This window comes from Epargyreus clarus, unplaced genomic scaffold (assembly GCF_041222505.1).
Source record: "Epargyreus clarus isolate Ecla_fem2 unplaced genomic scaffold, WU_Ecla_fem_2.2 ptg000027l, whole genome shotgun sequence".
Lineage (NCBI taxonomy): Eukaryota > Metazoa > Arthropoda > Insecta > Lepidoptera > Hesperiidae > Epargyreus > Epargyreus clarus.
This window is the reverse complement of record NW_027332234.1, coordinates 1986676-2038027: the sequence shown is the minus strand read 5'-3', so window position 1 is coordinate 2038027 and position 51352 is coordinate 1986676. Positions and strand designations below refer to the sequence as shown.

Below are 51352 nucleotides of genomic sequence, written 5' to 3'. Positions count from 1 at the left end.
AGTCTGTCTCCCTTACCACACCCTTCAAAATAGAACACAGCAGCGTCTACGCTGCTATTATTAGGTAGAAATAGGTGTGGCGGTGGTGCTGCTGGAGTCGAACCACAAAGGGTTCTACCACCTTCAACCATGGTCTAACCATGTTTCGATCACATAAACTTTTATTATAATTAATGAGACGTATTAATTATAATGTATGAAAATATTACGACGTCTTTGCCTGTAAATTAACTTACTTGTGATATAGTCCGCGCCAAACTGCTAGTCCGCTCTGAAGTTGTTACGAGAAAGTTTAGTCATACAATTTGCTATGGCGACGCGATTCATTTCTATATTCAGAGCGGACTAGTAGTTTTACGCGGACTATACGGCTATACATGATGTAAATAAGTTTTTTTTTTATAATATAGGAGTAGTAGACGAGCATGCAATCCACCTGATGGTAAGTGGCTACTTCCGCCCATGGACATCTATAATCAACCCCAGATAGAATTAGATATTCCTACCTGAGGTCGGCCACAGATGCGCCGCTACCCCAGAGGACTAAGTTGGAACGCCTCGGAAAAGTCTGTCTCCTTTACCACACCCTTCAAAACGGAACACAGCAGCGCCTAACAGTGCTGTTATTAGGTAGAAATAGGTGTGGCGCCGCCGGAGTCGAACCATAAAGGATTCTACCACCTTCAAAAGTCAAGTCTTTCTATTACTCACTTTAAATTACCAATAACATGTATCAAATTTCGAACTGTACTTTTTATATCTCCTCTTTTTCGTAGGTAATACGACCCACAATCAAAAATAAATAAAAATACTGAGTGGAATTTAAAATTAAATAAATATGATCTACTGATGAAAAGAAACGTACACTTACATATGTTCTTTGTTGAACTTGAGAAAGGTTAATATAATCGATAGACGGAGTTTTGACGGGAAATAAGTCAAATTAATCGCTACATACAGAATTAAATATAGTAAGTAATCAATAACTCTATGTTTTGTTCTATTACAGTGTGCAGCAATCGTAAAAAATGTTAGTTTATTATTCAATTTTACCAATTATTTCATAAACTTACCACGCAATTACAGTATATACGAGTAATATAGAATATCTTACGTAAATAAACAATCTTAATTCATAACACCGTATAACATAACAATAATTTGTGAAGATGGTAGAACCCTTTGTGGTTCGACTCCGGCGGCACCACCGCCACACCTATTTCTACCTAATAACAGCAGTGTTAGGCGCTGCTGTGTTCCGGTTTGAAGGGTGTGGTAAGGGAGACAGACTTTTCCGAGGCGTTCCAGCTTAGTCCTCAGGGGTAGCGGCGCATCAGTTGCCGACCTCAGATAGGAATATCTAATCCTATCTGGGGTTGATTACAGATGTCCATGGGCGGCAGTAGCCACTTACGATCGGGTGGACTGCATGCTCGTCTGCTCCTCCTATATTATAAAAAAAAGACCTTCAGTAGCCGATTCTCAAAATAAAACGTTCTAAACCAAAAGCCTCTAAAAGCCTTCAATACGGCTCTAAATCTTCCCAAACAATGTACGATAGTATGGAGAAAAGTATCTCGACGATATCGCCCTTACGAGTATGTTCGACCTTACAGCCTTTTAGGATAAGCGTATGATTTAGGCGCGGCACTTACTGAACCAAATTTTATAGATATATCCACAAAAATGTGCAAAGAATATCGAAGTAATACCCAATGAACTGATGTTATACCAGAAAGTTACCAGCCGAAGGTGGTAGCACTCTTTTTGCATGTTGCCATACACCACGATATCGTGTTACGAGTATCCAGGGTAGACCCGTGGTCGGTGAGTCGAAAGCATATTGGTGGCTCTTCACAAGGGATACGAGTAGACGACATGACGAGAATAGGTTCTATGTTTCTTCCTTAACTGATAATCGTTCTTGATGACCCTTTTTACCATTTTACTAACTCATTGCAGTGATAGCCTAGTGGTTAAGAAACTCGGCCTCTCGATCGAGGGGTCCGAGGTTCAAATCCTTGGCACGCACCTCTGATTATTCAAAATTATGTGCGTATTGGAAATTAATTATCTATCTAACAATTAAGCGCAGCTTTGTTCTGGTTTGAAGAATGAGGTAAGAGATATACTTGCTCGAGACGTTCCAACTACGAGTAAGTCCACAAGCACAGTATAAGTATGTACCTGTACCTGGTACTGTGCCTCAAGTAACGCATCTGTGGTCGACGGCGGGTATCATATCACGAAGCTAAACTTATTTGGGGTTGATTGCAGATGTTCAGTGGTCACAGTAGATAGACTGATTACAGATTTCCATGGACGACATTGACCACTCACCATCAGCTGAAATGAAATGCCTCATAATTCAATAACCAAAGAATTTTCATACCTAAGGATACAGACTAGATGATTGAATGTAGTAATCGTAAGACAGTCGCAACCTATCTCCAAATCTTAATTAACACCAACACCGGCCTAGGCTATCAATAACAAACCAAAGCTAATCCGGTCAAAGGAGAATCCGTTTTATGTTCGACCAACAATGGCTGACGGTACAGCGTATACATAACGTATGTTTGTTATATGTAATAGATAGTAAACTAACGCCAAATTGATGTAAGTAGTTAACATTTAACTATTGTTAGTGTCTTATCATGTCCGAGGTTCAAATCCTTGGCACGCACCTCTGATTATTCAAAATTATGTGCGTATTGGAAATTAATTATCACTTGCTTAAACGGTGAAGGAAAACATCGTGAAGAAACCTGCATACCTGAGAGATTTGTAAAAAAAAATCTCAAAGGTATGTGAAATCTACCAAAACGCACTTGGCCAGCGCGGTGGACTATGGCCTAATCCTTCTCATTATGAGAGGAGACCCGTGCCCAGCAGTGGGACAGTAATGGGTTGTTGATCACGAGGATCGATGAAGACTAAATCTTCGACTTGGCTACTTGGTCATAGCTCGGAAAAGCCACTTCAACTTGGCCATTCCGATACTGGTTTGAACTATCAACCATGTAAATGAATCTAAACAAAGATACTTATCTCTATTTTTCTTTCTACATACTAAGTAATCAACACACAATAGCACCGTATTCCCAGATCTTAATTAAGCTTACGTTACCTAGTCCTATCAATAACAAACCACAGGATCCAGTCAAAGGGCTTTCGTTAGTGATTCATTACAAGGGCTGATGTCAAAGCGCTTATACAAACAAACCGTATTAGCTCTGCGACAACCAACAAACAGGACGAATTGTCGGTACAGTTTAGATACTACTGAGCTATACCCATAGAAATTGAATTGAAGGTGGTAGAACCCTTTGTGGTTCGACTCCGGCGGCACCACCGCCACACCTATTTCTACCTAATAACAGCAGTGTTAGGCGCTGCTGTGTTCCGGTTTGAAGGGTGTGGTAAGGTAGACAGACTTTTCCGAGGCATTCCAGCTTAGTCCTCAGGGGTAGCGGCGCATCTGTGGCCGACCTCAGTTAGGAATATCTAATCCTATCTGGGGTTGATTACAGATGTTCATGGGCGGCAGTAGACACTTAACATCAGGTGAACTGCATGCTCGTCTGCTACTCCTATTATAAAAAAAAATAAAAAAAAAAAACAAAAAAAAAAAGAAGAAAATTCTATAGATAAGTCTATGGCTATACCTCATATAATTATGCAAGAGCTTCAAATTTATTTAGGTCAAAACGAAAACAATGAAACCGATGAAATATGACTAGTGTGACCGTCTGTCAGCCTGTCTGTGAGTCTGTCTGTTCATAGACCTACTTACTGGTTTGAAGAGTGTAGTAAAAGAGAGGCACTTATATACCTCAGGCACTTATATAGAGGTTTTCAAAATTAGTCCACAGTATTTAATCGTATGTAACCGACATCAGGGGAGACTCCTGGGCCTTTTCGTTTTTTTTTTTTGTTGACGAGGGGGAAACCTTCAAAAGGTACCCTATGCCGTGGGAGCGGCACGGGGTTATGTGGGATTCTTACCGCACTAATATCCGGTGGCCGACCTCGGCGCTGCGTAGAGGACTCCGGGGTCTCCAACGGAACGCAACCGGAGTGAGACTCCTGGCCTACCCAGCGTTTATTGCAAATGACCATGGCGGCAGCATCTTACAGGTGAATTGCACATGTGTTAATTACTTCTATATTAAGTAACTACACTAACAATTATTATGAAAATACTAGCTGACCTGGCAAACGTTGTTACCATATAAATAAAAAAAATGTTAAGGGTGAGCAACCCTTATCAGTTAGGGGTATGCAAAATAGATAGTAGCCGATTCTCAGACCTACTATAATATGCATACGAGTATAAAATTTGGTGAAAATTGGTAAAGCCGTTTCGGAGGAGTACGGTAACTAACATTGTGACACGAGAATTTTATATTTAAGAAAAACCAGACTAATTAAAAATATAGCCTATGGTTACTCCTGAAATTTAGACGAATCCAACAATACCTCATATATTAAATCCGTCGAGTCGTTTAAGCTGTAAGGCGGGCCAAAGAATGAGACAGATACTAACGCTCGAAAAACATTACCCTCTGCAATCGGATAAATATTAAATGTTACATAATTCTTATAATTCAATAACTAAGACGTTTTAATACCTAAGGATACAGCGTACATGATTAAATGGATCAATCGTGAGACAGTCGCAACCTATCTCCAAATCTTAATTAACACCAACACCGGCCTAGGCTATCAATAACAAACCAAAGCTAATCCGGTCAAAGGAGAATCCGTTTTATGTTCGACCAACAATGGCTGACGGTACAGCGTATACATAACGTATGTTTGCAATAGAGAGTAAACTAACTTGCTAATAATAGATAGTAAACTAACGCCAAATTGATGTAAGTAGTTAACATTTAACTATTGTTTGTGACTTATAGTATTTATAAGGCTTATTTCTGCCTTATAGGTAGTGTTAACGCTGTGTCTAGTCAATGGTCTTGGTTCTAGTTAGAAAGGTGTACGGGAAACATACTTACCCGAGACGTTCCAATTTAGTCCTTAACGGAAACAATGCATGTGTGATCGACCTCAGCTATCACATCAGGAAGCTAATCATGTCAGGAGGATAATAATAGCGTCGATTACATATGTCCATGGGCGACAGTAGCGACATACCCTCAGATGGACTACATGCACATTTGCAACATCTAAACGGGTGTGTTATTCTATTAGTGTTTATAATCAGGGCGGCATGATCGCATAAGCGATAAAGCCCTTATTTTCTTACATATAATACGGCTATCTTAATCTTCAAGAGTGGCTACAAATCTGTGCTCAGCTATAGGTACAAAGCCCTGCTCCACATGGAGTTGGTTATAAATGCATGATCAAGACGACCGCATGCGCGTTTGCTATATATTGTTGTTTTTGATATGTACCTACATATTGTCAAGATACTTAAATAAAATTTCAATTAAAGATTTAAAGATTTTATTGAAACAGTAAACATTTTCACAATTTGTACATTCGTAAACGACTGCAATAGTAAGAACTGTGTCGCAGTCGATTACGCCCCCTCTGAACACGAAGGAAGTTTGTTCCAAAATCTATACAATACGGATAATTATAATTTAGATAAATATTCTATTACATGTACATATTATTTATATTAGAGTAAAATTCACACCCAATGAACCTAATACTTAATAAGTATCTTACAACACATGAGAGCAAGTAACCACGCTATAAGCTCTATGTTAGTGTGATTCCTGACAATGTCAACGTTAGCTTACAAACGTCAATGTTTATAGCTTTTGAACTAGAGCCAAATTAACGCTGCGACAATTTCTGTGATAGACTCCATCAGCCTTCAATTTAAACAATTGTGATTTATTAGTAACTACTACAAGACTCTTTATGTAAAACAAAAATTAGTTATAACGCTTTCGTGTATGTTTTATCATTCTCAAAATAAAATTAAAAGCTGGTAAATTAACTGTACTTAATATAGTAAGGAAAAAATTATTCAAATGCTTGATGCAAGTTTTGAAAGGTTAAGCCCCGAAAAACTACCACGAAGGCAACGACATAATGGTTTTTGGTTACAAAAATATAAAGCATATCGATATTCACCACCTGGATACAATAAATATAACAACTATGAAATTAAGCGACAAAAACAAACATGAAAAAAATTGCTTCACGTAATATCATCATCATCATCATCATCAACCCATTACTGTCCCACTGCTGGGCACGGGTCTCCTCTCAGAATGAGTAGGATTAGGCCATAGTCCACCGCGCTGGCCAAGTGCGTATTGGTAGACTTCACATACCTTTAAGATTTTTTATAAATCTCTCAGGTATGCAGGTTTCCTCACGATGTTTTCCTTCACCGTTTAAGCAAGTGATAATTAATTTCTAATACACACATACATTTGAAAATCAGAGGTGCGTGCCTGGGATTTGAACCTCGGACCCTCGATCGAGAGGCCGCGTTTCTTAACCACTAGGCTTTCACTGCTTATGCTATGCATGCATGCTTCACGTAATAATATTTTTATAATTGCATGTTGCATTTAGGTTAGCATCGTTGCTGTATATAAGCGTTCAGAGACTGCGAAACTTCACCGAACATAACAACGCCTGATATTTACCGCTTGCTCTATCTCTATCAACGCGTAATTCATTTATACGGAAACAAAGGCGCTTCCAAGATTCCCGTATTGCGAAGTCCAGTACAAACCTCATACCTTTGTCATTCCCATATACCCTCGCTTAGGGATGGGATCTGAGCGATTAATCGAAAAACCGATAAAAGCTATACCACACATTAATAAGAGTTTATCTCAAATACTAATTTCGACTTACAATGTTGATATTTTGCAATGCAATTAGATTTTTAATTGAAAAAAAAATAAAAAACCTAGCATAATTTAACAGAGCAGAGCAGAGCAACTCTAAAATAAATCTAAGATCAATTTCAGCACTCGATCTTCAAATTATTTTGGAATTTGGTTGTGCGATTCGTATCGAACTGAAATCGATTTTCAAATCAATCTTTTTCACACGAACTTCCATCCCTACCCACGCTATTGACACACAAACTTGCTGCCGTTTCCGTTAAAAAACGCACACGTATATCAAACCTTATTCCTCTGGATTTGGACCGTTGAAGGGATGCTAGGACTTAAATAAAAGTATGAGTAAGTCGGCGAATCGGCTCATTATTTTTTGTGGCCTTTCTCTCATTCCGACTAATGAGATTTCACGATACCGTTCCCTTTTTTCTGGTGAAAATTTCGTTTTATACGTAATTAACGTCTGGGCTTTTCGTTGTGCTCACGCCTTTTGTTCTGTCCTTGCAGGATAATTGTATTTTTTTATAGGTTTGAAGTAGCAAAGGGCCATGCAGTTCATCTGATGGTAAGTGGCAACTGCCCATTGACAGCTGAGATCAACTCCTTAAAAAAAGAGAAAAAGAGGATAATTATTATTAAAAAAGACAAACCCACCGAGTTTCTTACCGATCTTCTCAGTAGAGGTCGCGTTCCGATTCGGTAGTAGTTTAAGAAAAATATTGTAACTGACAATTTCTAAGTGCCGCCGTTGGTCTATACAAAAATAAATATATTTCATTTCATTTCATTATAGAATTCCGTTACCACGCCTGAGGTCTAAGTTATATGTTAGTCATATGTTAGACAGCATTAACACTCTTCCACTGAAACACTAACAAATTCATGCCAGATGTAGGGGTGGTACTTTCCCCATCGAACTATAATGGTTCTGCCCTTCTGCCACCTTTCAAAGATCATTATCAGAACCAGAACTTAAATAATCTGAAATAATTACACATAGTTTATTTATGCCTAAATTCCGAGAAATATTAAAATTAAATGATGACTGTAGGCTATGTATTTATAAGTATATCGCTTTTCTTTTTTCAATAAGTGTGTATTTTTTATCAATAACAGCACTAGATGTTACATAGTTAGAATTCTGATATAAAACAAACATACTTTACTTTTTAAATAGAACTTTTATTTACTCTAAACTAATACATAATATGGCTTTTGTATTTTTAGTAAGTATTTTTGGCGGGGGTGGCGTTAATGTTCAATTCGGTAAAACAGCACAAAGGTGTGTATTAAGTACGCTCATAAATTACTAGAAGCGGCAACCGCCGACATCGTAATGTTCGCGGACCTCATTACAGCGCGCTTTATTACGATAATCCGCAGTTCGTATGAAAAACGGCGCATTGATAGGCTTTCTAGGCTGGATTTATATCTGTGTAATTAAGTTCTTTGTGTAGGATTTCTAACTTTGAGGTACAAAGCCGGATTCTTTTGGATTTAAAGTCTTAATTTGCAAGGCTTTGGTACTTTGGTTTCGTGGCAAGTTCATTTTCTGTACATAACTACATCTACTTATTGGTAATGAGAGAATGAGGAATACATGCAGGATTGCCCCACGAAAATACTGACCATAAGCGAGTCGGACTTGACAGTTTGGGGGTGGTCATGACAGCTGTAAATCTTCCTCTGATTTCGAGTCACAGACGTTTATTACTATTAGACCAGGCCAGGTGGACTGTACGTTCGCTTGCTTCATTAATCCTAAAAAAAAATGCATAATACCTACGCCGTAAATTTTAATTTAACGAGGATTTACCAGAGATAGTGTCCAATATATCGCCAGTAATAGCTCCCGTCGGGACTGTGGCTCCCTGGAGCGGCTCTACTTCTTCCCTATAAGAAGTTGAAGACCTCCTCTGGTTGCAGATTATACTAACGAGCGAAAATGGGACTATGAAAGAATAAAATAGTCTCCTATTCACTTAAAGGAAGGTTTTTTATTGGGGTTACGGGAAATTTGCAGCCAAAATTATGAGCTAAAACAAAGATATTTTAAAACAAATCTCTTTAAAATTGATTATCGCCTTTATATTGCTTTTCTGTCTATATAATGCTTTAAACGTAAACTGAGTTCCCGACGGCCTACAGTAATGAAAATCAATCTGAAGCCATTTTTCCATGCACGCATGCAGTACGGTTCTACATGCGTGCCGCTCGCAAACTGTCGTTTTTATATATTTTCCTATCATGCAAGACTCACGCATGTGGGTCGTGGAGACTGTAGCGGGTTAATTTAGGCACGCAGATACACACGCGGTCATAAACCCGCGTGATAAAAAATACAATCTGAACTGAGTTATGGAATAACAAACAAAGGAATATTATACTCTACACTGAACGAGGAAAATCTTCATCCGACTAACGTCCATTGTTAATAAATAATCAGTCAATCTTATGTTTTACCCACTGAAGATTGATTGACATTTGATAATTTTTGACACATTTTAAAATATTCATCTTTGTTAGTCAAACATTGATTAGATTGAATATTAATAATGGGTGTAAATCTCTTAAGCATCAGTAAATGAGAATGTTTTTTTTTCTATTTAAATACAAAAATACAAATCCATGTTATTTTAGTTTTATTTACCTACGTATTTGAGCCAGTCGTGCGATCCGTGAAGCCAATGGCCGTTGGATTATACTTTTACTAATCTTATTATGAGCCTCGGTAAATTACGTACATAAGCCAAGGACGCTAATTAAATATACCTCGTTATAAGTATACATAGCAAAAACGAACGCTTTTTATAAGTATGTTTTTATTGTTACATATTTTTTATTGTTACATTTTATAAGCGTCATTATTGCATTATTGACCTATACGCCGGAATGTACAGCCGTGCTTCGCCAACAAGTTTACGTAGAATGACGTGAAAACCTGATTCCTATGTGTAAAAAACAAAAAACTAGTGTACGAGATACAAGGACCAACCCTAGACCGCTGCAAACCTGTGAGAAAGCAAGTGTCTTCTGTTTCGCTACTTATTAAGTAAAAAGTGTCGTTTTAAACCAAAATGATAAGTGTTTGTTAGTTCTAATATTTAAACTGACTGGTTTAAATTTGCTTCAGGTTTTAGGTAAGTTTCTTTTTAATAATCACTTTAATAAATAAATAAATAAAATTAATTTATTTTGAAGAAGGTAGGTACCTAGCACAACATATTTATCATTATACTTAATATACCAAATATATTATATATTAACAAATTTTACGATCATAAAATACTTTTCATATGAAACATATAATCCGTAGTTTTCACGAATTAAAAAAAAGTAACTTTACGATAAATAAGTAGGTACATATTATATTTCTTATATATCTCAGTATACTTTACCAGCAAAAATGCCAGTAGGTATTATAAAAATTGCAATTAATTAAAACCTTTACTTGGAAAAACGTGAAACTAGTGTAATTATTTCCTCGTATTACCATACAATAACAGGTTCTCAATAGTATTACCCATACAATTACTTATAGTTGAAACCAACACATGAGATAATATTTATCAAGTTTACATTTAACGATATTTTATCATTACTTCAGACATATTTTATCAATTTACATAAATATATTCACGATTTAAATACGCTACGTACCTCAACTTAACAAAGCATTGCGAGAAATGAAACGACATATTACTTTTAATACCTGTTATATTGAAACATTTATAAAATACTAGTGGTGCCCGCGGCTTCGCCCGCAATTTAAAGAAATAATATGACATACATAAAACGAAAATTTGTACCTGCATTGGAATGATAGTGGTGCCATCTGTCGAAAATTGGTCTTACCAACTCCCAAACCCTCGTGGGCTCTTGGACAACAACTTTGCTAAAGATCATTAAATTAAAAATTAATTAAAAAAACTTTTCCCAGGGACTAAATTGTGAATCTAAACCATTCTCAAGTCCCCTTGAACACACACAACAAATTTCATCAAAATCAGTCCAATCGTTTAGGAGGAGTTCAGTGACATACACACGCACATAAGAAATATATATATATATATATAACGATTTCTAATATTCTTTTCACGACACGACTCTGATATTATGTACAAATATTACAACCCCTTATCCTCCACAGTTTCTAACATTGACTTTGTTAAGTCGCGAATACCAAAACAGTGCGACATTTTTATTTATTTATATAATTAAGTGTCATTTACATACTGCATTTAATCAGTTGAATAATTACGTTCCTAAAAGTACCCCTAAATTAAAATTTTGTCAGTACAAATATATTTTAACACGCTTTTATTAGCTTGGGTTGTATGTATGTATGTAACGGAATCTTTGAACTCGATTTTTACCCACATTTGAACGGTACGATTAATTTAAAATTTTGAACAATTATCAAAAACCGATGACAATACACAATTTCAATAAATTTATCCCATTCTCCTCATCAGGATGGTCAGGATTAACGATTTTCCTAGTGCGATTTTAGCGTGGTTTTTAATTTTTGATCTATAATTATTTAAAGAGTATATAGTATTCTACGCGATCCCTTGCAACACCATATATAGCGAATTTGCGACTCACTTGGGGTCGCGTTAATTTATAAAACACTTTTCTATGCTATATATAGCGGATATAGCGAACAATTATACGGCAACTTTATTATAGAATAATTAGTATTAATTAGTATCTACGGTATCTACCGCTGATGAACTCAACATTGACCTTTGAGTCGATAATGCCGCTATTATTATAAGGAGATTTTCTAAAAAGATACATAATCAAAGTAACATTTTATTAGCTAAATGATTGCACTTATCTCAGTACTTACTCGTAAATATTATTGATATTAATTATTAAGGAAGTTAATAGGTCCGTGGGAATTTAGTGATAATAGATATATAAAATATTTTTACATAGAAATGTTGTGTAAACATTTCAAGTCATTAACAATTTTTATGTTTTGTGGACATAACATACTGAAGCTCGTTTTTTTATATAAAGATTTGCATTTCCTGGTTCATTTAAAGTATTGCGATTCGCCATAAAGAATCCCTGGGTAACTTTATAAAAGACAATTACTTAATATCTTTCTGAAATCTGTGTTTAAAATACTTCAAATTATCGCATCTCTATACTGTTTATTCGTTTAGTGACGTCATTTATCTAATAACATTGGGTTTGTCAAAAAGAATATAAGGATACCTTAAGTAAATAAATCCGTCTAGCGGCTTGGAAAATATGATGTAATAAACAATATTACAAGAGCAATACAAAAAAAACACAATCGGGTAATTACGAGCTAAACTTACATCAATAACACGAAAATTTATATTATATCATATTATCATCATCAACCCATTACTGTCCCACTGCTGGGCACGGGTCTCCCCTCAGAATGAGAAGGATTAGGCCATAGTCCACCGCGCTTGCCAAGTGCGTATTGTTAGACTTCACGTACCTTTGAAACTATTTATTTACAGATTTCTCAGGTACGCAGGATTCCTCACGTTTTCCTTCACCGTTTAAACAAGTAATAATTAATATCTAATACGCACATAACTTTGAAAAGTTAGAGGTTCCTTGGATTTGAACCTCGGACCCCTCGATCAAGAGGCCTTTCTTAACCACTATGCTATCACTGCCTACATTCATACATATTATGCATCTTACGAGTATAAAATGCATCTGACGCAAGCTCCATTTAGTTTTTGTTGCATTTATTACCTCAATGCTAAATTTATCCCACCCAAGAACATTAAACACATAAAAAGATGCTACCTTATTTTTAAATGCTAAATATAGTTTATACCTGCATTTTAATTTGTTATTCGTTATATTGAACAAAAGCCTTAGCGATATTAATAAATGCTGTTGAATGTGTTATACATGATCAAGTATTGCGTTTCAGTGGAAGGATTACGTAAGAGACGACTATCTTAGTTCACAGTACCCTTACCATGAGTTTTTACGTTTTGACAAATATGACTGTTTTGGTATTTGTTTACGTATTGGCCCATACTATTTCCAAGTTCTGACACAATCCGCTAGGGGCGCTGATTGGAAATTGTATGGGCAAATACGTAAACAAATACCAAAACTGTCATATTTGTCAAAACGTAAAAACTCCTGGTAAGGGTACAGGACTCAGGAGTCACAACGCATCTCTAATCTGATTTGGCAGAACCTTTTTGTTACTTCAATGTTATAAAAGACGTCACACATACTTTATAAATTCCCTATAGGTTCCAAACTTATCATGTTGAATAATATCGATATATGATGTCATTTGTGTTTAAATACAAAATCCACGATAGTTTTCCCACTCTTCCACTATCTCTACTGCCAATAGTCCCACTCTCCACATTCTACGTAGGAAAAAACTCGTGATAATCATTTTCATCAAAGGTACAGAGTTCAGATACAGACACGCACCTTTAATTTCTCAAAGTTATGTGCGTATTAGAAGTTAATAATCACTTGCTTAAACGGTGAAAGAAAACATCGTAAGGAAACCTGCATACCTGAGAAGTCTAAAAAAAAAAACTTTTTCAAAGGTATGTGAAGTCTACCAATTCGCACTTGGCCAGCGCGATGGACTATAGCCTAATCCTTCTCATTCTGATAAGAGACCCGTGCCCAGTGGTACGGTAATAGGTTGATGATGATGATGAATCATTTCCATTAACCTTCGGTATACTCGTATTCGTATATGAAATCGTGTACTTTAGAGAGGTCAAGTTGTGTTTACATTTCCTGATTTCCTTCATAAATGACCTATCATATAAAAAATCGAACTTATACTTTCAAAAATTTGCGCGGTCAAACACAATCTCACCAACTTTAGCAACTAACTTAACCGGTACAAACTAGAAGTGCAACAAAACAAGTCCTGTAGGACTGGTTGCAAATATAGACTGGTAGCAGGTGAGTTATTAAGTAGGTACAAAAATAGAAGGTTAAAGAAATAGAAGGTTATAAAAACTATTAAAACTTGCAAGGACCATAGCCCCATCGATATGTAGCCAACCCACAAAGGTATTCAGCAGTGTTGAAAGCGGATAGCAGAGTTGAATGGGTGACTATTAAATTTTATATACGCTTCCGTGCCTTAAAGAGCACATTAAGGTATGAAATTAGTGTTATAGGGACTCAAAACTTAAGTCCCATTGCTGCAATCCCAATTCAAAATTCCAGTTTTAAGTCTCTTTACCAGACTTCAGACTACATACTTGGGAGTTAGTTTTAAAAATTCTAACTCCCATAGCTGAGCAAGGCGTCCATAACTATACACAGTAACATAATCTCGTGTACTTAAACTAAGAGCATCTATGTACGTTCTCTCATCAGTACATAGGTACTCGTATAAATCAGTAATTACTTGCTAGGTGTTCGATTTAAGTCGATTACGTTATTAATTACATGTAGGGTCAACATGTTAAGTCAGTATAGCAGGACACGAATGACCGCACGCACTTTTAAGTACACTTTCAGGGCATTTTCAGGGTTCCATACCCATACAGTAAAAACGGATCATTATTATACAGCCTGTCTGTCCGTCTGGCACGTCTAGAACAACAAATACAAAAAAATCTTGAAAATAAATGGGGATGGGAAATAATGGGATACATAAAAATAGATGAAAATTTGTAAATACACCCTCAATGTGAGAGTTCGACTTGTACTTAGCCAATTATTCTTGTCACGCGAGTTGATGTTCGCCTGTGAATAAACCCGCTGCGGCCTCGAGTCCCGCAGTCATTTGGCTTAGGTGACAGGAAAAGTATAGATCATGCGGACCAGATCTACATGTGGACAAACCCGCATGACAGGAAAATGCCTTATCATTAGTTCATGCTATATTGTATAATGTATTATGTATTGTATGTGTGTATATTATTTTTTATTGTCTATTCAAAAGACATGTTAGTTAATCTAACGGTTCAAAGTACGTAAAAATCAAGTGCAAAGATTCCGTTACATAAATACATACAGCTAAAGCTATAAAAGCGTAAATATAGTATGAAAGAACACGAACAGGATTAAACTAGGTTATGTCCTCAAAATACTGAATAGACGGTTTTACTAATTAAACAAGACAGCTCGACGTATGTCAGAATCCTTAATGGTAGTGTAGGATTAGCAGGTGGTATAATTCTAGACATTAACAACAGGAGTCCTGTTACAAGACTACCTTCACTTAGAAGTTTTGAATACCTAAAGGAAGCGATAAGCTTCCCTGTTTGCCAGAGCTGTGTTCATTAAAGGATTTTTTTGTCGAAACATGGTGATAGAATCTTAAATAACTGAGTTATTAATATACAGGGTGTCCCGTAAGTACCACGACAAACTTTGGGAGAACATAGGTTCACCCCAAGTTCGTCGTGGTACATACGGGACACCCTGTATAGTCAATTCAACAATGGAAATATTAAATATTAAAGAAGTCGAAGAGCATGCAGTTTCACTGATGTTAAGTGGCCCCTGCCGCTCTTAGACATCTCTAATCAACCTAAGATAGAATTCGAGTCCTACCTGAAGTGCTACAGATGCATTACACTCACAAAAATAATCAAAAAGGTTTGCACGATAAAGTTCCATGTTTAAAACAGGATATTAATTTTTAAGTCCATTTGTGTAATAATTGTTGTTTTCCTTTACAGATAATAAATATATCTTGGAAATAAAATGGAGAGCAGATTCCAACTTGCCATACTAGTTTGCATCCTTACTTATATCACACTATGGAACAATTCCAACGGTAAGGAAAACCTTTAGCATTAGGTATCGTTGAGGAAAACACCTTTGTTTTTTGTAAAAAAGAAAACAACTTTATTTATCATTTACTACTCTGAAGAAATAAGCTGTTTTAATAAAAAACTTAATTCATGTTTAAAAATGATGGGTTCTTACGTAGGGTTTTTCACGTTTTTATGTTACGTTGGATTTTACCGCTAGAAAAATGTAATAGGAAAATGTAATCTTTACAATTAAAATGTGATATAATGAAGTTCAAAAAAGCCAACTAGATAAGCGGATAAATTATTCGTTTCGGTATTTGGCTGAGTCACATATGAGGCTGAACATATTACTGAGGTGGTAGAACCCTTTTCTGGTTCGACTCCGGCGGCACCACCGCCACACCTATTTCTACCTAATAACAGCAGTGTTAGGCGCTGCTGTGTTCCGGTTTAAAGGGTGTGGTAAGGGAGACAGACTTTTCCGAGGCGTTCCAGCTTAGTCCTCAACGGCACATCAGTGGCCGACCTTAGCGGCAGTAGCCACTTACCATCAGGTGGACTGCATGCTCGTCTGCTACTCCTATATTATAAAAAAAAAATCTTAGTCCTCAATGAGGACTCCTCATGAGTACGCATCCGTAATCGGCTTATGAAATCCTGTTTTTATGAAGCTTTTTACCGAATCAGATATCCATGAGTGGCAGTCACCACTTACAATCAGGTGGCCTGCAAGCTCGGTAGTTACAATAAAAAAATGAACACACGTGTCACTTCTTATAAGATGGCTAAGAATGGTCCGAAGGCATCGCTTATTTCACATTAAGTAATTACAGTAAGGAGGAAAATCGATATTGAATCATCGTTATTATAATAATAATTATGGCATATTATGTACGTTCTTATATAATAGCGTTCGATTTAAATTGACGCATTTATCTACGTGTACGTGTATCTACGTGTTATTTAAATACAATTAATATAAATAGCACATAGTCCTTTTGTGCATTTCTTTCATTTTATTAGGAATCTTTTTCTTGTCACGCGGTATTATATGTGCATATATCTCACCTGCATGTGTGAAGACGCTGCAGTCTCTTCGCGTAACGCATGTCTGAGGTTTAAATGTCAGGAGAAGTATATAGGAAACAATAGGATGCGAGTAGCATGCATGCGGTCTACCCGCACGCGGGTACAATCCTGCGTGATAGGAAGAAGTGTCTGAGTAATGTATGATACGTATGTTATCAAGTATTTGGCAATTCTTTCATATTTGAATGAAATTTTCTTAGAAACTAGGAAAACTTAGAAAAAAACGTCGTCGTCTCTTCCATTTCTAAGAATGTGAACATCGTCTCACATACGAGAGCGCTACACTCGAGACGTCTTGTAATTTCGCTTTTCATACCTTACTCAGTAACTATGTCCGTATGTCGATTTGTATGACTGTAAAACACCAATGCTATCTATATTTAATTTAAAATTGTAAAATAAATAAATCTCTATTTATACTCTTATGTATAGGACTTGTCTAAAATTTTATATTGCATTATTAGCATAAATAATAAACGTATTCAGCGTTAAAATTAACGCTTATTAAGTGAGCAAACAATTGTAGGCTGAGATCTGTGTTTTTTTCGAATTGTGTCGTTGCTGGTGACCCTAGTGGCCTTTCCTGCTTAACCAAGTTATGGTGGCGAGTCGTTCATTAACGACAAAAAGACTATGGGCTGGAAGATCTTTGCCTAGCACCTTAAAAAAGACCAGCCCACCAAATTGTACATTAAATGCACCTGCAGACTAACACTCTGTATAACTGCGGTTAGCTACATCTTAGTAAAACTCCTCTCGCGCTCCAAGCGTGAAATTTCGTCTCAAGCATGCGACCATCTCACACGTTTTACACTCGAGACACGCGCTCTAGTGCCTAGCTTGAATTTAGAAGTATTTGAGAAAAGGACTATGAGATTATTATCGTCTCTCCTCTCTATCGAAGATTCGCGATTGTAACGTATGAAGCATACTTTAAAACACCTTGTAACTCTGACACGTAGAGTCACTGATTTGATAGCCGGATAGGTATTAAACGATGAATAATTAAAGTCTTAATTTGAAAATAAAAAATATGAATTATTTTTTGGGTGTGTGTATATGTGTATTTATCTTTGTGTGTGTCAATTGAAACCACGACGCAAGGAATCCTAGCATGTTTCTATACTCTATGTATGAGTTTTATTATCAACTAGCTATTACCCGCGGCTCCGCTCACATTGAATTCTGTAACAATAATTGTTTGTAGGTATCTATCCCCCGGAAAACAGTATTTTGTTGATAGAAGGTACCCTATGTCATTTTCAAGACAATCGGTTTGATAGTTAAGGCGTGAAAAAGTAGTAAAAAAATGAACAAACTTTCGCATTTATAATATTACCTAGTTAGGATGATCATACATAACCTAGTAGACACTGTTGTCTATTGTTCTACCCACAGACCTGTATTTGTTTTTAGACATAGGGGCGTTACTACCATTTCTTAAAACAATATTATTTTAATCATACATTGAAATTTCGTACCACGACCTCGTTAAAGTAAGATTGTTTTTATAAAATTACAATAAGCAGTTTTGTATTATGGCGGTAGAAATTATTCATTCTCTTTTGCAGGAAATATAACTTTTTAAGCAAAATATGACAATTTCAGTTAATTTTATACAATGGATAAGCGAAAAAAGAATAAGGGTTTAAGTTTGTTCAACTGCGTATGATGGAACACAATCTAGACCGTGATGCGAAAGAGATGACACTAGTTTCGATGTCTCGTTTCCTCTCGGATAAGGAATAGACAAATTACTATTTCTTTTACATCACTCGGCAGGAATAAAACAATACTGTTTTAAGGAGGTCGTGGTGCGAAACAAAATAATGTTGATGCACTATTGAAATAAAACTTCCCTGAACTATGATGGTTTTTAAAAAATGGTGGTAGGCCCCCAGGTCTGTAGTTCTATATATTTTTTTCAGGTTTATTCATACCTAATTTGACGGAGGCGTGCTACCGCTGCCTGTGTCATGTGTCCACGAAATGTGACCAATCACACGGATGCACCGCAGGTAAATATTTTCTACACTAATATTATAAAGAGGAAAACTTTGTTTGTTTGTTTGGTTGTAATGAATAGGCTCAAAAAGTACTGGACCGATTTTTAAAATTCTTTCACCATTTGAAAGCTACATTATCCACGAGTAACATAGGCTATATTTTATATGAAATATATTTGATAAATAGATTTTGAGGTGGTACAAAGTTTGTCGGGTCAGCTAGTATCTTATATATAAAATTCTCGTTTCTCAATGTTAGTTACCGTACTCCTCCGAAACGGCTTTACCGATTTTCTTTCATACCCTTAAGTGATAAGGGTTGTTCACCCTTAACATTTTTTTATTTCTATGGCAACACAACTTTTGCTGGGACAGCTAGTCTTAATATATAAAGATAATGCTGGTATAAGTACCTACTCATAAACTGCTTGCGCTTTAAGTATAAAGTATTGGTTGACCGATCATCATGAAAGCTTGACTAAAGTTTCCACTGAGGTGGGCTGCAGATGCCTTAAAACTAAGTTGGAATGCTCCCTAGGCGTCTCTTTCTTAAGATACCCTTTAAACCAGAAAACAACAGCGCTACAAAGTTGTTTACTATAAGAAGTATCAAAGCACATAACCCCGCAGTTTGTATAGGTACCACGACGCAAGTAGACACTATTGTGTACACTTAGATAAGTGATTGTGCTCCTTTGTAGATACAAAGTTTTATACACCGTTGGGGCAGCCTAGTGCACAAGAAACTCTGCCTTTTGATCGAGGGGCCCGAGGTTCAAATCCCACGCACTTCTGATTTTTTAAAGTTACCTATTATTAATATTTAATTATGAATTTATATATTATTTATATTTATGTTATTAATATTTGCGTATTAGACATTAATTATCACTTTCTTAAATTAAGAATGAAAAAATAACGAAGAAACCTCCATGCTGAGAAATCTTTAAAAAACTTTTTAAAGGTATGTAAAGTCTACCAATACGCACTTAGACAGCGCGGTGGAGGATAGCTTAATCCTTTTCATTTTGAGAGGAGACCCGTGCCGAACAGTGCGACAGTAATGTGTTGATGATGATGGTGCAGTCGTGCGTTGGATCACTGATCGCTAGTGGCTAAATATAACTTGCGTTAAGGTATAATAAGAAATTATTACACTCCTTCAAGGGTACTGCGGGCCGTTCAACATCTCGCGAGTGTACTGGGTGGACTCTGGTCGGGTTGTGTTCCCTGAAGATGATCCAGAAAGAAACCATGGTATGGAAATGAATCGTTTTTAAATGTATCTTCTATTTTTAAGTGAAAACTTCTTTCGGCACTTTTGGGTGAATAAAAATCTTGGAATTTGAGTCGTCGTCACCGTACGCTTTATAATCAAGGATTAAAGTTTAAATTGGTCATTAACACTGGTCTTCATAAATCAAAAATACCTAATAGCTCGACGATACACACAAGTTACTTAGTTTCACTTCTATCGACAGTCTCCATAGACTGCCCCGTTTTTTATTACATTGTAATTTCTTTTGTTAGTTTTAAAAGAGTTTTTTTTTTCATAATATAGAAGTAGCAAACAAGCATGCAATCCACCAGATATTAAGTGGCTACTGCTACCCATGGACTTCTGTAATCAACCCCAGATAGGTTAGATATTCCTACCTGCGGTCGACCACAAATGCGCCGCTACCTTGAGGACTAAGCTGTAACGCCTCAGAAAAGTATGTCTCCCTTACCACATAAGGGAAGGAATGAATCATACATAATTATCCCGAACCTTAAATATACACTTTCGAAAACAAAAGATAATTCATATTACTTTTTGTTACTATATACATGTCTATGGTTAGACAAAAATAAAAAAACAATCACCTTTTTTCAGCATGGGAGGACTGCGCCAGAAACTATCATTGTTCGCAAAAGATTATTGAAGGATATCTACAAAGATTCGGAAAGGTAATTATCGAAACTAATTAAATAAAAATTCTAAATCCTACGTGAATTCCAATTTTGAATAATCAATTTTTCGATCGCTGTGCTACCACCGACACCTACTCTTTTTCTGCCTACTGACAATGGAGGAGCACTCCTGTATAATTGTATGAAGGACGTAATCAAATAACGATGAATATGATTAAGTTCTCAGGGATGCATGATCGACCTTAGAGAGGAATAAATGTATATTTGTTCGTTGGTCCATGTTCATTTGCAGCAGTCACCACGTGACCTAAGCCATACACGCTACGATCTACCGTACGGTTTACCCGCGCAGTTTACCTGTACAGGTCAACCGCACGTGTTCAGTTTCTGTTTGCGATGAGACCTACTCGTGATGAAAACTGACGCACCCTACGGTGTCACACAAAATAATTGATTTTTGATCTTGTGCCGGTCGTCTGCACAGGTTCAAAAACGTGCACAGGAAGACTTCTCCGGTTTGTCCCTGTAGTCTCGGAAATAGAATAGAGCTACGGTATCCCCTGCCTGTCGTAAGAGGCGACTAAAAGGGGGCTTCCGGGGTTGCGGGCGGCGAGAGTGGGAGCTCGAACCGTCCAGCAAGCAACCCCGGGAAGGACGACGGTATGTGTGGTCGCATACCGTCATAAACACCAGACGGTTTGGGAGGAGCCAAAAGTGCTCCCCCAGGGCAGAGCCCGATCGGGGCATCGCGCTTGGAGCACTCTTGTTGTGTTCCCTCGGAGATCCCGGAGTTCTCCAACAAGCGTTGAGGACGGCCACCGGGGTGGTTTTTAGTGCGGTAAAAATCCCACATAACCCGGCGTCGCTCCCACGTCGTTGGGTACCTTTTGAAGGTTTCCCCCTCGTAAACAAAGAAAAAAGGAAGACCTCTCCGGTGCACCGTATGCATGGCAGGTATAAGAGTGTACTATACGCTCGTTGCTGCTTTTTATTTATTATATTTTGCAAAACGACCTCACAAGTCTAATGAGTCAGGTATAACTTTGACTTTTACACCAATAAATAGATTAATAAACTTCCCAGGATTGCAACGGTGACGGTGTGACCGACTGCTTCGACTACATGATGGTGAACGGTAACGGTGGGTACGGCTGCACGGCGCCTCTCAACCGCTCCGCGAACGGGCAAAGGTGGCTCGCCAGATATGAAGAGTGTAAGCACTCTCTCTGACCTGGGAAATGTGCTAAGTGTCGTTACGAAGATATTCAACTATGTAGCAATAGGCCGGAGATAAGGAAGAAGGGTCGTCCATGACTTATCACCAATCGGTAATATTTTGCTCTGAAATATGTTTAGCCGAAACGCTGACAGCTGGAAGCAATAATTACCATTTGGTAATAATTGGCTCTGAAATATATCAATCCGAGATGCTGAAGTGTGAAGCGGGATTAAAGTTTAAGCGCTCTATATTTAATTCTTTTTTAAACTTACAAAATATTAAACGTAAGCTTAATGATCAAATTAAAAATTTACAAAAGAGCAAAATCAAAAATAGAATTAAATGAAACCGAATTACGCAACCAAATTTTCAAATATTTAAATAATTTATGTCCTTTCTTTCTTGACTTGTATACTAGCTGACCCGGCAAACGTTGTGTTGACATATAAATAAAAAAATGTTAAGGGTGATTCTCAGACCTACTGAATATGCATATAAAATTTGGTGAAAATGTGGTAAAGCCGTTTCGGAGAAGTACGGTAAATTATATTGTGACAAGAGAATTTTATACATAAAATTTCATTTTCCTTAAACCTTACTAGGTCTAGCAAATATTAATAAAATACTTTTAAGTAGATTAAGATATGTTTAACGTAACGGCTAACATATACATTGTATAAATGTTCGAAACATCAATAACGCATTGAATTGTAAACTGTTTATTAAGAGTTTAAGTTTAAGTTAAGTGTTTCATGCAAAACTTGTGAGGCCGCAGCATGTTGGCTAGCAACATTAATATTTTTTGATGTAATTGGGTAAGGTGGCAACACTCGCCCCTTCCGCCTACAACACGAAATACACGTCTTTTTGTTACTCTCGAAGGTTTATTAATTGGCCGGAAGAAAAACCCTAAAAAAAAGAAATACAGTTCACACTCTAACATGTGTATACCTGTCGTTGCGGTGTGACGCTGAAGGTTATTCCTAAACTGTGTGTCCGTAGAGCTGAATTTTTAAACGAGCACTATCCTACATTTTAGTATAAATAGCGATTAATAAAATATAAGTGCAATACAGGAAAGATGTAGTTTTATTTTATCATAACTTTTTATAAACTTGCAGAATCTAGGACAATCTGTACAGGATCCACGTGCAAAAGCAACAGTGTCTAAGAAAAAAATAGATTCCAAATACGTATTTTTTTTAGTTATGTTTATTATGATGGGAGTGATTTTTTACAAAACCCGATTTATTATTTATTACGTAGATAAAATCGACACTAAGTTTTTAATTAATAAAAAAAATAGTATATAATAAGATGATAACTATTACGATACTTTTGTGTCATTTTTTTGTTTTGAAAAACATATTTCTTGCTCGCTCTTGCTTGCTTGTACACATTAATACACAATCTTCCTTAATTTCTACTTAATTTCTAAATCGGTTACAAAACTATTATCCTCATTAGCAACGCATCTGAGGCAGACTTCAGACTCTGGACTTGTCTGGGGTTCATTACACATTGTCATGTCCATGGGTGGCAGTAGACACTTACCATCAGATAGACTGCATGCTTGTTCGCTACTTCTTTATCATATTAAAAATATAAAAAAAATATCTACCATTCGGAGTTTATTCATTTCGTTATTCCATAAAAACTCCATGAACATTTCTTTTAAGTACGAAACAACTTGAAACATGAATGAAAGTCACACAAAAAGGCTATGGCGCTTTCATAACCTACATCCACATATTATTTTGCTCATAATTATATGAAAACTTTTCACTCCGTCCTTAATTAGATAGTAGACCACGCAAATATATAGCCGAGACATTCGACACCGACACCACGGTTAACAAGATAAGTTAACGAACCAACACCCCTATAACCGCCCTTACAAACATATTTTAATAATAACATACATTGCTCGCTACCAATATGTTATATTGATAGAGTGGGGTAAAAACCAGTAATGTACATCGAATATTGGAGAATCCTGTCATATTTAGGGTAGTGGTGGTTTATGGTAAAAGTCATCAAAGCAAGTATGTGATGAATGAATATTCAGAGCAGGACGTGCTGAAAATTCATGTCTACGCAATTGAGAAGGCTAGGAAGCAATTTAAGCTGTGTTTCGCAAATTTTGTTTGGACTTCCTTACCTACTCTACGTGGTAATTTTGGCCTCCAGCGTAAAAAGTGGAATTATAATTTAAGTTAATAAGGATTACTCTAAAATGTGGCAACGAACACTTAATTTGTTTTTGGTTTGTTTTAAATATATTTTCATCCCCCAGTCATTGTTCCGCCATATTCGGGTCTCCATCAAATTTGATTTCGAATGACGTCACTCATCTAATGATGAATTGATCCAAAAGAAACTTGTTCGGAGCTCAATCGGTTAGGAGAATAACCAAGGCAAGCAAAATAAAAGCAGTAGGTACATAAGGTTCACATCATTCTTTACATAAAACATCTATATTAATGCAAGGTAATATTTTTGTTCACACACAACCTCTGCAAAATTGATAAATGATGTGACCTTAACCTTTTCAATTTCTTCAGTGACGAAGCCTTAAGAGCCTGACTTAATATGCTTTTCGTACCTTTCATAATATTTTTATTGGCAGGTCATATGAAAGGGCTAGATAAAACTCCCTACCATTATATACTTGCTATCGATAGCCTGGTTTAAAGCGCCACTTATATTTTCCATCGTCCATACGAACTTTTACGTTATTATTTTTCAAGATACACACAAAATAACAACCACCGATAAATAAATAAAATATATCCTCGAACTAAAAGGGTTTTCTAAGACAATAATAATTAAAATAACACAACTATTTAAAAATTGCGGTCAACCTGGTTATTGCCAGTTATGAGGTTTATTATAATAATATTTTAATTCATTATTTTGTGTTCATTTCATGACGTGTTATTTTTATAACAAGTTTTTATTTATAAAATCACTGGTTGGCACGATTGTATGAGTTAGCATAAAGAAGAAAAAGAACGGGTCCTGACGTTTAAGTTGTATTTTGAATAGTTTTATTGTTTGAAATCCAAAGTAGGACAATCTCAAAATATGGATAAAATTTATTATGTTCTGATGATGCGGATTCCTATCTAATCTACCAGCGAGCTAAATCTTCTAGCTACAAAACCATCACGACAAAAAAACGAACATATCTAATTTTAGTCAGAAATATGTTTGCGTTTATCCTCCTAATCGATCATATTTTACATTGATTGACAGACATAACATTAGAATGTAGTTCTACAAGGATTTTTTTGGAAAAAAGTAATGACTTCTACGCAACAAAAAGCAGAATAACCATAAGTACTTTTTTATAAATGGCAAAGTATCGTTTGTTTCGTTTCGGTACTAAGTATTTCTACCACATGTAGAAATATTTTTAGAGATGGTACTTTTAGCGGTCGGCCCCAGTTTTAACAGTCGTTAAACCTCGTCGGGGAATTTATGGCTACAAGGATGGTTATGGGCATTAATCTCGGTTTGAAAACATTCAAACCGGGTTTCCTAACCCGTACCCTCTCCAACGATACTCTTTGAGGCATAGTGGAGTACGCTTCAGGCCTATAAAATAGGAGAGACCCGTTCCCACTTTGGCGAATAAAAACATTTACAAATAATGTTTTTTACTTCATTGGCATAGGCGACACATAACCTTTCCCCTATTTGTTATCATGTCAAATATTTCAGTTTGAATATAAATTTGCCTTAAAAATAATACATCCGAATCATATATTACTTATTAGGCAAATCTACTTATATGTAAAATTACGTCTAAGGGCTAAGACACAAAACCACGATACAACGTCCATTTATAGCAGTATTGGAACGCTGCTGTGATCCACTTTCAAGGTGGGTAAGGGAGACAGCCTTTTCCGACACATTCCAACTTAGTCCTCCGGGATACCGGCAATGTGTGGCCGAACTCACGTAGGATCTAATCTTATCTGGAGTAAATTACAGACGCGGGAGACAGTAGCCACTTATCATGAGGTGGACTACAAACTCATCTTAAAAAAAACATTTTTTTTTATAATATAGGAGTAGTAGACGAGCATGCAGTTCACCTGATGGTAAGTGGCTACTGCCGCCCATGGACATCTGTAATCAACCCCAGATAGGATTAGATATTCCTACCTGAGGTCGGCCACAGATGCGCCGCTACCTCTGAGGACTATGGTGGAACGCCTCGGAAAGTATGTCTCCCTTACCACACCCTTCAAACACCTAACACTGCCGTTATTAGGCAGAAATAGGTGTGGCGGTGGTGCCGCGAGTCGAACCACAAAGGGTTCTACCACTTTCTACCACATGGTCAATACTTATATGTTACATTATTATAAATGTTATAAAACATTATACATTTTTTATCTCTCTAGATTTACGTTGAATCAAAATAAAAATGCCACGCAACATTTGTATGGATGCGCAGATTATACAGAATGTTTTCAGTGGCAGTAACGACGGCATGCCGCAGCTGTCTGCTTGTACATGTTGCTCACGACTCTTTCCAGCTATTCAACCCTCGCGTTACGTCTTTAAAATGGGAAAATATATTTTTAAATATAGTAGGTATGTACTTTCTTTTATTATGGTGAAGCGTTTTACGACTAACGGCCCTAAAAGACTACCTAGCGTCGACAATTCGCGTTTTTACGACTTGCTGTGTTGGCTTCGTTATTAAAACTGCATGGCGTTTATTCGTTCAATTACAATTTCAAGCGTCCAAAAGCAGCGGCGACCGGCGCTCCAACGTGTGCGGGGTGAAGTGTTCCTTCATACTTTCCGAAAAGCACCGAAATCGTCGATCACCGACGCTTCAATTAGTTTGTTTGTTGAGCGTCTTGTGTAGATCATAAAATACAATATTAAACAGCACAGTGCTGGAGTAAGCCCCAAACCTCCCCCAGTTTGTAGAAAGAAGCCCATAAGACACGTATAGATATCACCAACTGTAGCCATTTTGTAACTAGAGATTTTTCATAAAAACAAACACCCAACTGCTTAAGTCATTTCTACAATTAAGACAAATTCAATGACACTTCATATGCTAAAATCCGTCAAGCCGTTTGGGGTACAGGACCTGTCCAAAACACACGCACGCACGCACACACACACACACACACACACACACACACGCATAAAGAAATACACACATATATACACTCATAAAACATCTCGCTCGTTTGTCGGGTTAAAAGAAAATCTGTAGCTACATGAGTAAATACCGAGTCTGCTCGTGCTGCTAAAATGTGCACCGACGCGTGTCATGCGTGTCTACTTGCTATTTCCCTCACGATTCCTATTTCCCCGCACCTTTTCCGCTCGCTGATCATTGGAAATTATACTTTTATTTCTAGCCTTTCGAAGAGCAATGCAAGATGTGCTTCAGTATATTGTAAGTTTGTTTCTATCAATATTTTTCCCAGCCATTCATTAAGCGCACACATCCTCGGCAATTTTTATTTAAAACAAATGTTTCATTTTGTTTCTTCATTATTTGTATGTGGAAGTGTCTTTGAAGTTGGTTCACTAGTTTCCAATTGATTCACGAGACATAATTAACAAAAAATACCGACTTCTGTATGTTGACTTTCAGTTATTCGGCAGTATGAATTTTCTTTCTTTTTCGATAAATACGAATTTACGTAAAATTATTTCTAAACGAAATATACTTAGTCGTATAACGTCCTCACGAAAAATTAAGTTTCAAGGTATTATTTCGCCAGAGGATGATATTTTACTTCCCAACAGTAACATCAACTTGTTGCAACACTACTACCTTCTGTATACATTAATTTTGGAGCTGTGAACTGTGGTAAGGAATGAAGTGAGTATATAAATCTCGAGAAGTTCCAATTTCCGTCCAGCCGCAGATTCACCAACGAAACCTCAACGGTTCTATTCCTTTTAACAGGAAGGAAACTTTACTTAACGTTACTCTTATTTATATTATAAATTTATATCTCACAAGGCCTAGTAGCTAAAAATGGGAGTCTCGATCGGGAGGTCTAGGGTTCAAATCCCACGACCCTGAGTTTTCATAAGTTATATGTTAAGTGTATATACTCGTAGATTAATTAATTACTTGCTCAAACGGTAAAGGAAAACATCGTGATTACCTGCATGCCTAAAAGTCTTAGAATAAAAGATCTCAGGGTTTCATGATCAAGTGTTCTGTACTTAGCCAAGGCAGTAGACTATAATCCTTCGCGTTTCATTTTCATTTTCATTAATTTGAGAAGAATGTCATGCCCAACATTGGAATAATAATGGATTGACGATGACAATCTGTATAATTTCATGAGTTGCGAAATTAGATTTAGAATTAACAGTGCTACTTAAGTTTGTTTATAACCTTTATGTAAGTATTCACCACGGGCGGCTTAACCTATAGGGTGTACCTGCAGGGTGTAATCTGCAGGGTGTGCAATGCACACGAGCGCCGCCGTCTCAAGGGGCGCCGCGGCGCTCCCTGAGACAACTAAGAGCATCGTCTTGGACCATCATGGTACAACAATAATATGACAGAAGCGGTCAGCCAGCGCGGTGACAGTTATCAAACGCGAGCGCCCTATGGGCGGCTCCTTTTTCGAACATTTTGTTTCAACGCGAAATAAACCTTATTTCGGAAGTCAGGCCTAGGGGGCGCCTGGGTTTTATTGCACACGGGCGCTACACGAGCTGGAGCCGCCCCTGGTTTTCACCAACCACACCCTCTCAAATAAAGTAAAACACAAGTAAGTGTGACGATGGTGACCACTGGAATCATAAACCTTGAGCCTTAATTTTGCTGCGAAAATTTATTTTTCTTTCGAAAACATTTTGCGGACCAATTAAATAGAGTACGCGAGCTAGGTCAAGTTAGAATACAGGCCTTTATTTCTTTAGACACGCAACCTATCTTCAATAAACCTTCGCACGAAACTTTGACGTTGATATATCTGTACTAAGTTTACGTAAGAATTGTCTAGCCCTTTATGAGTGTCTACATCTTATATATAAATTTCTCGTGTCACAATGTTAGTTACCGTACTCCTTCGAAACGGCTTTACCTATTTTCACCAAATTTTATATGCATATTCAATAGGTCTGAGAATCGGCTACTATCTATTTTTCATACCCCCAAGTGATAAGGGTTGTTCACCCTTAACATTTTTTTTATTTATATGGCAACACAACGTTTGTCGGGTCAGCTAGTCACTATTATAGAATGGTGTCTAAATAACACTGCTGTTATTAGATAGAAATGCGTATTGTAGTGATGCCGACAGAGTCGAACCATAAATGGTTCTACCATCTCCTTTTTAAGCGTCTTATATAATACTATCTTTCTACTAAATATAAATACGACTGCTAAGATATATTCTACACCGACTGAACAATTATGGATGCACACTTGCCGCAAAGTTTCTGCAGTCACCTAGGGTTGAAGGGTAGAAAATGCCATCACAATATAGAAAAAAAAAACTATACTAATGGAAGGTAGTAGAACCCCTTGTGGTTCGACTCTGGCGGCAGCACCACACCAATTTCTGCCTCAGAACAGCAGTGTTAAACGCTGCTGTGTTCTAGTTCGAAGGGTATGGTATGGGAGACATACTTTTCCGAGGCGTTCCAGCTTAGTCCTCATCCGTGGACCTCAGGTAGGAATATCTAATTCTACCCGGGGTTGATTACAGATGTCCATGAGCGGCAGTAGCCACTTACCATCAAGACTGCATGCTCGTTTGCTATTCCTATATTATTATTAAAAGAAAACATACGGATCAAAGGACTCTACATAAAAACAGAGCATCTGCACGTCTACACGTGTCGCTGAACCAGCCCCGTGGTTATTCTGGAAGCGTAGGACATCATTTGAATATTGAGTTAACATCGTTACACGGTAGCATGTCGATTCGAACTCGATTTGAAAGGCTATATAGATAAGTTGGTAGATTTTTATTTAACTATAACTAGATTCCATGAAGTATAAGTAAGTTGGTGTTTTTTTTATTTAACTATGAAAATAATAGTATTAAATAAATAGTATTAGCGTTTTAGCCTTACTTACTGTCTTTCAATGATAAATCAAATTGTAGTATCTAACCGCCAACTAGATACACAAATCTTTCTGAAAATCTAAATTACGCAATAATTATGAGCGCGATAATTTTAAATATTTTTTTAAAACAGGAAAATTATATTAACGGTCTGTCTAAAATAACTAAAATTAACATAAATAACATAATCTAAAAATAACTAAAATTATACGAAATATATTATGTATTAATACGTACGTTAACTTGAGTCGTGGGAACCAGAATAAAAGCAAGAAATGGTAACTAAGTTTTCTCGATGACAAGTGACATTACAGTTCATAGTTCCGTGGTAACGCCGCAAAACCTTTCAGTATCCGACGCCCTGCAAAACAGAAATGACCTGTCACATAAATAAGCGGCCATGACAGCCGGGGAACGGACAAAATTGTGGGAAAAATGAAAAAATGTACAAAAAATCCAACGGTGTTTGCGGCGCGCGCGTTTATTGCCAAAAAAGAAAACATATTTTCCCCTTTCACGAAATTATGTAGATGAAAAAATTAATTTCGAACTTGTCTTAAATTGAGAGATTTGGAAGGGTGTAAAATAACATTATTTTCTGATATGATAGGGATATTACTACTAATATCCCTCATAATATATCAAGAACCTTCGTTTTTGAATGTTTATAATTTTATACAACTGGTGTTATTCGACTTTCAAGGCCCATCCAAGGACTTTCAGACTGACTTTCAAAGACTCCATGAGTGGCTATGCATCAGTGATCAGTTTCAGATAGAACCCCTTTTCAAGATATGGAGTAGGTAATAAATGCCAGGTGGACTGCGTGCAAGTTTTTTATAGTCCGTGTAAAACTGCTAGTCCGCTCTGAATATAGAAATGAATCGCGTCGCCATAGCAAATTGTATGACACCACCTGCTCACAACAATTTCAGAGCGGACTAGCAGTTTAGCGAGGACTATACTAATGATTTAATCTTTAAAAATAAACAACTACACAAATGTAATACTTTGTATATGTCTACCTTTACAATATCTACAAAGATATAAAAGGAAAAACCGTCCTTACATCTACATAATCCATTTACTCGTATGATTCTTGTGGGAACACAATAGTCTGGGAGATAGGAACACAAACGACATTTTAAAAAAGCTCGTACTATGCGTGTAAGCTCGTTGGAACAAAGTTAGCAAGGTTTTCACAAATTTATAGAGATGGACCAAATACGCGAAAAATATATGAAATAATAAAATGTCCGTTGAATACTTATTCCTAATATGAAACGCGTATTTCGTTTCGGTAGAAGGGTGTAGATGCTTGCTGATTTACGTATGAGGCGGCTATCTTCTTGCCACGAACGTATAAGATGTGGTATGAGCTTCCTCCTGAAGTATTCCCGGGGCGCTATGACATGGGGCTCTTCAAAAAGGTGCAAAAAGAGCTCTCGCGACGTTGACTACTTTTCATCAGGTAGCACGCATGCTTAATCGTTAGGTTAAACAATAACGCATCTGTGATAGTTACACGTAACTCTACCGATCAATCGACTTCGAATAAAAATAATAGTGTGAGGCCATTATTAATGTAACATAAAGAGTTGTATTAATTTACCTACGTTAATTCAAAGCATAGCCCCACGGCTCTTATAGATCGTAACCGGTCTGCAAACTAAGCGAAATCGGGCGCAGGAGGGGTGTGCGCTAAGATCACATGCTACGCATACCTCCTTAACCCTAGAAATATTGACGGTCCCAAATATCGAATATTTGTATGTACCCAAGAAGATATACACCGAGATCCATAAATTATCTTATTTTTCATTATCGATAATGCCGCTTGTGTTTTCTATAGAAAACTTATATTAAAACTATGCTCAAAATTTGAAACAAAAAATGTTTACCGGTAAACGACAGCCCTAGATAAAGTAAATAGATATGAAATCAGGGATCTAGATATAAAAACAGGCGGATTCCAGGTTATCAGATAAACGGGGCCGGCAGGACTCATCCGGGGCCGTACAAATAAGCATCAAATGTAGGGGCTCCATAACGCTCGCAATAATGGAGGTATGCCAGGAATATACCTAAGCATTAGGTTTTATTAACATATCGATTCCTTAATTCGCAAATCAGCCAACTCCACTTTTTGTCAAAATATTTTTTTTTATTTATTTTGATTTCTTTCAACGCCATTTAATATCAAAATAAATAAAAAAAAAACAAGTGGAGCAGGCTGATTTGCGAATTAAGGTATCGATATGGAAAATCATTTCTATTTTTTTATTGACCCACGTGGCGGAGAGGTCACCATACCGGTCTGACGCGCAAAAGGTTCCGGGTTCGATCCCCGGCCAGCCAGATATCTGAACTATGAATTTAGATATCTATTCTGGGTCTGGGTGTTTGTGTGTGTCCATGGCATCCACGATACAGGGGATCCTAGTGTAGAGCTGTGAGTGTAGAAATGTCTACCTTATTTGGACTACATACAAATACACATAGGTTTCGTCCAATAATATATCTTTAAATCCATTTAACATTTTGTTCTACGTACCTAATATCAACCACAACAATGCCAATCTAAAAATCAAAATTAGTCTCAGTCTCGACTTTAACCATTTTCAGATTTCAACCTCATTATAGCGTACACCCATACATATATCAGAAGAATAACAGTCCAATGGTACCCAGACCCATTAGAGATAACTGTTGTCGTGTTCAGGGAACGATAGTCGAATTATCATCCCAAATTACGGTATCTCCGCACTCTCTGTGGAAAAATCTTATATTTTTTGGTAAAAATGTTTCAAATATTACAGTACTTTCGATGGGAGCTTGTATTTGAATACATTTACACAACCAAATAATGCTATTGGTGCAAAGAAGGTTGTTGTAAATATTGTAGTGAATTTTCTTCTTTTGACTGCAGCTACTACCCCCACCCCCATTTTTGGCTTATAACACCAGCGATAAACATTACTTTAGTTTTGGTTTGGTAACAGCACGACACTCTATAGATTAATACTCAGAAGGTACACTGCTGGAGTGCCTACGGGAATTGTAATTGAATAATGATAATAATTTCAAAGATTCAATAATTTCAAAGATCCCTCTATGGATAGAACCCTGTTTCTTCCAAATAACAGCAGTGTTAATCACTCTGTATTCTGGTTTGTGGTAAGGGAGACATAATTGTCCCAGGCATTCTAGTTTACGATGTTTTTCAACGAATTTCCTTTTACATATCCCTCATTCTCAATATTTGAGATAAGTACCTACATATACAAAAACCGTCACTTTGGAATAACAATAATTATTGAATCAAGTTATATAACAACGCTTTTTACAAAATCAGTAGCGAAGCGGTCAGAGTCACCCGATTGTCCTATCTCCAGCAAATAGTCATTACCATACCAAATGACGGTACACCCAGAAACAACGGACATCCCTGAAAATAGCTCCATTATGTTATTTGATACAAAAAGAAATAACATGGTAATGTTAGTTATACAATTTTGTACAAATGAAATTATTTTAGCTGATTTTTCGTCGTGTGGCTGAAATCATTTTATCTTCTACGGCTGGTCTTATTCTGATATAATAGGGATAGCGCTCGAGCTACCATGAGCTACCAATGCGGATCAATGGAGGAAGGAGGTGCGAGTTAGATAGTGGTATAACACAGTCCGTATAAATTGAAACGCATTGTAGAAATTATGAATTTTGGGACCTGTAGGTACTATTTTGGGTCGGTTGATATCCATGGACTGCGAAGTCTTAATACCTTAGGGTACATTCTTCTTTACTACGTGAACTACGTCACTACGTGAATAATAGTTCAAAAATGGGATACTCGACTCCGTAAATAAGTCGTAAATCTAATCTTATCTTGGTTTAATTACAGATGTCCATAGGCAGCAGTAGGCACGTACAATCAAGTTGACTGCATGATCGTCTGCTAGTTCTGTATTATAAAATAAAAATAATAAGACTCATCATGTTTCTACGCTAACTTTAAATGCTCGATAATCATAAATTATTATGATTATCGAGTTAACGACTTAACTATTAAGTTAAGTTTCTCAAATGCACGGTACGTATGTATCGTTGTATTTACCATAGATTAGTAAAGATACTTCGCCGCCTTGAAATTGAATGAAGCCACAAACGTCTTATTAATACTAATATTATTACGTAATTTCTTTTTTTGAATTCTTGACAAATAAAAACATTTTTAGAGAAAATTTACGAATAAATAACTAATACTGCGTAATTTACATAATAAATAATTATTTCAAATATTTTAGGGACATTTTAGCACGTAGACGTGGCAACTATTTCAATTCTTAAAACTGGGTACATTTTCTTGTTAGGAGTGAGTAATCTTTACTAATCTATGGTATTTACCAAAATCAGTCGAGTGAAAATCTAGCAATATTTAGCAAAACAAGCATTTTTGTTATTCTCCATTCGTTATCAATTTGGTCACCCTACTCCGTCAAACACAGGATTAAGCGTAATACTATAAAACAAAGCCTACAACGTAGCTACGCTGTTACATCACATGCAATTTCACACAAATTAAACGCAGGACAATTGAACATTCACACTAATTTGTGTCTAGAAATTAATTACTCCGGAGGCACCACCGCCACACGTATTTCTGTGTAATAACAGCAATGTTAAGCTCTATGTGGTATGAAGAGTGTGGTAAGGGAGACATACTTGTCGGATGCATTCTAACTTAGTCCTCAGAGGTAGCGGCGTATCTGTGGCGGACCTCAGGTAGGAATCTAATCTTACCTAGGCTACCCACTTACCATGATGGACTACTCTCGTCGGCTACTCTTATATTATAAAAATACTCACTTTATGCATTCTTCAGGCATAACAATGCAACAGTGACAGATTCGTGGCAAGAAAAAAAATTAGGTCACATACTGGCATTTAAAAAAAATGAAAAATTATTTTTAAAATTAAAAAAGACAAACCCACTGAGTTTCTTACCGGATCTTCTCAGTAGAGGTCGCGTTCCGATCCGGTAGTAGTTTAAGAAAATATTGTAACTGACAATTTGTAAGTGCCGCCGTTGGCCTATACAAAATAAATATATTTCATTTCATTTCATTACAAAGTGTGTGAACGTATTTTTATCTACCGTAACGCGACTTCTTGTGTTGTATTGAAATTAAAATTTAGTCCTTTTTTATAATATAAGAGTAGCAGACGAGCATGCAGTCCACCCGATGGTAAGTGGCTACTGCCGCCCATCTGCAATCAACCCCAGATAGGATTAGATATTCCTACCTGAGGTCGGCCACAGATGTACCGCAACCACTGAGGACTAAGCTGGAACGCCTCGGAAATGTCTGCCTCCCTTACCACACCCTTCAAACCGGAACACAGCAGCGCCTAACACGGCTGTTATTAGGTAGAAATAGGTGTGGCGGTGGTGCCGCCGGAGTCGAACCACAAAGGGTTCTACCACCTTCAAATCTGACACGACACACATGTCTGTAAATACTTAGGGCCTTAACGGGGAAAATAAAACTGTTCAAAAACTTATGTTTTTGTTTTGTTTTTCTTTTCCTGCTGTAATTTTATGTAAGAATTCTTAAGCATTACCGACTTATATAAGAATACTCAGAAAAAGTTCCTTAAGATATGTGAAGTCTAACAATACGCACTTGACCAACGAGGTAGATTATGACCTAAACCCTTCTCACTCTAGGAAGATACTCATATAATATTTACATTGAAATCACAAAACACTGCTAAAATACTTAAATATTTAGCTAAAACTATACATGAAATATGTAAATAAGCTGATAATCTAAACTCTGTTTTAAAAATTAAAAAGTTTTCTAAAAAGTATGTAAAAAAGCAAGTAGATGGCGATTTCTAATAAAATATATTTATTTTACAGTACATTGTTAAAAATTGCTAAATAGGATAAAACATTATAATTATAAACTAAACGTTTCAAAAAAGCGGCCGCATTTTGATCGAGTTATGCACTGCCCGGGAATCGAACCCGGGTCGCAAGAATGGGAATCTTGCATGATACCACTACACCAGCAGTGCTTATTTCCGATCGTTGAAATTAGGTAACAGATATTACATCCATAATTTTCTACGTTTAGCCCAAAAAGAAAAAATTCTAGTTCAGTATATAGAACGGATAGATAACGCCCGTTTATATTATTCTATGTTTTTTATACTAAAGATCGTCATTCGACATTTCTTCAATGTCAAATTTCGATCGTTTGTAGGTGAAAATTCCATAGATTCAATAATATGAATGGTAATAACAGGCGTAAGAAAACCTAATATTTTTTGTAAAAATCGAGTATTCCTATAAAACATTCGGCCATATTCCAGTATGGCGGGCAAGCGCAGTATGTCAATGTATTAGACGTTACAAAAGGGTCGGATTTAGGGGAGGGCAAGCGGGGCTCCGGGTGAGGGGCATTTACAATAGAGAAAGAAATCCAAATTTCGACATGTCAGCAACTTACAGTGTAAGCTCATTATTCCTGAAAGACTATTTTGAAAAGTAAAAGATTCATTAACAACTATTTATTTTCTCTGTCAATCCATTCTATGACATCTTATTCTCTCAAAACCTTGAAACAATTATTGTTCCGAGCTCAAAACATATAATATCCTTCTTTTTTTTTACATAGTTTCTCGCTACGTTGCTCCACACCAGCATTTAAAATACTCTTATTAACATAAATTAATTAAAAAATATTGTAATGCTAATACATATACGCTTACAATAGCAACATTTTTTTCAAACAGTATTAAGAGGGTGCTTTTCCATATAGTGAAATAATTCTACTAACGGAGACTTAACGTAAAAAATCCCTTTTATTTCAAATATAATTGGGGGCCTCCACTCCTTTGTTGCTCCAGGGCCACAACTTCTATGTCCTGCTGTTATTAGCCAGAAACAGGTGAGTCGGTGGTGTCTCCAGCGTTGAAGCTGTCGTTGTCTGTAATGTATTATTAATACTTAACTCTTGAAGATAAAATAATTATTTTCTATTACGTAGACACGTGTACGCGTAAGCCCTCTGATTTTCAACTCCGGATCAAAGGTGGTAGAAACCTGTTGTAAGGAAGAAATACGAATCCGAGACATTCCAGCTTAGTTCTCAAGGGTAGCGGCACATCTGTGGCCGACGTAAGGCAGAAACCTTATCTTATCTGGGCTTACTTCAGATGCTCATCTGCTACTCCTGTATTATAATAAAATTGAAAAAAAAAACTTATAATTCAGATAGATTAAAACAATAAATTTTTCAAAAGCATAAATTTAAAATTTTGTTGAGGTTAGCACATAGCCACTTTTGTGCAATAATTCTACGTCAACCGACCATGGTTTTAAAATTTAACGCTTTTCCGAAAATGGAATGAAACAGGTGTATTTTATTTGAATTTCGTCCAATATTTGTTTTTATTGCATTTCAAGGATGAAATACGATAATCGTAATATTCAATTATTTGGCGTATCTAATCGTAATATTATAAGAATCTAGTGAGTATTTTTTAAATGTACGTAGTTCATCAAATCCAGGACCATCAAATTCAAATACTACAGTAATATAGCGAAAAATGCTGAAACTGAGTGATTGAAGTCCGATTTTGATAAAAATCTGATTTGATTTAAAATATAATTTACGAGTTCATTCTTAAAAAGAAGCACTCCTGTATAATTTCATAATCGGATCGTGTCGTTATAAGGATCAAATTCTAAGACACACACTTGAATAATTCAATAAATAATAGGCAATAAAAGGCGCACAACCCTGCGGATTTTGTAAATTTTAAAAAGATCTACAAAACCGTAGCAGTCTACTACAGCGGCGTAGAGGGCATCCATTATCTTTTCGTGTTCCACTACTGGACTCAGGTTTCTCCCCACGACGGGAAAACTGCTGAAAACGCCTGAGGCAACCAGGACCGACGGCTTCACGTGTCCTTCGGATTCTTCGGAACACGGCAGAACGGCAAAGCGCATAAGTTGAACAATTAGCGGTTGCCAATCCAACTTGCAACGCACCTGATGCTGCTTAACTATGCAATAACAATGTAGCTGATAAGTTGTGTGCACTGTGTCCAATAATGTTAATTTATCTTTAAAGTTGTGATCTTATATATTACTATAATATAATATTAATGTTACCCATAAGCACAATTTATCCCCAGCAATAATACACAATAGCTTATCTGAAAATGTACGATTCATGTATTATTGTCGATTATAAATTCTAATGGATACTACAAATAGTTCAATATTAGCATTTTCCGATCGCACGAGTGCTTCGCTCCACATGGCCACAGTAAAAACAAAATGGGGTATATAGGTAATAATAACATGCGAATATCGATATGAACGTTCAAGTTTATTTTTCTGAACGCACTTTTGTATTGTGATTTTTTGCTATAATGTTACTATATTTTATTTATTTTTATTAGGGTTCCATATCCAAAGAATAAAAACGGGACCATAATAATAAGCTTCTGCAGTTGGTCCGTCTAACCATCTATCATAGGACAGGGCTCTATCTCTGGAACCGTAATAGAGGGACACTTAAAATTTTCCCATGCATGTACTTTTTTGCTACTATCATAACTTATACTTATGAATACATAGTTTCGGTGGTACGGAACCCTCAGTTTACGAGTTCGAATTACTCTTCAATTTCCTATATATATAAAGCTCTACATGGAATTTATTAATTACTAGCTCACCCAGCAAACGTTGTGTTGCCATATAAATAAAAAAATGTTAAGGGTGAACAACCCTTATCACTTAATGGTATGAAAAATAGATAGTAGCCGATTCTCAGACTTACTGAATATGCATATAAAGTTTGGTGAAAATCGGTAAAGCAGTTTAGGAGGAGTACGGTAACTAACATTGTGACACGAGAATTTTATATATAAGAAGATGAACAACCATTTTGCTTTTATAAGCCAACTATTATATAGTTTACCTGATTATAAGTGTCTCTCATGGACATCTGTAGTCAACTTCCATAGGATTAGAGTTAGTTGCTACTCCTTTGGATTAAGTCACTAAGGACTAATGACTAAGGACTAATTTGACGATCCGCGTGGCGGAGCGATCACCATATCCGTCTGACGCGCTGAGGGTCCCGGGTTCGATCCCCGGCCAGACAGGCATCTAAATGATGAATGTGTATTTGTCTATGTGTGTGTCCATGGTACCCACGACACAGGGAATCCTAGTGTGGGGCTGTGAGTGTAAAAAGAGTTTTTTTTTATAAGTTGGTATGTCTCGTTTATACCTCCTTAAAACAGTTTTAATAAAAAATAAATTATTTCATTTATATCTACCATAACACCCTCTACCTGTAAAATACGATACTACGAGGTCTACGCGAATGAAACACGTGCAAGATTTAGTATATTGGTAATGTAGGAAACATGATTTCATTCTCCCTCCACAGATGTTTACAAGATGGCGCTAGTATCAAGATCGTATAATAATATAAAGCTATGTTACGTAACGACATAGATAATAAAATTAATATAAATATATATACAGAATATTATATTATACCAATATTTTAACATAAAAGCAAATCTGCGTAAAAAAACTGAAGACCCGAAAAAGATTACCTTCTTCAACGGTAATTGGGTAACAATAAAAATATTTATAGTGTTATTCACTCCATTTTCAAATTTCATGTCTATGTACTTAATAGTTCCGTAACTGGCCGCTAGGCGTGCCCCAGTAACTAGATAGTTTCCGCATGCGTAATAGCATTTCGTTTTTTTTCAGTGTCCCTGAAAACCATGAATGGCGCTCGTTCATAACCTGTCGCCTGTACACTAATATAATTTATATTTTAATGTTCGAAAATGTTAGATTAAATCGTGTACAATAACAGTAACAAGCCAATTAGGTAGTGTTGTGACTTGCGGTGAGTTTCCGCGCAAAAATTTGACAATAAGAAACGGAAGTAAGTAGTTCCTAATTTACTTGTTTTTCTACAGATAAAAAACATTATTTTAATTTTTACGTACAGATTTTAATAGAACATCCTGCCTACGTTAGGCGATCGTTAACTTCTAAGTAATTACGACTGTATCTATGTCAATCTCTTTGCGATTTCCTTGAAAACAAAACTGCGGTAATTTTATCGATTTGACACTTTCACCTCAATATCTGTGTCGTGAATGGTTTCCATGTAAGTTTCATAGTGATAATTATTTTTAGAACATTTCTGAAAAATATTCATAGTGGTTTCATAATGTAAAAGGGATTTCATTGTATAATATAGATAAAAATAAAAATATTCTTATTTTGATGTCCTGTTATTGTATTAAAACGTTATATTTAAATGATTCTATAAATGCAGATTATATAATCTTGATTTTGAAATATAAAAGGTGTTCATAAAACTCAATCTTATGTTGTCTTTAAATCACATGCTCTAAACAGCTGTAGGTACCGTACACGTTAGCAACCGGCAATAACAGAGACACGATTACTTAAGAAGATAGCTTTAAACGATTATTTACTATAATCTTTATCCTACTATTATTTACAAATGACTTATAAATTGTGTGTCTTATAACTTTATAGATATTTTTTGGAAACTATTACATAACCCAAGCATTTAAAAGTATAATTGTTTTCTTATTAAGATGGTTTCTTAAGTACGTTTAAAAGATAATCGTTAATCGATTCTTCGATAATCATGATTTTGACCTACTTTTATAATAATTATGGTAATGGGTACCAGAAAATTGCTGTGAGAGTACAAAAGAACACCTTATCGTTGTCATATTCCCTTGATTATTATTTTCTATACTTTATCAGAATTTATATTTGTTTCATAATTTAAGTATTTAAAGACTAGAGTATTGGTAAATTTTAATGTATCCAATTATAAAATAAAATCTCTACCTCATTCTTGTAATTACTTTTTAATTTCATTAAAATGCTTAGGTGATGCTATACGTTCTTTAATGTTTCCGCAGCAAATCATCATGTCAAGCAGTCCATTCCCGTACACTTGCGAGTTGTGCGGGGCAGAAGGCCTGACAGATGAAGGGATGCGCACACACACGCTAGAGGCGCATGTCGCGGGACGCCCAGACTGTCCCTTCTGCGACTGTACTGTCCCACAACCCCAGCTAGTGGGGCATGTACAGCGGGCTCACTTACATTACCTTACGCCAGAAAGAGAGCTCATGGCGTTTATAGATGATCAAAGTCCCAGGTAATTAGTCTAATAAATTAAGATATTTAAAAAAATACGTAAACAGATATAATAATGGGTAAAATTTATGACATTTAGGAGAACTGCTAGAAGTCATTCTTGAAATAATATATTTTTGAACGATTATTTACAAAATAACGAATTTATGAATTACATACTCAGTTAAATTTTCTTAAGCTAAAATGAAAGTACATCTTCTTATATATAAAATTCTCGTGTCACAATATTAGTTACCGAACTCCTCCGAAACGACTTTACCGATTTTCACCAAATTTTATATCCATATTCAGTAGATCTGAGAATCAGCTACTATCTATTTTTCATACCCCTAAGTGATAAGGATTGTTCACCCTTAATATTTTTTAACATTATTTATATGGCAACACAAGGTTTGCCGTGTCAGCTAGTTTAAATATACTACTACTAAACTACATTACATACCTACCTACTACGAAGTAATTATGTAAGTATGTAATGTAAGTAGGTAGGTGTAAGTTAAATAAATACTCAAACAGACTACATTTATGTCACTATAAAAGTTAAATTGATTGTCAGTATGCAAATTAATTTGGCAGAAACTATGAAAGCACAATTTTATGCAGAACAAAAATGTATTTCATAAAAGCTTTTCTGCTATTAGTAACAGCGAACTGTAAAAGCTTATGCTTCGTAAAGATAATTACCGACATTAATATTGTTCTAGTTCACAGACCAAGCAATTCTGAACCGTGTGCATTGTGCTATATGGTATAATTTTCAGCCCGTTACTCGGTCACAATAGTCACAATAAAATTAGTAGCTTTCTATTACGGTTTTATACCATCATCATCAATTCTTCATCAAGCCAACACAATAACACTAATAAGAATATCCAATTTTCATCATAATTACCAAGAATCCAAAAAATATATACACTTTATTATCGTATTTATAGATTTAAAATATACATTATTTTTATAGCTTTGATGAAGATTCTAAAATGACAACAACAGATAGCTGCAGTTACAATACGCCAGGTTCAATCAACGGATGGCACAGTCCAGATACATCGAGCTCGTGTCATAATGGGGCCATTTCAAAAAATGTCTATTACCACAATGGTTTCCAAGACAAGGATAATTACAACCATAGAAATGAAAGAGACGAAGAGAGGTGCTCGCGGTCGCCGAAAAATATTAATCTAAGTAATGGACTGAAGAACATTAATATTAGTAACGGTGTCATACCGAAAAAAAATCGTAGTAGAGAAAGCTCTAGTGATAGCGACGTTGTGAATGGATATGAAAAGAAGGGTAAGATTTATTTGCAGTTTAACCGTCGTTCTTTTACTGAATGCTTGGGATATGGCATTACTGCATTTTGTTTTTTAATTTTTAGGTGCAAATTCCAGTCCAAGTCACAATAATAGTTACGAAGGTTCTCCTAATAAAAATAAAGTAAGTTTATAGTCCTAACTTAAATGTTTCATCCTATTTATTTTAATTAAATGTTTAATTAATATTTAATATCAACTATAATTACCATTTTAGCTAGCAATGGCCAGCGCAGGTCAAGGTTCACCACTTAGGTCTCAATTAGCTTTGAAACTAAAACCTAACACGCCTAAAAAAACTGCAGTCACTCCTAGCCCAACAGTACAGGTAAATAGTTAGTTTAAAAGATTTTGATTATTTTTATACAACTGACGATAATTTATAATTTATTAATTGTTCGTTAGTGTATAATTTAAATAAATAAAACAATTAAAACTTAATAAAAAAATTAATGAAAACAAACATACTGTATAACAAAAAGGATATGCAAGCTGCGTACTCTTAATTTCATTGCTCTCCATACAGAATAAACGAGACAAAATGTCAAAATAAAATTTGACAGTCGCCCACATTCAGTCTAAAATCGCGCGTGAATGCAAAAATATCAAAAACAATGAACAGATTTTCATCGTTTACATACAATTTGAACTAAATCTTACAAATTAAGTCACAAATACTAAATACTGCAATATTTGTGTGTTTTATGTGATAAATTGCGAAATTTCAGTGCCTGTTGTGCGATTTTACGTCAACATGCCCGCGCAAATTGGAGGAGCACATAAACCGGGCGCACTTCGATTTAACGTCGCCATCGGTGCTGGCGAACGCTAACGCCAACGCGAACAACAGCAACGTCACTGATAACGTTACAGAAAACTTAACTTTGGGGTTGAACCCGACGATAACGCTGGACAACCCGACGTTAGCGTTCAGCGCGATGGCGCTCTCGCCTGGCCCTCATAGCTCCACGTTCCAGTGCCCGATATGCGAGATTGAGTTTACCAACGTGTCGGAGGTGGAACTGCATGTTAATGTCGAGCATCGGGATATACTGAGCCCACAGAAAGCAGTAAGACCTTATTTTATTGTACCAATATAATTTATTTAAATAAAAATTCCATTGTAACCTGAATACAATTCTTTAAAGCTTCTTTGGCGTACCTTTTTAGATTATAATAGCACTCTTTTTCTAAATAATTAAATAAAACCATTTGTTCATTTGTTCATTACATATTAAACAAAATAAATTATTATCAATCTGAAATTATACATATTGCGAACATGTTAAATATAATATTTATACAATATAAATATTCTTATATTAATTTGATAGGTATATGTATTTCATAATTCAATCCTCCATGGGAAGTGCTACCATGTTTGAATTGTCTGTATTTCCCATAGGAGCAAGTGGACAATGCATCGTGCGAGGATGTGGTGATGATGGAGGAGAGTCCAGTCAGTAACTGTCCAGTGTGCTGTCAGCCGCTGCCACTCTCCAAAAATGAACTGGTTAGTACCATTACACAGTATCCCTAAGTTCTAGTGATTATTGTGTGAGGGAAGTACGGAATTTAATCAAAATCAAAATTTTTTATTCAAAATAGGTTCTTTACAGATCACTTTTTGAATGTCAAAGCAACTACCACCACTTCACAAGGTGTTTCGTTATGGAGAAGAAGCGGCGAAAGAAACTCCATAACACACATCTTTTAAAAAAAAATGTTTTTGACAATGTTAACTTAACGTAATGGTACATGTGGAGCTGGAGCTAATTCAGACCACACAGTCAGTTTGTCAGTCAAATAATCACTTACTTTATAGTACGCTTTTTTACATAGCGTTAGTTTAACGACATGTTTAAACTTTTTTTCTGTGAGATTCAAAATGTGGTCGGGTATTTTATTGTAGTAGCGAATACAGTTGTCCACGAAAGATCTAGCCACCTTACATAATCTATGTTTAGGAATTGCTAATTTATTTCTATTTCTGGTATTAAAGTTATGGTGGTTACTATTTTTTTCAAACATATCAGTGTGTTTTCTTACATACATAATATTTTCATAAATGTATTGACTATGCACCGTCAATATATTAATAGTGGGAAACAGTTCTTTTAGGGACTCACCACCAATCTACCAATATTTATTGTTCGTAATCTTGTTTAAAAACCTTTTTTCTTACCTTATTTCAGATGCAGCACATAGAAGATCACTTTGAAAGGGCAGAGGATGGTGGAATGGCGTCACTTAAAGCTGCAGAGAGGGAGGCGCTGAGGAACAGGGAAGAACATGAGTTCCAGATGTTGAGGGTATGAAACTATTATATTATATCTTTGCGTAAGATAATATCTGTATTGAGTTTTTACCGCATGCAATTGATGCAATTTTGCATTAATGTATTTTGTTGCAAAAATATAATCACTAACTTTTTCTGTATAACTCTAAATATAAAATGGTCAGCATCACCATCACTGTTTTACTCCTCCACAGCTGAATATAGATGTCTCTAGACAGCTGTGAGAATCATTTAAATTAATTAAAGATTTTTAAACCTTTGTTCTATTATGATTTATTTTATACTAGTTTTTGCCCACGGCTTCGCTTGCATTTAAAAGAAAATAATATGACATAGTAACATACATAAAGCTGAAAATTCTTACCTTCATTGCAATGACAGTAGCGCCCTCTGGCGAAAATTGGTCGTACCAACTCTGAAACCTTCGTGGGCTCATGGACAACAACTTTGCTAAAGATTATCACTCAGTCAAATGCATAGTTTACGGTTCAATCCTTACATATGTTGATTAAAATAATCGATTTTTTTTGGTCCAAAAGATCTATTCTCCGATTAATCGATCTTAGATCGCCATCCCTAGTTCCCGTGGGATTTCCGGTATAAAAACTATCCTATGTCCTTTCTCGGGTCTCAGACTATCTTTGTACAAAATTTCATTAAAACTGGTTCAGTGGTTTAGGCGTGAAGAAGAGACAACCAGACAGACAGACAGACAGAGTTGCTTTCGGATTTATAATATTAGTAAGGATGATGGTTAAAAAATATTTTTAACATTGTGTAGGGCTATACCTGTGAATTGAACTAAAATGTCCAGTACAATCCACTAGACAACATCTATCCCAGCAATCCTCACAAGCAACAAAACTATAGCAAATAACTTCCACAGGCGCAATACGGCATGGAGGAAGACGATGAAGGCTACACGAACCGCGCCACGAACAGCCTGAAGCGCGCGGTGTACAGCGGCGCGCTCTCCGTCGCCGGCTACTACGAGCGCAGCGTGGGGCTACGACGCGCCGCCGCTGCGGGGAAGGATACAGGATCATCTAGGACTAATGGTAAGGTATCTGGAGATAAGTTTTTGTATTTCTTGTATAAACTCATCTATTACATACAACTTATGATATTATGTTATAATTTTCGTTTGATTTTCCTTTAATTAACTTCAAAAAGTAACACTTCTTGTATATTTGCAGGCATATTAGAGAGGATAGCACAGCTGAACGCACAAAACCCAAGCATAGCGAAAACTTACCTCTGCAGTGCTGTTGACCACTACGCCAGTACATACGGTGATCGCGGTTGGGGCTGTGGTTATAGGTAATTAATAATTTCTTTTACCCTTTAGTTAAATCCATGATTAATGGTCGCTAAAGTGAGGCTTTATGAGGAGATGCATGTCTTGTAATTTTTTTTTGTCTAATACTGCCATTATAAGGCACATATGTGTGTGGTAATGGAGAATCAAGAATAGCCTAATACATCTTGCATGTAGCATATACTTGATGTATGGAGAGGAAACTAGGAAAGGCTTAGTGTCTGTTGGGGTTACCATCTCATGGCACAGACACAACTGTAGAGCACAGAAAAAAGGTGGAACATTATACACAATGTGGTGTATTCATGATATGTTGCATGGGAGATATATGTCATTGTAGTGTGTGTGTAGCCCTAGTTAAGTACCACCGCCTCACCTATTTCTACCAATAACAGCAATGTTAGGTGCTGCTGTGTTTCGTTTTGAAAGGTGTGGTAAGGGAAACAGACTTTTCCGAGGCGTTCCAGATTAGTCCTCAGGGGTAGCAGCTCATCTGTGACCGACCTCAGGTAGGAATATCTAATCGTATCTGAGGTTGATTATAGATGTCCATGGGCGGGTGTAGCTACTTACCATCAGGCGGACTCTATGCTCGTTTGCTACTCATATATTATAAAAAAAATGTGTATGTGTGTGCGCGCAGGAACATGCAGATGGTGCTGTCGTCGCTGGCGCGGCAGCCGGCCTTCGCGGCGGCGCTGGCGGCGGCCGAGCCCGCGCCGCGCGCCCGCTGCGACTGCGCGCCCTCCATCCCGCGCCTGCAGCTGCTGGTGGAGCGCGCCTGGCGCCTCGGCTTCGACACGCAGGTACAGTCCGCGCCAAACTATAGCTGATCTGCTCCGAATATAGAAACGAGTCGCGTCGCAACAACAAATTGTAGATATTAGCGGAATGAAGACAGCGCGGATCCCCCCCCGGCACCGTCCGCTGTCCGCTCTCGCCCGCAGGTACGTAGCTAGCAAAAAAATAAAAAATAAATAGTCTTAGGTTGATCGTTATAAATTAGTCACAATGACATATTTACAGATTGACATAATTTATAATACTTGCATATTGCATTTAACATCTTTAGTATATAGATTTTATTATTCATATGTGTGTGTTTATCTTTAAAATTAATCATATATTTTATACCTGTATTTATATATATATATTAATACCTATTTATAAAACTTATTCGTGCTGTTATGTTTAAAAAATTGTAAATCCGTAATTGGCTGTAAGAAATACTATATAAGAAATGTATTTGTATGATTTTAAGAGCTGTGGATTTTATAATAATTAAATAAATAAATAAAAATAAATATACTATTTCAGGGATCAGAACAGCTAGGCAGCAAATTGCACAACACTCGTAAATGGATTGGTGCCTGCGAAGTGGTCACAGTGCTCTCATCACTCAGGATAAAGTAAGAAACACATTTTTATTTTAGATGCTACTTGATATAAATTATTCACGGTCATCTGCGCTAACCGGCAGACTAATAGGGTCAGGAATGGCCCATCGCGGGCCTCTAATCCTGGAGAGCCACCAATAGTCTCAGTTGTCCCTTGTAGACATTTGTAACAGCTTAGGCCACCGACAAGCTTAGTCCGACACTGCCTTAGGTCACTGTTATTTAGAGCCTATGTCATAGCATTCCTAAAATATCACAAAAACCATTATTATCATAAAAAAAATACCAAACATTATCACTGGAAAGGCTAAAAGTCTAACACGCAATGAAGTACCTTTTCGTGTTAGATTTTAGCCTTTCAAGTGATGATATGTACAACACCGAAAAATGAGACAGAGGTATAATCCGCGTCAAATTGCTAGTCCGCTCTGAAGTTGTTGCGAGCAGGTGTTGTCATACAATTTGCTATGGCGACGCGATTCATTTCTATATTACGACGCACGTTAACTACGAGGTCTTTGTGTCAGGTGTCAGCTGATAGACTTCCACAAACCAACGGCAGCGGACGGCAGCCACCCCGCGCTGTTCGACTGGGTGCTGCGCTACTTCCAGAACGACCCCAACGGGTTCAAGGCACCCCTATATCTGCAACACCAAGGTACAACCCGGCTATCTTAACGGACACATTCGTTCGACACGCAGAGACACGACGACACAAACATGAGAATATAGGATTAATACTTATTAATCCTAAGTATTAAAGAATATAGGATTAATTGGATTAATAATTATTAATCCTATATCCTATCCTATATGACCACTTGATCACTACCGCAAAAACACACACAATAATAAATTTCAAATATGGTTGGGATCCTACCTGCGATTGGCTACACAAAAGTTTTTACTCTTTCAATCCTCCCTTGAATATCAAATTTCTTTAAATCTCCATGAGGATTAAATTTGATGAAGAGGATAAATTCTCGTCTATATATTAAATTGGATTTTTTTAAGGTTCTTTGTCAAACCAGCATACCAAATTAATTAATATTGTTGTCATAAAATAGAAATATTCGAGTAATGGTGTTACACCAAAGTCGAACCATGAAAAGCTACAACATCGTCTTTTCACATATAAAACTTCTGAAAATATATTTGGAAATAGTAATATATAATATAATTTTCAGGTCATTCCAGGACAATAATAGGGTATGAGCGACATAAAGACGGCAAGGCGACGTTACTAGTGTTGGACCCATCTCATTCGCCAGCTCAGGTGAGTGCAGATTTTAAAATATGTTGTTAAAAAGGCTGTTGAAAAATGTTTAGCAACCAGTATTTAACATCCTAATGTAATATCAAAAATATAATTTCCTATTGAATGTTGACAAAGTTATTTGTTGCGACTTTAAGGTACCTTTGAAAGTTGCGACAGACTTGCAGCAGATTTGACTTACTTATACGGACGCACGTGTGATACTAAAGACGATGTTTTTTCTATGATGGGTTGGTGCGGATTGTTCTGCGTCTGTCCTTTACATCATGCAGGAAGCCGGTTTAAAAAAAGTTGTCATCAGTGTGTCTCCATTTCAATTAGTATAGGTTTACAAGCGGTGTGTGTGTGTGTGTGTGCAGGTGCGTCAGGTGGTGTGCGGCGGCACCGCGGCGTGCAGCGCGGCGCTGCGGCTGCTGCGGCGCGGCGCCGCGGCCCTGCGCGCGCGGCAGTACCAGCTGCTCGCCGTCACCGGCCTCATCGCCACCGACGACGAGTACGAGGTGCGTACCGCAGGGGGCGCGGGGCCCTGAGCGCGGCAGTACCAGCTGCTCGCCGTCACCGGCCTCATAGCCACCGACGACGAGTACGAGGTGCGTACCGCAGGGGGCGCGGGGCCCTGAGCGCGGCAGTACCAGCTGCTCGCCGTCACCGGCCTCATAGCCACCGACGACGAGTACGAGGTGCGTACCGCAGGGGGCGCGGGGCCCTGAGCGCGGCAGTACCAGCTGCTCGCCGTCACCGGCCTCATAGCCACCGACGACGAGTACGAGGTGCGTACCGCAGGGGGCGCGGGGCCCTGAGCGCGGCAGTACCAGCTGCTCGCCGTCACCGGCCTCATAGCCACCGACGACGAGTACGAGGTGCGTACCGCAGGGGGCGCGAGGCCCTGAGCGCGGCAGTACCAGCTGCTCGCCGTCACCGGCCTCATAGCCACCGACGACGAGTACGAGGTGCGTACCGCAAGGGGCGCGGGGCCCTGAGCGCGGCAGTACCAGCTGCTCGCCGTCACCGGCCTCATCGCCACCGACGACGAGTACGAGGTGCGTACCGCAGGGGGCGCGGGGCCCTGAGCGCGGCAGTACCAGCTGCTCGCCGTCACCGGCCTCATAGCCACCGACGACGAGTACGAGGTGCGTACCGCAGGGGGCGCGAGGCCCTGAGCGCGGCAGTACCAGCTGCTCGCCGTCACCGGCCTCATAGCCACCGACGACGAGTACGAGGTGCGTACCGCAAGGGGCGCGGGGCCCTGAGCGCGGCAGTACCAGCTGCTCGCCGTCACCGGCCTCATCGCCACCGACGACGAGTACGAGGTGCGTACCGCAGGGGGCGCGGGGCCCTGAGCGCGGCAGTACCAGCTCTTCAGTTTCCAGTGTGTAGTGGCGACGTGGCGGTGCAGCCACTACAGTAACATTACAGCTCTTGTACATACCGGAAGTTCTCCATCATACGCCCCGCACCTCACTTGGTGTCATTTACACCGAATTTCTATACCGCATGCCGCCCACATCACGATGGAGCGCTTGCACAAAAAAAAATCTACAGAAACACGACGTTGGAGCGTCATGTCAGTCGTGGACTAACGGTATGTCGTAAATAATAAATAACAAATATACCATACCAGTAAAAAATAATTGCCAACATTATAAAGGACATGATCTCCTTTCATTATCCCTCCTTTCAGGCGAGTAAAGTGCTTCAATCGGTGCGCATACCGTGAGTCAGCAGTGCGAAGAGTCGCTGCAACACTGACCGGTCACCGCCAGCTGACGCAGTACGGTGAACATCATACCATTAATATGTTCATGTATCGTTATATTGTTTATCTTGGTGTTCGAAATTGAGGTATTTAATATGGCATATATGTCTTCATACGAAATATTATTACGTTTTTGGCAACAAATGTAAATATTTAAATTATTTTGTATTTGCATTTTATTCGCGGATGTTTATATCTTTGCGAACTTACGTTAATAAATCACTTGTCTTTTTATGTTATTTTCAAGTTTAATTATTATTATAATTAGTTCTTTATTATTTTTCTTTTAATTTTATCTTCACAACTTAACAGCTTACAAAATGGTGGTATATTTATATACCATTTAAGATAAGTAATAAATAATATTTTTTTTAATATATTTAACCATTTCTCGTCTTTATTAAAAAAAATTTTATAAATAAAATATGCCATATTATTGCCTTGCCTAATAGTCAGTTTGGTACCAGAAATTTATTATGTAATTGAATTATTTCACTATTATTTTTGTATTATTAATTAATTAAATAGTATATTTATTAAAATATTCTTACCGAATTAAGAACCATAATTACCAAAATATTTATTTACAGACTTCAAATAATTACCAAACTATTATTAAAATCAAACTGACTAATTACATATTTTAATTTACGTAAACATTATTAATTTGTTGACTTGAGATTTATATTAAAAATAATTATTTAGCGAAGTTGTGATACCTTGTAATTAATAATTATAACTATAATTTAGGACGACGTTTTCAATTAATTATTATCCCACCTCCGGTTAGTTTGTCAATTATTATAATTATTGT

At 37.0% G+C, this 51352-nt stretch overlaps 2 protein-coding genes and 1 non-coding gene across 3 annotated transcripts; 2 read left to right on the top strand and 1 right to left on the bottom strand.

Annotated features, from left to right (window-relative positions):
- Nucleotides 1-9741: 9741 nt before the first annotated feature.
- LOC140754159 (lysozyme) lies at nucleotides 9742-22915 on the top strand. The gene is made up of 6 exons (XM_073089107.1): nucleotides 9742-9982; nucleotides 15530-15627; nucleotides 18625-18714; nucleotides 19870-19959; nucleotides 20579-20652; nucleotides 21700-22915. Exons 2-6 carry the CDS (start codon nucleotides 15555-15557, stop codon nucleotides 21844-21846), a joined length of 474 nt encoding a protein of 157 aa, XP_072945208.1. The 5' UTR covers nucleotides 9742-9982; nucleotides 15530-15554; the 3' UTR covers nucleotides 21847-22915.
- A 13014-nt stretch (nucleotides 22916-35929) lies between these two features.
- Nucleotides 35930-36000, bottom strand: TRNAG-CCC (transfer RNA glycine (anticodon CCC)). The gene has a single exon. It is a non-coding gene; the product is annotated as a tRNA-Gly (tRNA).
- A 3587-nt stretch (nucleotides 36001-39587) lies between these two features.
- LOC140754038 (zinc finger-containing ubiquitin peptidase 1) lies at nucleotides 39588-50988 on the top strand. The gene is made up of 16 exons (XM_073088944.1): nucleotides 39588-39914; nucleotides 40939-41180; nucleotides 42141-42472; nucleotides 42558-42616; nucleotides 42710-42820; nucleotides 43221-43562; nucleotides 43898-44005; nucleotides 44688-44804; nucleotides 45678-45849; nucleotides 45988-46111; nucleotides 46753-46915; nucleotides 47427-47518; nucleotides 48034-48164; nucleotides 48694-48782; nucleotides 49142-49282; nucleotides 50464-50988. Exons 2-16 carry the CDS (start codon nucleotides 40948-40950, stop codon nucleotides 50497-50499), a joined length of 2250 nt encoding a protein of 749 aa, XP_072945045.1. The 5' UTR covers nucleotides 39588-39914; nucleotides 40939-40947; the 3' UTR covers nucleotides 50500-50988.
- Nucleotides 50989-51352: the final 364 nt, after the last annotated feature.

Bases quoted from the DNA above. Each gene is read 5' to 3' on its own strand.
- LOC140754038 (XM_073088944.1), top strand. From the start codon at position 40,948: ATGTCAAGCAGTCCATTCCCGTACACTTGCGAGTTGTGCGGGGCAGAA. The intron at 41,181-42,140 runs GTAATTAGTCTA...TTATTTTTATAG, and splicing joins ATAGATGATCAAAGTCCCAG to CTTTGATGAAGATTCTAAAA. The intron at 44,805-45,677 runs GTATGAAACTAT...TAACTTCCACAG, and splicing joins ATGAGTTCCAGATGTTGAGG to GCGCAATACGGCATGGAGGA.
- LOC140754159 (XM_073089107.1), top strand. From the start codon at position 15,555: ATGGAGAGCAGATTCCAACTTGCCATACTAGTTTGCATCCTTACTTAT. The intron at 18,715-19,869 runs GTAAATATTTTC...CACTCCTTCAAG, and splicing joins ATCACACGGATGCACCGCAG to GGTACTGCGGGCCGTTCAAC. The intron at 19,960-20,578 runs GTATGGAAATGA...ACCTTTTTTCAG, and splicing joins TGATCCAGAAAGAAACCATG to CATGGGAGGACTGCGCCAGA.